This window comes from Dufourea novaeangliae, unplaced genomic scaffold (genome assembly GCF_001272555.1).
Source record: "Dufourea novaeangliae isolate 0120121106 unplaced genomic scaffold, ASM127255v1 scaffold21, whole genome shotgun sequence".
Lineage (NCBI taxonomy): Eukaryota > Metazoa > Arthropoda > Insecta > Hymenoptera > Halictidae > Dufourea > Dufourea novaeangliae.
Genome location: NW_015373910.1, coordinates 5,695,334 through 5,756,281, shown reverse-complemented (window position 1 = coordinate 5,756,281; position 60,948 = coordinate 5,695,334). Strand labels below are relative to the sequence as shown.

General features: G+C 38.7%; 10 protein-coding genes across 11 annotated transcripts in view; 6 read left to right on the top strand and 4 right to left on the bottom strand.

Moving 5' to 3' along the window:
• Window positions 1-697: 697 nt before the first annotated feature.
• LOC107194175 (transcription factor stalky-like) lies at window positions 698-12,301 on the bottom strand. 2 transcript variants are annotated; one of them, XM_015583746.1, is made up of 9 exons: window positions 11,895-12,301; window positions 10,670-10,825; window positions 9,633-10,084; window positions 8,893-9,142; window positions 7,733-7,918; window positions 7,410-7,659; window positions 7,119-7,321; window positions 6,780-6,950; window positions 698-1,333 (listed from the first exon to the last, which is right to left on the bottom strand). In XM_015583746.1, the coding sequence occupies exons 1-8, from the start codon at window positions 12,030-12,032 to the stop codon at window positions 6,816-6,818; spliced, it is 1,770 nt and encodes a 589-aa protein (XP_015439232.1). In that variant the 5' UTR covers window positions 12,033-12,301; the 3' UTR covers window positions 698-1,333; window positions 6,780-6,815. The 2 variants fall into 2 exon arrangements, with proteins under 2 accessions (XP_015439232.1, XP_015439233.1); XM_015583747.1 differs by having other exon boundaries at window positions 8,893-9,139; window positions 11,895-12,300.
• Window positions 12,302-14,486: 2,185 nt separating this feature from the next.
• On the bottom strand, window positions 14,487-18,566 carry LOC107194073 (thioredoxin domain-containing protein 11). Its single transcript, XM_015583638.1, has 10 exons — window positions 18,159-18,566; window positions 17,758-17,968; window positions 17,456-17,683; window positions 17,179-17,385; window positions 16,852-17,049; window positions 16,343-16,782; window positions 15,971-16,280; window positions 15,637-15,867; window positions 15,363-15,556; window positions 14,487-15,299 (listed from the first exon to the last, which is right to left on the bottom strand). The coding sequence occupies exons 1-10, from the start codon at window positions 18,368-18,370 to the stop codon at window positions 14,801-14,803; spliced, it is 2,730 nt and encodes a 909-aa protein (XP_015439124.1). The 5' UTR covers window positions 18,371-18,566; the 3' UTR covers window positions 14,487-14,800.
• A 426-nt stretch (window positions 18,567-18,992) lies between these two features.
• Window positions 18,993-20,848, top strand: LOC107193963 (phosphatidylinositol N-acetylglucosaminyltransferase subunit Q). The gene is made up of 5 exons (XM_015583504.1): window positions 18,993-19,787; window positions 19,872-20,152; window positions 20,212-20,404; window positions 20,474-20,588; window positions 20,658-20,848. Exons 1-5 carry the CDS (start codon window positions 18,993-18,995, stop codon window positions 20,846-20,848), a joined length of 1,575 nt encoding a protein of 524 aa, XP_015438990.1.
• LOC107193966 lies at window positions 20,846-21,596 on the bottom strand. Its single transcript, XM_015583507.1, has 2 exons — window positions 21,430-21,596; window positions 20,846-21,245 (listed from the first exon to the last, which is right to left on the bottom strand). Exons 1-2 carry the CDS (start codon window positions 21,489-21,491, stop codon window positions 20,921-20,923), a joined length of 387 nt encoding a protein of 128 aa, XP_015438993.1. The 5' UTR covers window positions 21,492-21,596; the 3' UTR covers window positions 20,846-20,920.
• A 44-nt stretch (window positions 21,597-21,640) lies between these two features.
• LOC107193964 (uncharacterized protein C7orf50 homolog) lies at window positions 21,641-23,067 on the top strand. Its single transcript, XM_015583505.1, has 5 exons — window positions 21,641-21,772; window positions 21,921-22,014; window positions 22,202-22,403; window positions 22,478-22,655; window positions 22,733-23,067. Exons 2-5 carry the CDS (start codon window positions 21,933-21,935, stop codon window positions 23,006-23,008), a joined length of 738 nt encoding a protein of 245 aa, XP_015438991.1. The 5' UTR covers window positions 21,641-21,772; window positions 21,921-21,932; the 3' UTR covers window positions 23,009-23,067.
• A 302-nt stretch (window positions 23,068-23,369) lies between these two features.
• On the bottom strand, window positions 23,370-24,704 carry LOC107193965 (thioredoxin, mitochondrial-like). The gene is made up of 4 exons (XM_015583506.1): window positions 24,643-24,704; window positions 23,935-24,348; window positions 23,733-23,856; window positions 23,370-23,615 (listed from the first exon to the last, which is right to left on the bottom strand). Exons 2-4 carry the CDS (start codon window positions 24,105-24,107, stop codon window positions 23,499-23,501), a joined length of 414 nt encoding a protein of 137 aa, XP_015438992.1. The 5' UTR covers window positions 24,108-24,348; window positions 24,643-24,704; the 3' UTR covers window positions 23,370-23,498.
• Window positions 24,705-40,985: 16,281 nt separating this feature from the next.
• Window positions 40,986-42,708, top strand: LOC107194172 (protein yellow). Its single transcript, XM_015583743.1, has one exon. It carries the CDS (start codon window positions 41,036-41,038, stop codon window positions 42,332-42,334), a length of 1,299 nt encoding a protein of 432 aa, XP_015439229.1. The 5' UTR covers window positions 40,986-41,035; the 3' UTR covers window positions 42,335-42,708.
• Window positions 42,709-50,357: 7,649 nt separating this feature from the next.
• LOC107194171 (ubiquitin carboxyl-terminal hydrolase 22) lies at window positions 50,358-53,858 on the top strand. Its single transcript, XM_015583741.1, has 6 exons — window positions 50,358-50,648; window positions 51,810-51,942; window positions 52,011-52,226; window positions 52,298-52,712; window positions 52,876-53,442; window positions 53,521-53,858. The coding sequence occupies exons 1-6, from the start codon at window positions 50,529-50,531 to the stop codon at window positions 53,576-53,578; spliced, it is 1,509 nt and encodes a 502-aa protein (XP_015439227.1). The 5' UTR covers window positions 50,358-50,528; the 3' UTR covers window positions 53,579-53,858.
• Window positions 53,859-55,714: 1,856 nt separating this feature from the next.
• Window positions 55,715-57,879, top strand: LOC107194108 (hexosaminidase D-like). Its single transcript, XM_015583674.1, has 9 exons — window positions 55,715-55,746; window positions 55,835-55,889; window positions 56,105-56,320; window positions 56,393-56,741; window positions 56,820-56,894; window positions 56,953-57,148; window positions 57,205-57,480; window positions 57,548-57,634; window positions 57,705-57,879. The coding sequence occupies exons 1-9, from the start codon at window positions 55,718-55,720 to the stop codon at window positions 57,877-57,879; spliced, it is 1,458 nt and encodes a 485-aa protein (XP_015439160.1). The 5' UTR covers window positions 55,715-55,717.
• Window positions 57,880-58,086: 207 nt separating this feature from the next.
• Window positions 58,087-60,948, top strand: part of LOC107193932 (keratin, type I cytoskeletal 9-like) — a 2,941-nt gene continuing 79 nt past the window's right edge. The window contains exons 1-6 of the mRNA XM_015583471.1: window positions 58,087-58,109; window positions 59,732-59,773; window positions 59,840-60,035; window positions 60,093-60,326; window positions 60,394-60,606; window positions 60,706-60,894. Of these exons, the coding sequence (XP_015438957.1) occupies window positions 58,087-58,109; window positions 59,732-59,773; window positions 59,840-60,035; window positions 60,093-60,326; window positions 60,394-60,606; window positions 60,706-60,894 (897 nt within the window). The remainder of the gene's footprint in view (window positions 58,110-59,731; window positions 59,774-59,839; window positions 60,036-60,092; window positions 60,327-60,393; window positions 60,607-60,705; window positions 60,895-60,948) is intronic.

The following is a 60,948-nucleotide window of genomic DNA, read 5'->3' as shown; positions in this document are numbered from 1 at the left end:
GAACGGAATGGTCCGATCGTAAAACGCAATTTTCGTTTTTCCTCCCGATGGGAGAATTCCAAAACGAAGAAAAACCAAAAAAAAAAAGAAAACTTCTCGTTTTTATCCGCACGGGCCTCTCGCCTTACGATATACAACCATCCCGTCTCGCGTGTCCATTTACTCATTATTAATATTACACTCGATATAAAAATAATACTCAGTCGATTAGTACAGATTTAATACTCGGCGTATGGGACCGGGGAAGGGGTTTTGGCGGTCCAAAGTCGCGTGATTCACACAACGATTTACAATTATCGTTTGCGATTGGTTAACACTTTTCTCGGTTACGTACACCTTTCGTTTACCTATGTAATTAATTAAGTTTACATACAATTGTGACTTAGGAGTTCGACCACAGGTGTGCCTATGGTCAGAACACGTCTCTACGGTCATGCAGACGGACGGAACAGAAGCTGCGAGTTCGGCCCGCGTTGAAATCACCGACCGTTCTCCTCGAATTTCGGTTTCATTAAAGCTTCCAATGTACCAATAAAATGGAAAGTTTAACAGGGGTAAAGACAATAACGAGACAGCTGTAAATTACAGGACGTATCGTTATTGTTTTTACATCATGCGTACTAGTCAGCAATCCACTATTCCTTTCAATGAAGTGACACACCACTTCAAATGAAAAAATTCAAATAGCTTCTTGGACGATTACGGCGAACATTATTAACTAGGTATAAGCGTTAAATTTCTGTACAAGTGAATATTCAATTTCCCCAGAGAAATAATCGATCGCTCGCTAGTACATTTATCGTGTACACACTGTTTTTCTCGAGATGAAACGTGGCGTAGGTCAGTGGAGCACGCCAATAGATGAATAAATGTATCGCTGATGATGCATCGGCCAGACACATACGTCAACGAGGATGCATATCAATGAACACCATTCAACGTCGCGCTGTCAATGAAACGAATATACATATGAACGAGAAAACGTCGGTGATCTCAGCGCAGCCCCGATTGACCCCTACTCAAACACCGAGCAGGGTTGTGATGTGTCAACGACCCTCCTTTTTTTTTTTCATTGTCACCCGAAAACCCCTTCCTCTCTGTCGTATACAATTATGCATCGTTTTTTTTTTTCTCACATTTTCTTCTGGAGGCTTTCGTATACATTTGTTCGTGAGCGCCGTTCGTAATATTCTCGTCGAGATGCCTCGTGGTTCAAGAAAGAAAAAAACACTAGACATCAGTCATCAAAAAGGCGTGGCTACGAGGCATCCACGTGTCGATTCGAGACTGTCTTCGATCCTCAGTTTCACCCACGCTTCTTCATCGTAATATTCTGCCGGTGATGATGAAAGTGGCAATGAAATATTCAGTAAAAATCATATTATTGTAACGTAAATCGATGTAACACCAAATAAGTGATACGTACAATTTTTTTTTCTCGATTTTTCATTTAGAATTTAGACCATTTTCATAATCACCGCATGTATCTTTCTCGACGCAACTGATACACTGCGAATGTTTATGCAAATATACATTTCTACGGGCGAATTCGCACAGAAACGGGAAATTCAAAAATCGAAAATGAAATATTCGTTGATCTCAAAACATTCTATCGTGATCTCGATTTCGCACGATCTTTTATTACTATAAATGCATTAAATCCGCAGTCTGGTCTCGTTAACATTTGCGATTTGATTTTCGCGAGGGAAAATCGAAGTTCACGAAAGAAGGGAAGAATCGCGTGTCACCTTGTTTTATCAATGGATCGTTCCATCGATTAATTTTCGCAAGAATCGGACAGTCGTTCCGATTTAGAAGAAAATCGACAAAGATGAAGGGGTGAAGTCGAGGGGAGGCTTCAAGGCAGACTGATCGGATAAACGATTTCACGCGTGGTTCGCTGCTGAATACACGCATATTCTTATTACAATTATTATTATTACTTGAACATCATTCAACGAAAATTTCCAGGCGAAGGCACCTAAAGCATCGACCGTACACAATTTTCGTCCGCAAAAAAAAAAAAAAATACACGTAATATATGTATATATACCGAGTGTCCTCGCAGAGAAAGGAGGGAATGACCATACGCGCGCGCAGTGCCTGATCGTACGAACTAATGAACTCGTTTACAAAAGAAAAAAAAAAAGAGAGAAAAGAGAGAAAAGGGGGGAGGCGGCAGGGAAGAATGAAACCTCGTATATAAAGTACAATATGTAGAAACAATAAATTAAGCCAGTCGTTGCCAAATGTCTTACGCAAACGTCGGTGCAAAAAACAGTGAATACAATAAATTACAGTTTAAATAATATTCAGGGAGGGTCGCTTATGTAAAAATAGACGTACAAAAACATGGACAATAGGGGGAAGGGGGGTCGAGTGGGACGGAGGAAAGAGGGACAAGGAGGAAGGGATCGAGGGTTGGGGTAGGAAGATAACTAAATAATTTAATAATTAAGTAAAGACAAAAATATCGCCGTCGGGGGATTCATTTAAGTAGTGGTTGGTTAAAACTCCTTATCAGCTAAAGTCAAACGCGTAGAATACTGATACATAAAAAACTCTATAAGAAGCCTCAGCTTATTTTTTTTTCTTTACCATTGTTGAAGAAAAAAAAAGAGAAAAGAAAAAAAACACGACGAACCGTTCTTTCGTCTGGCGGTCTCTGCAACTAACTCTTTAATTAATTTTTTTTTAAAAAAAGGATCATATCATTATCGTAAAACCTTTTACTTCAATTGATGCTCGATAAAGTGTATGTATATATATATATATAATATATATAATATATAATAGCAATACTCGATTTCTCATGTTCTAATAATTATAAAAAATATCTTCTAGTTTCTTCAGAATTAGTAGAGAGCTCAAACCTATATTCTACTTACGCGCCTACGTTGGTAATAATAATGATAAAAAATATATATAAGAATAATAATAATAATAATAATAATAATAATAATAATAATAATGTTTTTCGTGTTGTTTAACAAGCTACCGCGAGCCGACAAAAAAAAATACAACTGAAAGAGAAAAAAAAATGCCTAACAAAGTAACTGTCCATTTTTCTTTATGGTTGTCGTCTATCGATGTCATTTTGCATAAATAAGTTCGTTCTCTTCGCGTATGGTACACTTGTAAAATGAGTATGCTACACAAAAGTGTTTCTGCCGATGAAATTGAAAACTGGCGGTCCTAGGGGCCCGACAAAGGTGCCCCAACGTACTTTAATAATCGTTTACTTTCGTTTTCGTTTCCCTACTAAAGGAGATGTTAAGCCTAAAAGCGTTACGTATCTTTTAAATAAGTATCACGTTCCAAACAGAACAATTTTTCCCCGCCAATATTTCCAGATCAGAACAGTCTGTGAAACGTTTCGTTGTAATTTCGATAAATTATCCAATTTGTAACAATAAACAGTATGCACGATGCTTAAAGAAGTACCGAAAACAAAGAAGAAAATCGATAAGCTGAGGATTGGTGCAATATAATGTTTGTTATAGGGGGAATGGAACCAATACTTCATAGTGTTCTAAATAAATTGAAAAAAGAAATTTATTAAAGGAATCAGTTATGTAATTAGTGGAGATAACAGCATAATTATGATTAAATCAGAATTAAATCATTGCACCAATCCACACCTTACTTATATTCCTATTTTTTTGAACCGATTCAATGGTGAAAACAAGGAAGATACAATGTCCACGGTTTCTTCAGGACTTATTTAAAAGATATGTCACTCCTGAACCTATTTGTGAAACAGGAAATATACTGAGTACGCACTAAATGGAAGGATCATTTCGACGTATGAGAGAGAAAGCTTAGCAATCTGTCATTCGGATCGCACTAGTGAGAAACCTCATCATCGCTTATGTCTCTTCCTCCAATACTCGGGTAGTCAGTAACGAGATACCACGTTCACAGTGCCATTCTTATAAAATCAACGTCATTCAAAATCCATTATGTATATTTACTAGACCGCTAATGATTATGCAAGACATAATACAATAACAATTTTCACGCGCAACTTTGCCATTTTATTTTTCTTTTCTTCTCCTAATCATATAAAACCCTTAACAGAGGAAAGAAGTTCTATTCAGTTCACGTTTCTGTCAATTAGTCTATAAAAAAAAAGTGAATCTGCATAAACATTCACAGTCTATATATTATATGTAATTAATTGTTAAATAAATAGATATATACTATTTTCATGAAATATTGATCACACAAACCAATTATTCACTTTCATATTTACAATTGTTCTGGCAGAGAGAAAAGAAACAGCACTGATTAGTGGTACCATTGGTACTTGTATATTAATATAGAATAGTGTACTTGTATACATATATATATATATATACATAATGTATATTATATACATATATATACCTATACAAGTGTGTTCATAAGGCTCCTTGGATAACGACTAAAAACTAAGTTGCTCCACGGGTTACTGTAAGCGAATTTGAAAGCTCTGCGAAGCAGCAGCAGCCCTGCCAAGAGATATCACTGATGAGAAAACTAAGAAATGGGTGGAGGGAAAAGGAGAGAAAATGAGGGAGAAAGTGTATAAATGTTGTGCATGACGTCGTGAAAGAGAAGGATAAAACGTTAATTTTTATCGTATGCCCTTAACTATACTCTATGTTACACAGACTAAATCTATTTTTGGCAAAGTTGTTTAGGTATACAATGTTAGATATTACGATACATGAGTAGATGCACTGGCCATCGTATTATGTGCTATTTAGCTTCCCTTAATACCTGTTTATTAACACATGATCTGTACAATCTGAAGAAAAAGTAGATCAGTGATAGCCCTTAGAGAAATAAAATTAGTGTGATAGGTTAACCCCCTGTCTGGCGGATGCAGGACCATTTTGAACCAACTGCAACCGTCTCTGTTCCTTCCTTGTTCAAAAGTTAAACGACTTCTCGCTCAACAGAGATTTATATGGAGACACTAAGGATGTTAATAGTATCTTCTATGATAGAAGAGTAACAAAGCTACACAATGTTTGCGTTAAAGTAATGACACTATTTTTACACTCAACACAAAAGAGATTTGTATGAACACAATATAACTACTTTGTGTGTTAATTGTAACCATGTATAATAAATACTGTACTTGTAATTTGGCAATTCACACCCGCATATAATATAAGTTTTACTATGGATTAAAATGACCATCCACCCTTAGAGGGTTAATCAACAAGAGGAAGAAAAATCACAGTTTTACCCTATACAGTTTTTGTTTTCCACAAATATATAAAGGAAAAAAAAAAAGAATTAAGCAACGAATTTAAAAAAGAAATTACTGAAAGTCGGTGAATGCCTGCAGCAACCGTGGAGCAATAAAATTTGTTACTTTTAACGTCCGGCATATAAATGAATGTAATCTAAGTATTACTTCCTGAAGTTCTTGTATGTTTGTTAATTGTCGTCGAGAGAGAGCATGTAAACGAGTATTGTGTGACGACAATCTATCCTACGTACCATCGCGTTTCTTATTGCTTTCGGAGTCTTATCTTACATGGTGGTGCGCTGTTTCGTGTTATTAAGTACAAATTATTCGACGACTGTGTCTCAACAATCAAGAAACCTTCCGAGACGTTAGAGGGTAGCAAAGGGTAGATAATACGTAAAAGGTAGAAAAAAAAAACAGTATTAAATGTGTTTACACCGGCAGTCTCGTGCTCACGTAAAAAAAAGTACCTAACATCGTCTAAATTAAGATCTTGTTTATCTTGTAAGTAAATATTATCTGCACTTACTGCGCAAGATAAGAGCTAACAGGGTAGAGGGAAGAGATAAATCGCTGAAAGGCCACTAGAGTATGATGATACTGGCATAAACGTAATTTGGCAAAGCGCAAATTACCGAGTACGTATCGGACAATTATACGATAAACATTCGTCGCATCGTGCAACCGTTTTTTCTTCTTCTCTGTTTCATTAAACTTCCACCTAACCGAGAAACATCCCTTACTTAAAGCCGATTTAAAAAATACATCATTTTCATTTTCTCTCGCTTAACTAGGTAAGTTCAGCTGGGTCGTTTCTTTAACTTAATATTATGCAAGACAACGAGAGTATTATGATTGTTACGTCACTGACAGCTAAAAGCCCGTGGAACAAAACGGTGAAATTTCGTTCACTAATTATTCAGTGACAAATCCTCTTCTTCTTTCATCAACATCATCGTTACTTCGAAGCATTCCCGAACAGTAAATCTAGCACCGTTCTTAGACACTTTCACTGGTGACTGACATTTCTTACACGTCACTAAGAAAACAGACAACGACCACCATTACAAATTCTTGTTCGACGCGAGAATACGTTCGACACCGAAAGAACAATTTGCGCGTGTATGTACAACGTTCGCCCGTCGCTCTCTAGCTGCAAGCGTACAAAATTTTGTATAAAAATATTCTTCGTATTATTCGTGTATATATATGTACATATTTCGAATAACCCACGTAATTAATACTGCGTATTTAATATCATCGTTCCTTCGTGCGCTCTGCACCACGGGCTTGGTAGCTCGCGGGAAATAGACCCTCAGAATATTCTCTGCCACCCTCGATCCACGACACCACGGATACAGAGAGAATAGAGAGAAAAAGAGAGCTCAAAAAGGAGGGAATCCATGAACGTGAACCGGTGGCAGAATTCATAAAGAGAACAATCTCGTCTTCTACACCCTGTGTATCACTGGACAGACTATTCTGTCTAGAGATTCTTTGTTATACATATTTATATATATATATATATATATACCTAGCGAAGTCATTTTGAAGCTGGCCAAAGTGTGTTTCAGTGTGTCTCTTCAGATAACGACGTTGCAACGAGGTTCAACGGTACATCCGAGACATTTTCTTCATCTCCATCTTCTATTTCTTCTGCTTCCCCAGATAAATGACATTGTTCTTGACCCTCTGCTTTCACGTGCTGTTATAAAAATTATGTTAGTTCTGGGATTTACAAATCACAACGATTTGTTAAAATGAACTGTCAATACGACAGGCCACTCAAGATCACTATCCCCAGTGACGAACTATGGGTAGACTGAACACAATTTACTTAAATTATGTTTACCAAGAATTTCTTTATACTTACATGCATCATGTAACTAGGCAAGGGAAGGGAGTAATTAAGTTGAGCGGCACAGGATGGCGGATGGGCACCAGGTATACGTGGTGGCGTTAACGCGGCGGCCATCATTAAATGGGGCTGAATTTGTCTCCGTAAGGCCGCCAACATATCTGCACTTTCTGCATCCATTTGTTCCGATTGCGGTGGCAAACTTGTATCCCCTTTTTCTGAAAAAGCAGCCACGTTAAAACAGAATGACAAACGCAAATATTTCAACATACGATATAACGAATATAAAACAATTCGAGTTCCTACTTCTATGTCTTGTCGGTTTTTCACCCTTGGGTCTACGTCTACGCGTATGTATCGTGTCCCTTCGCATAGTCACCGGACGGTTCACCCCATGGAGCTTATAATAAAGCCCACAGGCGTTACAAACCATTTCCCCTTTCATGTTTCTTCTCCAAATGGTCGTGGTCATGGTGCCGCAATTTGTGCAGGACATGTCTACCTTTTTAGTCATGTTGCCGCTGTGCTGATCGAATTGTTGTTTCTGATCCTCCACCTACAACGACGGAGGTATGTGCAATATATATTCCAAGTGTACGCAGCAATACAATATTAGCAATTAATCATACCTTCACGTTCATTTTATTTGACCACGCGGTAAAATCTTGTGCTTGTTCTTCGTTAGGTTCCTGTTTGTAATTAACGATATCTGGACTCATCGGGGCTTTACTAGGGTAACTTTGTTTCCGACGGCCCTTAGTCTCCTTTCGACCGATACTGGCTGGACTGGATGGATTACTATCCATGGAAGTACCCTGAATATAATTAAAAAAACAAAATCATTTTCGTGCCATTAAAAAATTAAGCATATATTACTTGTACGATGTCATCCAAAAGTTTAGAATCAACTTTAATTAAAAAGCGAAAAAAAATCAATAAAATATAACAAAGTATTTATTCTTAAAATAAATTTCGAAGAAGTGATCGTAAACTGTTCCGAGATGGTGTCGGAACTACAAATATAAATTATCGGTGGCTTGAAAATTCGTACGGGTACAGGTACTTTAGCCGAGGGTTTGGAAAAGTAGCAGTAATTCCCCTGTAGGTACCTGTTATCAGGACAAAAAGCCAATAGAATGGAAAGTGCCACAAAGGATACTACAGTCCTGTTCCTTATTCTAATAGAAATCGGAGAATTCCTCGCGCTGAACAAAGCACGTTTTAAAATCTATAGAAACCCAACTTATCTGAACATCTGTTAACAGCGGGTTGACATGGTGGGCTCGGCGCTTATGGCCTATCACAAAGAGCTTCCCAGTTATCTATTATCTACAAGGCCTACCAGGTTTCTTACCTGCAGGCAGATGGGATCTGAATAGTCCCAAAAGGGATCCCTTGACACCCAAGGGTCACCTGACCTGTCTTCGTTTCTATACCTGCAGATCTCTCCTGGTATTTGCATTGAACAAACTGCAAGGACTTCCCATGGAAAACTATTATTTGCACGGAGATCAGGGTCAAAAGAGTGGGAACATAAAGGGAAAGTAAAGTTCCCCGTTTTTCCATAAATCTCGGAATTGGTACCTCAACTTATAACTTCTCCTCAAAAAAAAGTCAGCCTTTATTGCTGTTTACATGTGCTAAGATTACATATTTCATTAATATCCGATTAGGATATTTGGAAAGACCCAGAGGTGAAATTCGTATGTTTGTTTTTCAGCCACCCTCGACCATAATAAACCGTACAGCAATTTAATTACTATTGAATGGTACGTTACACTGTACAAACCTTATTTTCTATACACGGAACATTGGTACGATTGCCGAGTACAGAACAGTCAGGTACCGTACGTTCAATTGTTGTCCCTTGAGTGTCTCTGTAAAACCTAATTTGCGGCGATACTCTGTCCGAATCGACAGGAGTAATACCAATTTGTCTGTTATTGATTAAAGAACGTAGAAGATTAGTCGCCTCGCCAGTGAATCCATTGTTCAGTTTGTCACCGTTTGTTCTGGTTATTTCTAAACTCCTATTGCTGCTTAAAAAGGAAAACAAAAGATATGTTTTCTTAATTCCGTAAGAATACAATAGTGCTAATAATAGGAAAATGTACAAATAAAACTATACAGGTACTTTTGTAGATAATTGAGTTCTTAGTCTAATGCGACATAATGACAATGTTATCTTATCTTTGGGACTACACTACACTTGTTGTGAGTGGTAGTTACACTCTGGTAATCCATAAAGTAAATACTTATTAAGCACACACAGCATGTTTGAACATCCCCAATCCGTAAGTGTGTAACATCATAGGAAGTTGCCCACATGACAAATAAACATATTCAAACAAATTTAGATGTATCGATCCATTAATGACAAAGGAACTCTATTCATTTGTACACAATTTGTTCTGAATGTCTAATTAACTGAACCTAGATTCTACAGATTATAATCAATGGAGTCGTACTGTATTGCACGAGACAGTGTTCTTACATTTCTGAGTCATACATTAATAATTTTATACTCACTTTGCTAACGCTTGCCACAGTTTTGTTGTTTCTTGGTCAATATTAGTATCTGAACAATTACTTTCTGGTGTGTCCATTCTATTCACTGGACTATGATTGGGGGTACTTGGTTTCGATTCTTCGTAACTTGTTTCCACTTTCATTCTTTTGTTAATGGTCATGTCGTAACCATTTTCTTCCCCCTCTGAATCTTGCTCATCCCGATCTTCTATCTCTAATCTGTCTGGATCGGAACTGTTCGAACACGTGTCATCCTCTGGTTCACACTTAATGTTATCATGCTCTGGCATATCATTGGTACGCAACTCCAAATGATGCGTTTGTGTTTGAGGTATAACGTTTTGATTAATGCTGGCCGGAGAGTTAGGCTCCTCGTTGAACAATGTCTTGTTCAACTGGAGAAATGACTGTAGAGGGCTTAAGCCTGCTACTTTGGCAGTGGAGAAAGACTTCTGCAAACAAAGCGAACAACAGGTTTTTCTCTGATGCATTTCTTGTACAATTAAACAACTTTATTAATTTTTCTTTAAATAAGGGTAAAAATTCATTCATTGAGTTTTACAGAACGTTTCATTCAATGCAAGAAATCAGAGACAGTAGTTTGATATTTGTACCTTGCACCTGCTCAGGATTGACTAGCAGGAAAATAATTAGCTATGCATAACTTTTTTTTGTGATACAATCACTATCGAACTGATAAGGTTAAAGTTGACTGCAATGAAGGAAACCTTGAAATGTCTTATGTAATTACTGATATATCAGGGCACAGAAGCAAATAAATGGTATCCTGTATACATTACAGATGTGTTAGGATTACACGGAATACACAGGCTGAAGCATTCTTATCTACAATCATACACTACACGTTCCCAGTTGCATCATTACTTGGAATGGAATGACTACTACCTCTGTCAGTAATACTAAACTAATTTTTACTCATTATTCAATGTATGATAACACTTGTATTGCATGACTCTTGTTAACACACTGTTGTGCACTTTTCTTAGTAGTATGTAAAAATTATTTTTAGCTGATACCTGATCATCGTGCGATGATAACTGCTTGGCATAATCCAGGTACTGTTTGAGTATGACATCAGATTTGTGTGACACCTCACGGAAGTTGTGCAGTACATCCAACTTGTACACACATCGGTGACAAATGATTGGTGGCAAAGAATCTCCATCTTTCACCTGAATAAATTACAATAACAAACTTCATTTTACAATGACTCCAAATCTTCTCTTACTGCATCAAAGAACTAGCATTATTTAACACAACTTATGGATCAAATTAAATTCAACTATTTGATTCATGTACACTAATATTATTTTATAAAATCAGACAAATCTGGTCTAACATTGAAAGAAAAATTAGAGATTAATTCTAATCTATTTCAAAGTAAGTGAGCTCAAATTATAAAATTATCATATCTTAGAGTATTATACTTGAATTAATAATTCATAGATAGAAGAATAAACAATCATTCGATCCTGTCAATCATTCGGTGTATCTCTAAAAAAAAATATTCAGATTCGACAAAAAGATACGAAATAATATCTGTCGTTTCCGGTGAAGAAAATACGGTCATTCGAAATATCGGTCCAGTGCAATACAAGGATTCACACGAGAGAGAGACTGCGATGCCGTATAGGAAGGATCTGTCGATTAAAGTAGGTTGGACGGAAGCAGAGCTTTCCTCCAGAGGGGCATAGAACGAACCGTGGACAAGAAGACGAATTACGGGAGGGAGAGGAGTAGCACGCAGGGAGCAGAGTGAAATGTGACAGCGGCTCGTGGAATCCGCGTGTGAAACCTGATAACACAGGCCGTCTAAATAAGGAGCTGCTCCCCTCCCCCCTCGTGTGATTCGCAACAAGCGAGGAGCAGAGAGCTTATCACTGCCATTTTAAATGCCCCCCCCGTGTGTAGTCGGCTTATCTCGCGGACACATCTCTTGCCAAACTTTCTCCCGTGGCACGCGCACACACACCACACACGTACACACACACGCACGCACCCTTGAGGAGACGGCGAGCGTGGAAAAGAGACAGTTGTATACGACGTAAGACGTAGAGGGACGAGGAGGCCGGACGAGGCGAGAGCAATGGGAGCGCGCGCGCGCGACAGAGAAAGAGAGAGAGAGAGAGAGAGAGAGAGAGAGAGGGAGACACAGTGATAATGCGAGGACCACAGATGGTCGCGTCTAATTTATCATCGCAACGGCACGAGGACCCGGTGAAAACACGAGACGGGACTCACCGTGATCGAGAGGCACGTTAGTATCTTGTCGGCGAAGTTTCGCTGGGCGCCCTCCTCCTCGAATATGGACAATTTGACACCGTCCGACGATAAACAAAGGCGACACAGCTCGTAGAACTTGGGCGGTACATCGAACATAATTGTGAGCTCCGGCTACGTTGCGCCCTGTGTAAAGCGCGAGTCATCAAGAGTCAGACTCTTCCCTTGGCCGACGTACTATCTTTCTCCACTGCCACTACGCGTTTAGCGACGAGGAAGGGTACGCGATCACTTATCACAGTCACCGCCGCGGCTCATTGTCAGCGGCACACAGTACATAAGATCATGCGGTTGCGATTCTAGGTAGAAAGGAGACTACCATTCCGGCCAGGCTACCTCCGCTCCTCGTCTCAACATCCTTGCCGCTCGGTGGCGCTCAAGTTCCCGTGAAAACGATGGGTTTTTTTTTCCTTTTTAAATCGAAACGAAATGTGATAAAGGACTTGAAATGATATTTCGATTCTCTGTTTTGGTAATAATGATATTTTAAAGAAATAATTAGGAAATTGTTGCTGTTATGCTTCCCTTCCGAGGTTTCAGAGGAACATAATGATTAAAGTTATCTTGTTTGATATCTAGAATTACATAGATTCACCGAACTTTCAAATTTTGCTATTGTACATTTAGTAAGTGAAACAGAAACATTTGAAAGGATTAACTTACAAAATTAAACATGATATATACAATTAATATATTTGAATGTTTCGATTACTGAGTCAGTACTTCGTCTTTTTATTTACGATGCTATTTTCAAAATTATCCCTTAAAATGAAAAAACAGTTACTTTTCAACAATAAGATTATTGTGAAGTAAATTAAGATGTTATCTAAAGTATTTTAATGAAAAAGAAGTAGTGTTTTAAGTACTTATTTAATTTTGCTGGAGTTTTCAGATTCCTGATCAAACATCGCGCCATCTTCTTTCTGCCATTTTTCTGGACTATCTGATTTTCCTGTTACACTTGTTATGTAATTTATCTCACAAAAGGTGCAAGATATTATTGGTATCTGTAAACACGTATTTGCAATAAAGAATATTTTTATGTACGATTATCCTTGTCATAATCTATGACATTGATTTATACACACCCTTTTGATTTTGGAAATTGATATGTTCCAGTTTTCGGATTACATCTTTAAACTTATTTATATTCGCGTAATAGATACTATCTTCGTGTTTCTATGCACTTCGTAAAACCTAACTGTACTTTCGCATCGTGAATGATGAATTCAGGATAAAAAGAATCGCCTGAATATGACAACAGCTAAAGATTTACCGTTAAGACGGCCAAATGATGATTATCAATGCATCCTCTGAAAAGCAGTTCATCTTCGTGTAAAAAATTTACAAAACTCGTGCAATTCTTTTGCCCATGATTTAACGGAAGCCAAGTATATTATTAGCAAGAGACTGGACAACGGATGATTAAGAATTGAATTTAAATGATGCTCTAATTTCATTATAGCATAAAAATTGTAAAGAATTTAATTAGCGACTCATTGATTCAATGTCATACATTGGTCAGAAATCAGTAAGCAAATCGATGGAAGAAACAGGTTTCTTATCACGCGTCATTTTACTAGGAATTTCATTACATCGAATAAGTAGCCCAACCCATAAATAAATCAGGCAAACGGGGGGAATGACTAACGCAAGATTACGCGACCCATCGGCCACTTTCGGCCCACGCTATTTTATCACACGTTTAATCCGATCTTCGTACGTATAAGGTTATGATACGGTGGTCCATAGATTTTGAATCGTGTTTAAACTCTTTATACGATGCACTATCAATTAACTTTTTTGCCTAATTAGAAACTAATAATCAAACTTTTATCTCTTCTTGAAATTGTTGCAGTTGATTAATGTTTGCTACATCAGTTCTTTTTTCTTTTAAATTCCCTGACCACTAAATGATTATTCATAAAATATCTTGCTCTACCTTCATATATCAACATATAGCTTTTATTATTATTGTGTATAACAGTATTTACACAAATGTACAAGTCACACACATTTTAGTAAATGTATGTTCAAATCACACAGCGCAACAGGCAAAGTTAGAGTTGTACTAGGCAAGAGATGAACTATATAGTTACCACTCCACAAAGAGTTGGAGCTCATTAAGTTTGTCTGCAAGTATTTAATGTTTTAGAAAACACAATGTGGAAATTAAGGCTTATTGCATGTGCCACCTCTTGTTGCTTTATGTCTGTGACAGTGTGAGTTTCATTTCTCTGTTCTGGCATTAGAGATCATGAATATTAATCAAAGATGAGTAATTCTACTGTATGTATGTACACTCCGTGCATATATAGAACCATGATGCACTGGAAAAAATAGTCTTATCAATGAGTTACTATCTTTACAAGAATAGTAACCATAAATATATTCTTCTTGAAAAATTAGTATAAAAAATGTGAAATTAAAAGAAATCTTACATTTTTGTATTGTTCTATAATTGAGATTTGCCCGCAAATAGTATAAATTCAACGATAGAAAATTAAAATCACTTTGGTAAATTAAACATAATACCCTAATGAAGTTCAATTCGCATCACAAAATTTTCAGTAACTTTCCAAATGTAACTGAATATTCTATTCCGAGTATTAAGTGGGAATGTTCTGTATCGAAATAATAGAGAGACATACACCTTCTTCGCGATATACACTCACAAAAGCAGACAAAGAAGTGTTTAAACATATTTCCGTATTCATTTGCACGAGATATATACAGATTAACTGGGCGCATTTTACCTTTCCGTAATAAAAAGTTTCATGAGGTATGTACTGTACACCCAGTATCAGGTCATGAAATAATTTAAGTAAAATAACATTTACCAGAATATATCTATCATTAAATTTATATCACAATTCTGTCCTAATCGTCGTCCTTTCAGAAAGGTTTTGTTGCGGAATAGCATTTGCAGTTTGAATGCTATTCATTTTACTATCTAATTCGAATAATCTAATATTTCTGTAATATTTCTTAAATTTTTTTCTAATAAGCTTCGCTTTATGCTGATCCTTTCTGAGATCGACGGTAGAGCTTAACAACAAGTGTACGTCCTTAATATGCGCTAACTTTAACAAAATGATTTTTCTCCTGTTCCTAGCACCTGTTCTTCCCAGTAAATTAATATGTCTGATCAATTTTCGATAATCACGAAGCAATTGTTCTATAATGTCTAGACACAGCCATCGTGTTCGAGCAATACAAGCGTCTGGTTGCTCACCAGCTCCAGACTGACAAATATTTACAAGAGCTTCGACGTGCGAATGCCCATCCAAGTTCGCCAAGACAAAATTAACGAGATTAGGAATGGTAATTGGCAGAGAAAATGGATACACTGTGCTATCCTCTTTTCTGAAACAGTAAGGATAAAGAACTTATTATAGAACTCTATTAGTTTGACTTAATTGCAGTTACCTTTTAGCAGGAAAGAATAGGATGGATGGGAATCGATTCATATTATATTCCCACGGCAAATCATTGTTATCACCGTCAACCCCGACGAATGAAAGATGATCCATTTTGCGCAAGTAATAAGCCACTGTTAAATATGTATATGAAATCGCGCTACAAAATGCACAATAAGGAGAGTGGTACATCACAACCACATCCTACATAAAGATCATTAAGTGTAATATATGTTCTAATTATAGATTCACTCTAGAAGTTGATTCTTCTTTTAATACATTACCTTTAGTGGATCTAGAATAGTATCCAAGAAGGTTTCGGTAGTTAGCTCTGGGATACAGATACTTCGTGAATCTTTTGTTTCACAAGTGATATTGCTTTTGAATTTCTGAGCGAAACGTCTTGAATCACTTGAGCGTAGAGTCCGTTGTAAAACGCCTTGAGTATAATTATTTATAAATTGTACAAGTGTATACCGATTAAAATCGTCCTGCATGACGTATTGACTTTCATGCTGAAACAAATAATTACACGTTAATTATATCTGCAAAGACACGCACGCACGCACGCACCGAACATATACAAATGTTATAAACAGAATGGACGCCGATACTTACAGCAACATCTAATATAACAACAGCAGTCTTATCCTTCTTTTTTAAAACGTCTATTCCAAGACCTTCCGCGAAATGGAAGTAATGCAAACTATCGATTGCTATTAGGGCCAATGTTTTATTAATTTGACAGACTGACTTTGTTAGATTTAAATTCGGGTGGTCAAGGGAATCGCGTGGAAATATAGGATGATGATATTTATTTCCAGCTATCCACCGTTTACACTCCTGTTTTAAATACTCGTGTTTTACTGCATTTGCAGATTGTACATCATGTTCATTTCCAGTGGCTAATGATGCTGTCTGCCTGTGACTAAAAAAAGAAGACAATATAACAGCTAAAGAATAACATCTATGAAATAAACATTTTTTTACCTTCTAGTTTTAAATCCTTGTTGTAACTTTGCCGATACATAAGCCTTGTTACAGCAAATTTCATATTTCTCTTGTAGATTCTCTCTAGTAGAAAGTTTAAAAATATCTGCACCTTTACACACATCGCTTGCTTTATCAGAATCAAGCTTACAAACGGATGATTCCTTTTCAGCACCATTTAATACGTTTTTCTTACATAGAGAGCATTTATTCATTACAATATTCGCACAACAGCTATCATTAATCCATCGTTGAATCGAAACACTAACAACAGATTGGTTTAACAGATTCCTGTTCTCCTTTAAGATTTTACTACATTGTCTGTTCCTTCCAGAGTGCCTACTAACAGCTGTACAGCGATTAAGTTTGAGACGTTCGATTATATCTGTAGCCAAGAGATTGTCTGCACAGTTATAGTATTGCAGTCCAATTTCTCTAATCTGAAGGGTCAATGTTATTTTCATTATATAACTTTTGGATGTCAAATTTACTTTTATGTTACTACCTACCAAATTATAATTGTAATTTTCAAGGAGCAGAGGATTACGAGGTGTGAAGAGAAAAAGTACAGGCCCCTCTCTCAGATATGGTGCTAAAGTTAGTGCTTTTATCCCAGGAGGCTGTAGCCATAGTGCTGGTTGATGAGTGGAGCTCCTAATCCAATTTAATATGTTTTCGGAAGTCCATTCAGAGTCTTCTGGATACCTCTAAACATTTGAATTCTCAAACTCATTTAATCGTCCTATATATGTATGCAAATGTTTTTGCTGTATGTATCCCATATAGAATTATATTATTGCCACGTGTATAATTGCAAAACATGTTTATATACTTACTAGAGATTCATTCCACATGAGTAAATTTGCAGACGGAAATGTATAAATATTATGGTCTCTTTCACTTGCTAATTTACTAGTAACAATAGCAAATATCAATTCTCTGTTAGGATCACTTTCTAAAGCACTGATAGCAGCCTTGTGAAATTCTTTGTAACCAGGTGTTCTGTCTAACCTTGTAAAATTAAAATACCCTACCACCACAGCCTGCAATATGGATCACAGATTATTCACTTATTTTATGAATAATAATTTAACATTATGTTTTCATATTTACATCATAATTGACAAGTAACTCTATCAGTTGTTCTGGATGAATGATCCTAACAATTGGATTCATGACCGCATGAAGAAAACGAATCATGTACTGTGAAGTACGAATTCCTTTGTATTGTATACCAGAATCTCTTGATGGATACAGCATTAATAGAGGGTACCTTTGAATTTTATATTGAGCTCTACACTCTGAGCTTGGATGCCAACAATTAATGGCAGCAAAAAATACCTGAAATGACACATATTTTAATGTCACGGCAGAAAATAAGAAGGATACACTTACAACTATAAAATTGAAGATACCTGTGTATCATAATGCTGAGCAACTTTTTCAAATTCTGGACGCACAGCTTGACTCTCAGCATCCCACGGAGCATAATACATAACAAAACTAAAATCTGCTTCACGAACCATTTCTATCACAGCTCCCACATGACCTTTGTAAAAATCTAGCACAATGGAACTTTGATTAAAGAATGGCTTGGCTGTTGGTGGCTTTGACACCTTGGGTGATCTACAATAAAAACAATAAACAATTAGTTTCGTTATTCTAAAAAAAAGTCGTCTCTTCTGACACATTCAAGCGAGAAAACATCTGTTGCGGCATATCGGAAACGTGGACGTCACGTTGTTTTTAGGGTGAAATTGAAACGTCACATTGTGGATCACAATTAATTGACGATTTGACATAACCTAAAACTTACGAGCTGTGAAGCGCAGTCAAGGCTGTGAAGGTGACTGCGAGGAAAAAACAAATTTCTCTCGCGTACGAGAACATTTTGCTGGCTACTCTGTCTTCTATCACAAGCCTCTGACTCGACTCCTTGGCCACGTCGTTACTTCCTGAGTCCGGCGTAATCGTGTGCGAGTTATCAGCATTTCTCAGCGTGGTGGCTTCTAGCTCTTCTTTCAACATTATCCGTGACAACCAAAAGGAAATTAAGGGAGAACAATCACCGCGCGTTAGTACCTCATTACACTCGCTTTATTTACTCTGACCCGTAAGTCGAACCGCTGTTTATTTAATTAAAAACAATTAGCCGGGTTTTTCGTGGGCCTTTACTGAGCCACCTGTATTTTCATAGACCGGAAACAGCTGACCGCTTGTCAACATATCGTCGACCAAGAACACAAGAAAATAAGATCGGATTGGATTTCCTTCGAACTGCGAAAAACTAAATAGAATGGTTCTGAAGTCGTGTCTCCTGAAGCATCTTTCAGCTGTAATCAGCGATCGTCAATCAAAAATCAAATTTGTCCAAACATGTAGTTTACTATAAAATTTAAAAGTGCAACCTTATCAGACTACAGTTTTGAATTTCTTACTCTTTACATTACTATCATTCATATGCATATATACAGTACAATATTATCTTGGGAACCTTATCAGGATTTGAATTAATATTGAGCACCACTGAAGATTTATATGCAGTATTAGAGAGCTGCTTTGTTGTTAATGATAAAATGATGGGGAACTTATTTAAGTACAATGCTTTAATTGTACTTTTGATAGATTAAGTTTACTTTAGATAAGAAATATGAAGAGTCTGTTGATTTTTGTACCAAACAGTCTCTGCAAAGAGAAGTCAGGGTACCTGTTTGGCAAAGTACTGTATGATGAGAACACCGGAGTTAAGAAATTTTATGTAATTGGAATATGTGCAGTAGACAATTTGGGAACAGTGAAATTGAACACTAACATAATTGGATACTATTCTGGGATAGAACAGAAACGAGGACATACAGATAAAAAATATACAGACTGGCTTAACGTATTTTTACGTACTAGTTGTTCTGGAAAAAGTAATTACGATTATGGTATAAGGGGTATTACTATAAACAATAAAAAGATTTCAACCTTACATTGCCATACAGTAATTGCAGTATATAATCAGGCAGCACTTAGAGAAACAGAATTGCTCGATCAAAAAGCAACAACGGGAGATCATTTTTATGAATTAATGAAGATTGTACAAAACAAGCAAGTTGAAGGAGAATTACAAAAGAAAGGAAAATTCACGTATATAAAAGAAACTCTCCTAGTCTATCACATGTTTCTATATTTCTATCCAGTTCTTCTGCTTAATAAAATAACAAACAAATTACTACCACTATTAAAATATTCCTTTCTTGGTTTACATGTACATGGCTGGTTGGAAAATGTTAAATGGATGCTAATAGCTATAATAAAAAACAAGAGGTTTACATTGAAAACTGGTAATCATGTTTTCGCGCTAATAATAGATATGTTACTAGGAATATTTATATTGCAACTATTATTGCATTATCTTGAATATACATCCCCATCTCAAATACTTTTAAATAATGCAGAGGCAAGTTGAAAATGTAATGTTATATTATTAACAATAATACATTTAACGTTTACCTCAATGTCTAAATGCATTCATTTTTTACAGAAAGTTGTAACATTACTCAAAGATTTAATAAACTGGTTAATGGGTGTGCCAGCTGGGTTAAAATTAAATCATGCTCTAAATAATATGCTTGGGAAATTCTTTCAGTATCATATACACTTATGGTGGACATTTTTGATATTCATGAAACCTGTAATGGATTTTGCTTTTGAGGTGTTAGTATTATTTGGAAGATTGGGTATTACATTTCAAATAGCAATAGCAGCAGACCTTCTGGCTCTTGTTAGCTTCCATGCATACTGTATTTATGTGTATGCAGCAAGGTAATAAAATACTGTGCGTACAAAGTACAATTGAATTATTAATTCAATTCTTTTATTAGGCTCTTCAACATTCAATTAAAGGGTATCACAGCTTTAGTCAGACTGTTTCTAGGCAAGAAGAAAAATCCATTAAGAGAGAGAGTTGATTCTTGTCAGTATCAACCTGACCAATTGTTTGTGGGCACTCTGTTATTTACAATTCTTTTGTTTCTTATGCCAACAACATGGGTCTACTATGCAGTTTTCACTACGGTACATAAAAGTGTATAGTATTCTTATGACTTTAATAATTATTAGATGTACAATAATTGTTTATTACAGCTCAGACTAGCATTGATTGGTTTTGGAGGCTTTTTGACTAGGATGAAATTCTATCTTCAAGTTATGCCTGTGTATACATTCTTTAAGTGGTTGTTCCATTCATACAGTACATGCAGTAAGTGAAATATTTAGCAGTTAACTCTCTTAACGTCACTCGATTAACAGTGCAATTTATTTGTTTCAGGTATTGTCAATATTAAGTTATATTCTCATCATATGGAAAGGCCAATTATATTAATAATGACAATGGTTCTGGCACCGTGGCAACATACATGGAGTAAATGTATACCAGACACAATTACTCATCATCCACCCATTGAATGGAATAAGATAATAAGTAATATAATATGGGGTGAATTGCTATATCCCTTATAAGAATTTATTTATAATTTTATATAATTTAATAAAACTATCTTTCTATTTTACATTTTCATGTTAAGACTACATTCATTGATTTAGATTTTTGAAAGATGTGTCTTGTTTGGCTTTGAGTCCAAAGAGGAATTGTTCCACTTCTGGATCCATGTTCTTAGTTAATTTTTGGTCAATGTCATTCTCTTCTCTAAGTATGCAAAAATAAACAAGGAAAATTGTTACACTTAGTGATACAATTATTCCTTGATATTTTGGTACATCTTGACTTGGATTATAACCATTAGCAGGCCACTTTGCAGCTGGAGAAGTTGAATATTTCACAGGCTTATCAGGGTCAAAATCATCTTCCTTAGTGTTGGTACTGTATTTTGAACCATATATACAAGAAACCGCATATCTAAAAAAAAAAGTTTACAATAATACAAAGAGTTCAACTTACTTGTAATAATTTTATTTAGTCCTAAAAGTTTATTGATTATCAAATTAAATATTCATTATGATTCATAACCTCATAGGTTCAAGTTATTTTAAAATTGGGTAAAAAGGCATTTAACATTATATTTATACTTTTATATATGCACCTTTTCCACATTGGGTTTCCACTTCTAGTTAATACAGACTCAATAAACTTTACACGTATCATTTTTAAAATAATTTGAGTTAGCGCGTGATGAAACACAACCAGTTTCCGAGTAATAAATATATATATTAGATACACCTATTTACGTTGAAGTAGAAATATATTAATAGGTAGTTTTACTTTGTACAAAATTTGTCTTACATTTAAATATACTCAGATCTTGTAGATCAAGTCATTATATTTGTTTCAATTTAGTCTTCTTTCCTAAATAAATATACTATACCACCTGATTTGCTCTTTTCGATGCTCTTATTCTTCAGTATCACAGGCTGAAGTATCCACATGTACGGCAATAATCAATTTTAAGAGTGGATATAAGTTTTCTATGTTTTCTTATATGTATTGCACAAGTTTCAAAATATAATAGCTTCAAGAATTTTATTTTAATATTCCAAATTTGTTGTTACATTTTTATATAAAATAATTTTTTAGTGCGTACATGCGATGGGATCCGATGGCACGTCAGAAGTTGAGGTTAAACATCCGAAATCACGGAAAAGGACGAAAAAAAAAGATAAATCAATAGGTAAATATTCAGAAATTTTCATCTACGTTTAACAATTTTATATAATCGATGTAATACGAGTGACATCAACACTATTTCGAGTTGTTTATAAAATAAAGTTCTTCTGAGGTTACATGGGATGCATATCGTTGAAAAAACACGTTTTATTCAACTTTTTACAAACTGCATTAATTAAATTACGTTGCAGATGCATCAGAGGATAATAACGATCAATTAACGGAAACTGTTGAGCAAAATGTAATACAGAAAAAGGGAAGGAAAAGGAAACAAAAAGCAAACAGTGGCCATAACTTAAATGGTACTAATGATAAGAAGATCAAGAATGATAGAGAGGAAAATGATTTTGAAAATGACGAAATCACTTCTCCAAAAAAGATTAAAAAATCAAGGTAAATTACTTACACCTGTATTACCTCTTTAGAACGGTAGACTCATATAAATGTCTAATATTTTTTTTCCTCAGTTCTGCAAATGCTGACAGTGACTCGGACAACACAGAAACTCAGGAAAGCGATACAAAGAAGCCAAAGCAACCTTCTAAGAGGCAAATGAAAAGGGAAAAGGCTGAAAAAAAAGAAAGTGAAAAGAAGGAAGCCGGTAGATTGGAAGCAATGAAAAAAGGACTGAACTATGTTTCTAAGGTAGTCAAACCAGATTTTAGCCTGATATAAAACTTTAAATAAATATGTATTTTAATCACATGATTCTTTCTTTACAGTGGAAACATGCCAGAAGTGAATGGAAATTTGAGAAATTAAGACAGATTTGGTTAATAGATAACTTGCTAGATGAAACTTGCATTCCAGATGATGTGTTTCCCATGGTTCTAGAATATTTTGAAGGGTGCAAAGGAATGGCCAGGGAACAGCTGTTAAAAAAAGGAATGGATGTTATGAAGAAAGTAGAGGAGAATGAAGAGAACAAAGATGAAGTAGAGACTGTGGCTTACCAAAGGGCACGAAAGCTTTTGCAAGCTTTACCTACTGAAACATAATTAGCTCAGCATGTACTGAAAGAAATTGAACGAATCATTTTGTATCTTACACTATCCTACTAGCAAAAGTAAGTATTAAATGTTCAATTTGAACATATTTCTGTATAGTTTGTGGACAAATTTTTAGTTTCATGTTTTCTTCGTGTAATATCTTCTGCATTTGTTGCGAATGTAATCATAAAAATGTTACTCAAATTATAGTAAGTCATTACATGTTCTTGTCCTGTATGGAAATAATAAACTCTGTCATACATATGGTCATATGAAATATTTGTAAATAAAAAAATTTATGAGTTTATTATACGTACATGGTTTATTTAACAGTTTAACAATTCCGTATAAGTTAACAGTTTATAAAGTTGAAGGCTATACATTATTAAAAACTTGTACTTCATACTTATTAATAGGAAGTATCCTTGTACAAAATATTATACAAGTATCCCATTGACTACTTAAGTTGTTCAATGGCGAATCATAATGAAAATAAATTTCATGATTCCGAATACTTATCTACAAATTGTTTAAGTTTATCTACATCTTGAAGGCCAACAATTCGTTCTAGAACCTTTCCATCCTTCATTGCAATTAATACTGGCACAGATCCAACCTGTGCAAATTTTTAGGGCATCAATGTCAGTAAGAAAAAGACTGTAGACTTTATCCGTTTGTAGGATACACAATTGTCTGAAACTTAATATAATACAATGTACAATAAAAAACTGACCTCATAGTCCAAAGCAAGATCACTGTTTTCGTCTATGTCAACCTTTGCTAACAAAACTTTTCCTTGTTTTTCCGCAATTACTGACTCTATACGTGGTGTTAACATACGGCATGGATTGCACCATCTACAAGAAATATTGCATGTCAGGTTATTGATTGTGTAAACAATTTGACAATTAAAAATAATATAATACGATACGTACGTTGCAAAGAAATCAACGATCACAGGTACCTTGGACTTCCTGACACGATCGTCAAAATCTTTTAGATCCTGAACTTTAAAGGCGGTAGAGATTGCTTGTTCTTGAGCTGGTGCATTTGCAAAAGTTCTGCTTCCTAGGGCATTGCGTACAGTTCTAATTCCGACTCGCAACATAGTTCCTTATGTATTATCAGTATACAATGATCACAGTAAATAACACTCGAAATGATAACGCAATAATCACAAACGTTTCCGAAAACGTAATACACAATGCGTTTTGGTTTAACCTATCCTTTCAGGGTTACGCTGTTGATAAAGAAGACTGCTGACTGCATCAGTAGGGATTAGACTCATAGTGACCAACATTATAAAGTGAGAGTAAAGCGGCCTGGATTCTTCATTCCGATAAAGTCAGCTGCAATGATGTATATTAAGATAATGTTTGTAAAAAATATATACAACCTAACAAATCTTCCGCACTTCTTTGTATGCATTTTTAACGACTAATAAACATTTGAAGAATACTTCAGAGGATTCCTATATACATACTGTATGTCATAATCGATATTCACTATTTATACCGCGAAGATTGACAAAAAAAAGAATTATTTTGTATACGTTGTCATGAAGTGTTATTAGTAAAATATAGTAGTAATTAATATTTGCGTAATTGAGTAATAGATCCTAGAAGACTGGGATTTAGATAAACCTTTTTTTTTTCGTGAATTCAGAAATAACGATCTCGATGATTTGAATTCCACATTACTTTTCCGGCTAGTGACCCACTTCTGTTTTCGACACCCCCTCTTCGCGTGGACGTGGACCTTGTCGATTGTGTCCGATTGTGTGGCAATCCTCATCCGAACATGCGTCACGCATCGGAACACCTAAGGGCAACGTATTGTCTACGCCCGGAAACGTATTTGCGACGCATTAAACGCATTATCGACTGAGCAACCACAGGAACCTCTCTAATGGCTGGCTGCTGAAGACATATCCTCGGCGCTCGTTTAATTATGTTGCTAAAGCGGCCGTGAAGCGAGTATTACCGTGAGAATTGTGACGCTTGCTTCTAGAGCTGTCACTTTAATTTTATTCCTTTTCAGCAGGCATTAAAATAAACAAAATGATTACCTCAATTCACGCTCGTGACCTTCGTGAAAATATCCAACGTTATGTTCGCTTCTAACTTATTTCGTCCCTTCCTTTTGTGTATTACTAAAAAAAAAAAGGAAGCAAAAACAATTTAACTCCCGATACTACAGCCTATAACGCATACATACAGGATCTCGCTTGAGGGATATTTTAATACCCAAAGCCAATCAGAATTCTAAGAATTATTATTCCATTGAATATAATTCACGATCCCTGAAGCGAGTGCTACATATTACAGGACATCCTGTGTAATATATACAATTAATCCCGTAAGAATGCACTGAGTGATTCATAGAATTTTATGAATAAAACTGTCGTGACTAAGATCGATCACGTTGCGAGAGTATGCAAGTAACAACGCATTTACGTGTTTCATTTCCACGAGTGCAACCGCGTTTACCTTTCGACGAATTGCAATGAGAAATCGATCCCTCTCCTTCTGGTGTATTCCTTCACGGGCTCGAGGAACCATAGAATGTTTTTATCACGTGACGATTGTTGGACGAATTAGTTTGTTGTATCGACTGTTCCCATCGTATTCAACAATGCTGACCGTAAGCCGGTTCGTTCATTATCGTCTATTATTGGATTCGCGACCAATGATGTAACTCGACGACGGATAGATCAGAGGGACACCGTTGCATTTTTCGCCGGTCGAACATGTATGGCGGTTTAATTGCTGAATTGAATCATTTACAATTAAACGGTGAGTTTCACGCCTGACGTAACACGAACTGCTGTGTGCGTGTCCTTTAAACAGCTTAAACACGATACTGAAACAAATTGGAACAACCGTGTCAGAGAATTTCCGCGAACAAGGATACACAAATGTACATTTTAATGGTTTTAATCAACCTTATTTCGTCGAAGCTTTCGGTAACCATTCGTGTTACTCTAATAGTAGATCTTTCAGAACTATCTCCACCAGTGTTTGTTTTCCAATTGACTGCCTGTTATTCTTCCTCGGCGACGTTACGTAAAAAGAAAAGAACGTTACGCAACGTCCCGTTTCTTTCGTTCCACCACGGGACACCTGTAAATCAGAGACAGGCGGAATCATGAGAAATTTCGTGCTCCCGATGCTGTTCGAAAATTATCCTCGACGATCGGATCAGAGCGTAATTAAATGAGAGTGCAGACCGTGCTTGTTTCTTTCCTTGATTTTTCAACGTCCAGTGATGCATTGTACGATGTCGGTTTGTCGATTCCATTTCGATGTACACGACGGAACGAAAAGCTGTTACGCAAGCTCGTTCCTAGTATTCTGACAGGGCGCACTTACGAAAATAACAGATTTTCTCCGTGGGAAAGTCTCTATACTGGGGGCTGGAACGCACGGCAAGGAAACAATGGTCTCTTCCCACGTGAAAACAAAGTCACGACATATTGTACAGCTGGATACAAAAGTATTGGGTCCACCTAGAAAATTTCGAAATTTCAATCATTCACATCTAGTTTATATTACAACGAGCTACGAAAGTATTCAGGCCAGAATGGTATTAATATGGAAATTGTCGAAGTACTTTCATTGTTCGTTGTATCTGCAAACATCAGTTAAGTTAACAAATGGCTCCCTATTATTCCCTCCTGAAGAAAGTGCCTTTTATGTTATATGCACAGTTCACAGTAGCTGATGAAAGCACATTTACTTAAAGTAACTATATATTTTTGTCACAAAAATCCATATTAGAATTTTCCTATAAATTAATACTGCTTTAGCAAGAAATATACAAAAAATAATGCAAAATTCAGAATGGCGGAAGCAAAATAGCGATCTAAATAGCGGTTTTACAGTAGCGATCGTTTATCGCAAGAAAATCTTAAAATAACATTTGTTCCCCGAACGTCTAATATGATGACGCAATCGATTTCGCGATAATTAGTTAAGCTGAATACAATGTGTTTCGCAAAGCATCCTTAAAAACGCAACGATGAAGCGTGTGATAATGGAAACGAAAGTTCGTTACGTCCACACATCGACGCCCGTGCGCCACGATTGTAAACAGTAAATATACAGTAGTTGTTCCACGATATCAATTATTTCTTCGGTAATCAATAACACGATTGGTTCATGCCGCGCGCACCTGTGTCCACGAGAACATACACACACACACACACAGGTACACGTCGATCGATGAAATGACCATCATAGTTGGTTCGTGAACGATTAAAATGGATGGAGTTGCGCAAGTAATCCGCGTATGACTCGTGCCATTACGTTCAAGACAGGTAGTTTACTTTTGCCACCAAGGTCCCGGCCACCTTGGTCTTCGGACCTTTTCCTCGCGCGTCACGATCCTAGAAAATCATTCCGTTTGAGTCCAAGTAAGTAGGTTGCCTTCGCCGTTCGTGGATTGCGTAAAGCTCGTCTTTTATTTCCTTATATGCCATCACCGCGCCGACGAAAGCGTCTCCTTTGAATTATTCTCACGTAGAGACGCGAAATAATTTTTGTTCTCTTTCACAGCCGAGAGAGGACAGGATGCTTCGACGATTCCAAGGAACTTAATATTCATCTCCGGTTTCTGTGTCGAGGACTTCGCCGTGGCGTGGAAGATCCTCCGAAGACTGTTTTGTTCCGTCGAGTAAACACGGGCGAAGCGACTTATGGAATTAACGAAGAGCATTCCGTGGATTACGACAAACGAGCGTGATACCAAAAGAACATCAATGCTTCGTTTATCGCGGCACCTCAGTGGTCAGGCGTGAATAGGAAAAACTTTCCGAGATCAGAAACGATCGTGAACACAGATTGAAATATTATTCTTAGACCACGGATGTTTATGTAAATATCACCCTGCAGAACGTAATGAAATAAAGCTATCAATACAGTTTACTGACGTCTGTACGCTATTATTAGAATTTTTTTTAATCCTATACATGTAGTCCTTGCAAGCGGCAAATGCGCAGGCAAAAAGCTAATAGTTTTGTAAATAAGTGGTTTCTTTTCTGCACTGAATTTAGACCGTTTACTTGGTAGCCAATGCATATCTTTCCTTTTCATTTTGGTTTGTTCGATTTTTTTTACGGATATGGTGTTGCCAAGTCAGTTTTGAATCCAGATGCATTCCCAGGCGTTTGACTACTTCCTGTTGTGGAATTTCGTTGTTATGTAGAGTAATTTTAGGAGTTGTACCATTATGAGAATAGTAAAAAATTCGGTTTCTATGTTCATAAATTACCGTTGAGAACTGTGAGTTCGCATGGATGTCCGTCCTAATTATTACTGGTCGAAGCTGCTCCCCGCCGAATGAAATCTGTTCGTGAGTGTGTCGTGAGCAGGCGGCACGATAGAAAAAGCCCCCGGAGAAAGTATGTAGAACGCCAGGGGAGTCTGAATAGAGGAACTCGGCCTGTAATCGCGCGGAATAGAAAGGCCAGGGGGTTTTTACGGGGGTTAGGGCGATACGGGGTGAGTAAATCATAAAAGGAAAACCGTTGGTTGTTCTGGTAACCGTCGATCTAGGATTTCATCTGGCCCGACACCACGCTGACTAGAATAGGTGGCCCACTGCTCCCGAGAAAACACAGGTTTATGTTCCGTGAATCCATTCCGTTGCGACGTATTCACAATCTTCTGTAGATTTTACGAATGAACGTCGTTTGACCAGTCAGTTGATATTTCCTATAATATGTAAAATTGGAATTAGAATACTATGATTTCCTTTTTTTTTCTTTTTTTCGTAAACAGTAGATGACGTTTAACACTTACGTGTAAGAGGGAGTCCAATTTCAGAAGTTAACGAAGCAACACTTTGACTAATAACAAATTCCGTCTGATCTCTAAATCTCGTCGGTTCTTAAGACGCGTGCTCTATCGGGGAACCAGCCAATAGAAAATCGTTGTCACGTACTAAAGCGCACGTTCAGTGACAATCTCTGACAAACTTGTCGACGCGATAATACGGCGGTAACGGGCACGTTCGTAAACGTTTGGCGCGTTAGCTCTCCGATTGGATCATTACCGCTTCGTAGCCCAAAGCGACCAGAGAGGAGATTCGAGGCGTCCAAAGATTTTCACGCTTCGACAGGAAACGCAGTCTGTCTAATCACATCGAACGACGTTTTCACGGTACACCGGCGTGTCACGCGAAAAATGCTTCTCGTGCAACCCCTCCGTCGTTCTACCGACGCAAGCCCTAAGTGAATTATGGAATCGTCCTGATTTCGAATTTCGTTGCTTTCAAATCGAATAAGGTTTTAATCTACGGGTTCATCGATCGAGAACGGTCCCCCACGCGAAACGAAGTTTCGTATCAGTTCCGAGGGAACGAGATCGACATTCGACAAAGCCGGTGAAATTATTGTCGATGGAACGGGATACAGTAATGTTACTCAGACGGTCTTGGGTGGTGCTTGAAACCAATAGCCGTAAAAGCAGCTGCAGACATCTTCTTCCATTTTTCTAATGTTGATTTCGACACGATTTATCTCCTATAAAAATAGTATGTACAGTAGACTCCCGATTATACGGCCCCGCTTTAAACGGCCACATTATTTTGAGATGAAAACAATTGACTGGGAGAAACATGATTGACGTATTCCGTGATTATCCACTTTTCCCAACTAGATTTCCTTTTTGTCATAGTCTTTCCCTTATTAATTTCATTTTCTATTCATACTATATTTTTGAGTACTGGATAGTTGTTTGAGTACTGATCCATGTTGTCGGATTAATCGACCAATCGTTTATGGGGGGCTCCGGCCCCACAGGGGCCGGAAGCAGGAGTCTACTGTAGCTGTTTATAAGGGGATCGATTCGATGCTCCTCGTTCACCGTTTTCTTTTATTCTCTTCACTGTGTACTGTGAGCCTGCAAAGTTTTAGATCACTTTTAAATCACAAACATTAGCAATCTTGTATGAATGAAATATAGAAGAATACTTACAACAAGTTACCAGTCCGACGTGATTAATCGAGTACAAACCGAGAGTTCGATCACGAGAGTAAATGGTTTTGAACTATAGAGGGGCGGCTTTCGTCCCAGTTTCGTTCCTTTCTGCCTTTTCTTCTCGACTCGGTGCGATGCACCCTTTATAGCCCGTGGCACGAAAACGCCAATCGCCGATCGACTGCCCGCGAAAACTCCTTGTCACGTGATGTTCCGTGCACCATCGACGTGTAAACTCTCTAAACAGAGTGCATCGCGATTCGCACCTCTAATCTCCCGTTCAACCAGCTGCTTCTCTTTACACGATGTAACGATCTGAACTGGGTTTCCACGGGGTGCGTGGAATGTTCCAGACTTTGTTGGACAGAGTACGAATAGCCTGGCTGTGAACAATTTACGGTGTCAAAGGAACGTTAATTTAAAACGGAACTGTAATATACAGTAAATCATCGATTAGTGTTCATAGTATGCTGTACACTGAGTGTTCAGACGTCATCCCCACCACTGAGTGGGGTCCCATGTGAAATCAGTCAGTGGTGGGGATGACGTGTGAACATTTACAAGAGAAGGACCCCAACTGTACTCGATTTCAACGAACTTTTGTAGGATGACAGACTAGAATATTTGAATGTAATTTTGATTAAATGTGTGTTTTAATTTAGAATGCTATGTGTGAAATATTAACCATAGTGATTGAATAGTTTTCAAGGTATAATTCATTAAAGTTACATACCTAGATATATGTATGTATATGTGCTATGAATTTTTGTTAAAGGACCTGGTACATATATACCCTCATACGGTTAAAGTTTAAAAGCTGACTGCGAGAGCCATTAGAGACAAACGGCACTTAAGCTGCAAGCTTTCGGCCCTCGGACACACGCACGCCGGATTACCTTTGATTTTAAGCACTCCAGGACCGTGAAATCGGTTGGTCAATGGGTTTCGCGCGAAAATTAATTTTTTTTTACGGGGGCCCACGGGGTAATTGCGCTTCCAGCTTGTCGAATCGCTGAACTTCCTGAACGTCTCCAAGGGCGGGTGGAGAGCACAGAGAGCTGCTCGAGCCTGCTGCGGCAACTCTACTCTGTAATTTCATTAAGCCGAGGGAGGAGACAACCACGGGACAAAGGGACGTGCACCAGAGCGAGGGTCGTCTTCGAGGGTGGTGTGTAACCGGGTTTAAAGTAACAAAAGCATAGCGGACGCTAAGCGATTCGTGAATCACGCGAGACACGCGATCTACAGAATAGCCCTGGATCTGTCGGAGGAAGTCCAGCATGTAGATTAAAGTTTACACGGTCAAATATTTGCCCGAGAACGCTTTTTAACTGTGTCATCCACGTCGTTGTTCCACTTTCCTTGCCGTATCGAGGAACAATCTTCTGGTAACGTTTACGATACGAATTATAATTTAACACGTTGAGCGCCATCGTGTAACATTGTGTTCTGTAAAAAAGAAAAACTGAATCTAACTGAAGGATATAATGTCCAAACTAATACAGAGGCCCAGTAGGTCAAAATTATGAAATACAATCCCGGGATCCTGCGATATCCCGTCTGTTTTTCGATCCAAAAAATTTCGAGATTTAATAGAATTAATCCCGGAACCAGTCAAGCGTCCAGTGGTACGGATGACGTTTGAACAATCAGTGCCGAGGAGCCTTCGAACACTCATCGATTATTTACTGTATAGAAGCGTCCACGAGACGTCAGCGAGCAAATTCTATTCCATATTGGACAAACGTACCTAAATACAAAAGAACGACCTTTCTTTGTCACGCCTTCGAATAGAATCCGTAAATTAGAAACGATCGTGACCAACGTTATTCTCCGACCATCGTGATCCCGTTTGTACATACATACGTGTAGGGGCACACGCGATGTATCCTGGGCTCTCACCAATATCCATTAGCGGTAGGGAGTAGAGGTTAGGAACGATAAGGGAGTCGATTGAACCTGATCCAATCCACCGATCGAGCGTCGTTTATTTCTATCTCTCTCCACGCCTCGTCTAGGAGTGTGTTATCGTTTCGTTTCTGACCGGTTTCCTCCATTCGTTTCTAATCCGCAAACAGCTCCAGGCCTTCTCTCTCTCTCTCTCTCTCTCTCTCTCTCTCTCTCTCTCTCTCTTCTTGCATCGACGGTTCTATTTTCATCGGCGTCGGGGAGCCCGCGGATTTTAGTAGGCCACTGGGAAACGGATGCACGCGGGGCGCGGCCTCCGTTCTCTATGGTAACTCGCACATTTACGCTCGTTAAATCAAACTGACTTATTTCCCGCGCCACATCCCATTTCTCCCGTTTATGGGCTGCATGCTTTTGCCGTGGCAGAATTAGGTGCAAACAAACGGCACGGCTCCGAGAACATTATTCCTGTGACCTTCGACCGGTTAGAATTCCGTCCCATTTCCTTATTCGAGGCGCATACACGGACCTTGTGGAAAATTCGTGGCACACCTGTTAAGGATACACTCTGACCTTGCCATGTAGGATTGGAATCGCAGTAGCCTTGCTCTGCAACGTGGTCCACCAGGCGAACTAATAATGATCGACAAGGTACAAGAATAGCCTTCGGTTCAGCATACCGGTCGGAAGTCCGTGGATTCGATACCCAGAGTATGCTCTCGTGTAGACTGACATTACATGGCTGTTCTCTTTAAATGGTTGTTCTCTAAAAGAAGGTAAAACTCTTGAATATTTTTGCGATGTATCTCTTTCGGTTTAGAAGCGTATTAACAGGTTCGCTGTCGTCGACTCCTTTTACACCCAATTGTTATTTCAGAAGTCTGTGAACAAATACGTGAGTCACTGTAAGTCCTGTAATTAGCCTTATTCATACTGGTAGCGAACGTGTTAACAGGAAATCTGGTTTCACACCTTTTTCAACGAATAGGGTAGCCAATAGATCCACACAAGAAAAGTGCACAGCATCACGGGACTAGAAAAGTTTTCCACCGGAAGATCGTGAAACGAGTAATCCTCCACACTCTCGGTTAACTGAAGAACTTCGCCACGATTTACGAGCGCACTTTCCTGAAACGCCGTACGAATCGACTTATTCTAAAGCCATCGAGCTTTCAGCTCAAACGTGAAAAAGGGTGTACACATAGGTAGAGGATTCGACCAGAACCATCGGAAAGCAAGCGAGGACGTAAAAGAAATGTCCATATAAATGGTCCGCTGTCGATTCGAACAACAGGTTACTAGATTCGAATAATTCCACGTCGATGTCATGAAATTTATCTCCATCGTGCTCGATCGCTTGTGATTCTTCTACTGTCTGCATGCTAGCTGCTACCGTATTACACTGGTCGCATCTGTGTTTTCCAAGGTACACGTTTGCCTTCTGGAGCGACTTCATTTTGAATTCTGTTCCAATTGAATTCCCGATTGTCCTTTAATAGTCCCTCGACTGGAATCTCCTGTAAAAATTTAAAAATCATACATTCCATGTCTTCCACTGAACATAAATTTTATATTACAATGCTCATACACCGAAGAAGTTGACTAAACCGATTAAACATTAATATTTCTAAAATAGTAAACGGACTTTTAACGAATTTATAATAAACTTTAACGCTCCATCGTACCACGTCTGGACTACAGAATTGTATTGTTCGGATTGTAAATCGTCGCAAAAGATATGTCGGAATTATGTACTTTGTTACCAAAATGTGTATAAATTATAATTATCATTATTAAATTAGTTTCTCTGTTTTAAAAGCCACGTTCGTTCGAAACCCGTCAAAAAAGACGAAACGTCGAAGCCGTACGAGGTGAAAGCATGCGGTCGAGATGAAGGCTACAGTGCCGATTACGATTCGACTTACGTCTTCGTACGACCGCGAAGATGAGTAAAACGGAAGTGAGCAACGCCTAAGCGGAATCAACGAATCGCACATTGTTCGACGGCTGGTTCAATGGAAAACCGAAGCCTTCGAGCGAATTCACCCGTGGCGCGCTGAATCCAGACGAGAAAAACGAAAAACAAAAAAGTGTGCCATGACACGGAATTTTTCAGCGCGAGCGCAGCAACGGAGGATGTGAAATTGTCTGCGTCGACGTAAAAGCACGACAAGGCCGGACGATCGTTTTCAAACCTACGGACACGCTCGTCGTGTATATTTATTCATGACTCTGGACGCATACGCAGTTAATTAGTCGGCACACGGGTTCCACGTTATTGCGCAACGCTTACCATTTTATTAATATGTCGTCCCGGTGGTTGTTTTCCCGGAATACATATCGCTCGACTTTGAAACCGCGCTTTTTTTCGTTCGAGCAAAACACCGCGGAAAGTACGCGCGCCACTCCGCATGGAGTTATTACGTAAGTAAGGAATCTAACAAATATTTCTGCTTTATACCTTATTCAACGAGTCGAGTCAGTAATTATGAACAAAGGTGTCCAGATAACCATTTGCAGTAGATTGGCGGCAGATCCTGCAACAACCTTAATTTATAACCTGGGTTATGTTGTAGTATATGTCGCCAATCTGCGCGCAAATTGTTTACAGCAAATCCTGCATCAAATCTGTAGACATTCTGGTTAAAAAGAAGCTTATAACAGGCATTAGACAAAATTTGACTTTGCAGGTTTCGCTGGCTGGGTAGACAGAGACATCGTCAATAGGTGACGCTTAGCACACGAATATTTCAGTTATTTCTATCGACTCGTATCGTCGGACGGACCATAGTACAGGCACCTTACAAGGCTAAAATCTGTCGTCTTATGTTCGACTATTATTCTACGCTACTTAAGGCAACACGACAGCCGTGATTAGTAACAGTTGCACGCGCCTAGAGGAATCCACTGATGCACCTGCGGATAGCCGCGAGGCGAAACCGCGAGATCGTGACAACGGTTCGCCGTGAAGGATCCGTGCGTGAAATTCACGGAGGAGGACGTATCCATTAAGACGTGGGCGTTACAGTGAAAATCTCGAGAGGTGGATCCTGCGGTTTCCATTTCTCGAAGGTGAACAGCGACGCAATGTTTACTCTAACGAGTAGCGAGTATGAGGTTCGGTTTCCATTTCTCGAAGGTGAACAGCGACGCAATGTTTACTCTAACGAGTAGCGAGTATGAGAACCGTGCGAGGGACGAGTTTGCTGGGTGCATACGGTGGAATTCTCGGATGACGATCGAAGACGTATTGTAGGTCCACCAAGGATACTCGAGGCTTTTCTTTTTGTACGCAGAAAAAGGTAATGAAACTGTCGTAAGAATGTAACGCTTTCGATAAGAAAATGGATGGTGACGGAGCATCGAGTACCCTCGGGTACAACTTCCAAGCGAAATAGGGTAAATCTCCCAATTACTGCGAGTGTCCCTTATACTGCCACTTAATTATTAATTAATTCTTTACATTTAACATATAAAACGATTTGCTTTTTGGACTCTTATTTATATTTCCAAATTTAGATGGTTTTTTGAAACTATTATTTCCGAAACTGGTTACGTGCAAGGGAATTTGCTTTGCAACATTTAAAAACCTGACGAAATAATAGAGAACTACATAAATCTTCAAATAATTACATCAGCACACATTAAAGCGTGGTTACTTTAAAAGATTTGTGGAGGGTCACCGCGGCCCCGTTAATCCGAAGAAGGGTTAATGAAAGAGATGTTAAATAATATCATGTTTCAAACTGAGACGATTCTTAAGTTAAACAACACGTAAAATAATTAAACGAAGTTGTGTTGCAATCTTAAGGCGGCTGTGATTGGGATATCTAACCTAGTCGACTTTGGTCGTTCATAAACGCCTCGTCGTAGAATTAGAAGTCGCGTCATACGCGATTATCGATGACAATAACATGCCGTTACACAGCGCAAGAAGAACCCGTTACACGTAACACAATCTCTTTGCACGCTGTTTAATTAACAAACGAGAACTCGATTGCTTCCTTGCTGAGGGGGAGGAAGCAGGAACGATGGTGTCAATTGAACCAGACATTCTTGCACGTGCACTTTCTGACCGCTGAAAATGGCGCAGCATCTACCTGTGGCAACTGCGACCAATTCGCACCGGCAATATTAATCAGTCACCAATTAGCATAAATCTGTAATTCCGTCCCGCGTGTTGGTCTAGTTCTCTGCATGGTAACGCTAGTAAACCAATGGCAGTGGCGTTAGCCGATTAACCCGAGTGTATCCATGCCAACTGATCCCATCTGGAACAGGGAAGAAAAATTTGTGTTTTAATTCCTACATCGATCCACTTAAATCAGTGTTTCCCAGCGTGGTGCGTACGCCCCACCGAGGGGAAATTTGAATATAATGGGGGAGCAAGTAGTAAATTATTGACATTTTTTACCTTATCGGCAACAGTGTTACATGTGTGCCTTTTTTATTTGAAGCAGCTATTAATGTTAAACATTTTCAGAACTTGGTTTTACCATTATGCTAGATGAGGGTCGAGATCTTTGAAGCGTTGAAGTGGGGTACGATCCAATAATGGTTGGAAAACGCTGACTTGAATCCTGTACCAAAATATAAACGATCAATAGGCCGTTCCTAGGTCCACGTAAGCCCATAAATCGGTATCCTCCTGACGGATGATGTAAGTTACCGAATATATACATTCACAAACAGACCGAGCGTAAATTTCTACGTAAAACATGCATCGAGTTAGCTGACTTTGGAGGACACGTTCGTTCCATTTCATCGTGTCCTCAGTGCTCGTTGATGGCGTACAATCGAAAGAGTTCCGAAGGGCTTCTAACGATGATCCATGACGGAAAAGCTTCATTGGCCGCCTCGAATTGTGACCAGTATATGGCATAACTGTTGACTCACGATCATGTGACCTGTAACGTAATGTTATAACAGTAATAAAGTGCGTGTGCAATGGTGCTGTCTCTCTGTAATAGGTGTCGGCCGTTTCGACATCACGGCCATCCAGATGCTTCGAGACGTCGCCCGTACGATCATTCTTATTCATTGTTGTTTTCATCCATTATCGTTTACAGCCATTCAGCCACGTCGCTGGCAGTCACGTCGCGTATTTCTTACGATTATATAATAGAGATATTTTTCCGTTCGATATTAATTAGAGGCGTGTGATTGCGTTAATATTGTCTCATGGTGATCGTGCACCAATGATCATCAAGGTCGAACGTAGGAAAAATTTCCAAATCGTATTGCAATTATGAAATAAAATATCCTTTCATCTATCGATTGTTTGATTAACGATTTTTTGTTACGTGTACCCTGAATTATTTACGGAGCGGACATCTAACGCAAAGAAAATAATCTCAAGATAGAATTAGGCAGACCGACCATGTAATTGGCTGTCTCGTTATTTCAACGACGCAGTCATGCCCAGCGATCAGCAGAGTTTTTTCTCGGTTCGTCGTTCATTGGTTCCTTACGTTGGAACTAAACCAGTCGGTTTCGTTGAATATTGATGCGATCCACATTCATCCTTCAACAATGTTCTTCCCAACAGAACTTCCAATTTCAGGGACATAAACCTACAGCTCAAAAACTTACATTATCTGTAAAGTATATACAGAGTGATTAGAAAACAGGTTCATAACCTGTGGGGTAGATAATATACTTACGAAATAATGAAGAAAAGTCCTAATAATAATGGGTCGGAAAATGAAACTTTTTGTTTGGTAAAAAGTGAGTAAAAAATTAATAAAAATTGCAGAAAGCCCTCTGTAACCAGGAAAAGAGAAGAAATGATAAGAAAATCCATTGTTTCTATGCGGTACGCTTAAGCCAAACAAAAAATTGTCTGTAACTGAAAATATTCATTTCTCGACCCATATTTATTAGAACCTTTTTACATCGTTTAGTACTATCTACCCCAGAAGTTATCAACCCTTATTTTTTTCTTTCACCTTGTATGTATCTATAATGAATCCTGCCGTACTCCTTCGAATAAAATAATTTTCAACCCTTTTCTTGGATCACCCTATACAGTTACATATTTGTCGACTATCGGTAATCATTATTAAACCTGTTACTCCATCGTGTTGCGCGTATTCGCAACGAAGTAATATACGTCTGCTCGTCAAGGATTATTCGAAACGAAGTTATGAAAACGTTCGCGTAACAGGATTCCTCCTCCACGGGCACGTGCCCACCAAGATTCCCTTCGCTCGGTGAATTTTTATAGATACTTGAACCGCTGCCAAAAATGTTATTGTACCCGTACCACGGGCGTCGTCGTTTCGCATTCGAAAATACGGCCGGTGTTGATACATCGGCTTCTTGGGGCCGTCGATCACATTCGGCCACGGATGGGACTATTTTTGTGAGTCCCATCAAACCCGTACCCGGTTGTGATGTAACGTTTGTTTCCAGCTACGGACGGGCGGTTTCGCTGGGAGCATCTCCATAATTATCTAATCAGACACCTCGCGTGCCTGACCTTCGCGTTTTCTGTGCCGCACGGAGTTCCACGCAGGACAATACGTTTTCTAATAACCTGTACAGAGTAATGGAAAATTAAACGTTGCGTAGAAAGAACGATTCACGATGAATCGGTGGGATCGACTGAAACAACTTGGCTGGATTTGAAAAATTCCAGAGGTTACAGACCGCACGATGGGGTATCGGTTGCAGCTGTCATCTAGCGCATTCATCGATCCATTTCGCGCACGGTCGGGATCAATGGACCGCGAGAGAGGCAAGGAAACTGATCGTCGTGCGGTCATTTCGTATGACAGCGACGATGAAACACGCAAACGGGATATACACTTGTTCTCGAAAAAGATTCTTTTCAAAAACTTCGGAGGGACGTCGAAATAGTGTATAATAAATTTTAAAAAGTGCAACCTTTTTTGCAAACGTGGAAACATCCTTTACAAGTTGCGAAATTCGTTGCAGAGTAATCGCTGGACATACATAAAAAAAAAAAACATACATACACATCGAATTGTATATCTGCTCCTTTTCGTCAAGTCGGTCAAAAAGTATATTTTACTTGGATCCTACATGCACGACTTAACTCCTTGCCATCGTATTTGATAGTTTCCTATTTTCTGCTGTCTCGTCCATGATGAATTCATGCAACAGAATTGTCCCAGTGATTCTCGAGCAATTTCCATCCGGTGATTGGATTAATATTCCTCGTGGTAATATCCAACGATGTTTTCCTGGTACGTTCCATTGTTAGGCTGAACGAAAGACGTTGAGGTTGAAATAAGGGATAAAGAGATGTGCCGCAAGGCCGGATCTGTTTGAATGAGGGAACGTTGAAAGGGTTGAGGCGGCTTAGAAAAGACTGTCGGGTCCTGCTTTATCTTTCCCCCCTGGGCGGAGATGATCCCAAAAAATCGATTCAACGACCGTTTCTTCGTATCCCGTTGCGTACAATTGCATTTAGCCAGAAGTCCGTTAGACCTCTTTCTCCATGAAAGGGAAGTCATACTTGCCCGTTCTTTATGCGTTACCATTTACATTAGACCCACCCCATGCTTGAAAAATTGTTTTACAATTGTTTACCATAACATCCTGATGAATACCTGGTTGAGTCAGATAATTGAACTATTTCTAACGCTGTTTTTATGCCCAAAATATAGCGATTCAGGTGAAATTAATGGAATTACTTGATCATTTATTACAACTCCAGATTTTCCAGTTCTTTCCACTGGTCTTCTACTCCATCTCCATCAATCGTTCATCTTCAATTCATTTTTATCTACAAAATCCTGATGAATACTCGAAATTTATCGGTTCCTTCCCATTGGTCTTCTACTCTCCATCAGCTACATTAAATGCATTCCAGTAACTCACCAGGGACTTATCAGAAAACTCTATATACACTAAAGAATGCAATACTCTGTCGCAATATGGAATACCTAGAAAATAGCCAGACAATTAAGGGGTGCTAGGATTTCAAGAAACGCTGGAAAAATACCAGGGTCAGACCTCAGAACGCGAAGAATCTGTTCCAAGTCCGCGAGCACGATTCAAGCAGCCCTGGACCGGAATCGAAGGTTCGATAGAACGATTCCTGTACACCGTGTCGTGTCGATCGGTGATGTGATTCATCGAGGAATGTTAATTTACATTTTCCACGATGCATCATCATCTCGGTTAAACATCGAGCGAGGTTTCGCGTGTGCCACGCTCTGGGTGGGGATCCTTGGGTGTTCCTCTCCTCTTGTTGCACGGGCATGTACAGGGTCTTTCAAATTGAGCGCAAAAAAGTTGACAGTTTCTGGTCCCCATGTTGATTTTTTTTCTTCGTTCTTCAAACATCCACGTTTTGCGTTTTAAATCTTACAAGTATTTTCATAGCTATTAAAAATTCACAATCACACATTTTCAGGACTATCTGTATAGGGTTAGGAAAAATTATTTTATACTTTTTAGTCCGTCTTAAGAACGTGGTATATTAAAAATTTTGTTTTGATTTAAATAATTATTACTTTTTGCGCTGAAAATGAAAGACCCTGTACCAATACGCACGCAACCACGTGCGCGGTGGCGGACTCGCACACAGGCACACGTGCACAGAGCACCGTGTGGAGTGTAAATACGTGACGGGCAAATGGTGGGGGGCACGACGCCTCTCTAGGCGACGCTCCGCGTCTTCGGTCAGTCAAATTGCGATCGTCCCAGCGTGATGGGCCGCTGTTGAGACCGTTCGCGCGTTTTTTTTTTTTCACGGAACCCGGCCTTAGAGTAACCCCGTCCGCCGCGGCGAATAAAGTGGCGGTGACAACGGTGTTTTGGAGGACATCCGACGACGGGGGGGGGGAACTTACTAATTCCCCGGTGGCCAGCCAACAAACAGTTGGCACGTACGAATTATTCCGTGGAACACGTTACGGCTGTTCGTCGACGAGAATAGACTCGCGAGGATAGACAGAGACCGTCTTCCGGATCCCCAGCGACACTTGCCGGGTCGCGAGCGTTCCTTGTTCCGGATATCAGCTTTCAACTGGATCAGACAGTTGAACCTCCACCTTCCTGAACAAGGTAGAGGCAGAAGAAGCCTCTTTGGCTGAAAGAAAAGAAACGATACGTGAAAGATTGTGATAAAATCGTGTTATAAAACCTTCAAAAAGTGTACATTAAAACCTTCAGAATGAAGAGCCTAATATGCCTGCTGTCTCTTCTAGTCGTCACGACCGTGTCCCATAAACCGTTCCAGGTGATCTTCCAATGGAACACCCTGGACGTCGTATGGCCGTCCGAGGAGGAGCAACAGTACGCCCTTACGCACGGTGATTATATACCAGCGAACAATTTCATAGCCGGTATAAAGCTCTGGAAGGGAAAGATGTACCTGACGCTCCCACGCTGGAGGGACGGGGTACCGGTTACGCTGGGCGTCACGTCCGCGACACCTGTGAACAGAAACACTGATCCGAATCTGGAAGCGTTCCCTAGCTGGGCGATGCAAAAGATCGGTGATTGCAGTGCCTTCCAGTTTGTTCAAAGTATGGAGATCGATCCCGTCGGTCGTATGTGGGTGATCGATTCTGGGCGTATATCGCATCTATCCGTTGAGACCAAGACCGTTTGTCCGCCACGTCTGGTGATCCTGGATTTAGAGAAGAACGGCGAGGTGTTGAAATCGTACGAGTTCCCGCAGAACGTAGCTCGCCACGGGTTCGCACATTTGAACGACATCGTGGTGGACCACGAAGACGGCGGCATGGCGTACATATCGGACAGCGACCGCGAGGATCCAGGCATAATCGTCTATTCCCTTCAGAACAACACCTCCTGGAAAATCAGACACGACTCGATGAAAGCGAAACCGGAGGCGGTCAGGTTCATGATCGCTAAAGCGCTGATCAACATGCCGTTCCCGGTAAACGGGATCGCGTTGTCGCCGGCGAGCGTCAAGGACAGACAGCTCTATTACTCGCCTTTGTCGTCATTCCACCTGTATTCGATGCCGACGTCCGTGCTGAAGAGCAACATGTCCAACATCGACGAGTACGTGAACGAGCTTGGCCGAAAGAATTCCCAGTCCGATGGGATGATGATGTCCGCGACCGGTGTTCTCTATTTTGGACTGCTGGCCGACGACGCAGTGTCATTGTGGGACACGAAAACGTCCGCGTCGTTCAACACCGGGCAGAGGGTGATCTCCAGGGACCACGAGAGGATGCAGTGGCCGGACACGTTCGCGTTCGACGAGGACGGGAACTTCTATTGCGTGACGAACGCTATGCAGAACATTCTGAACAATCGTGTGAACGCCAGCATGCCGAACTACAGGGTGGTCAGAGCGGAGACCGGGATGAAGAGCTACCAGTACTTCGAGGACGGTACCGCGCCCGAACAACCGGTGGTACCGACATCGTGCGCGAATAGGATCAGCCTTGGCGTCGCTATGGCGCTGGCCGTTCTGTTGGCCGTCGTCGTACAGTAAACGTATCTCAGCCCTCCGATTATCGTTTATCTTTTCTAGAAGTAGACTGTATTCGGATCTACGCACGGGTATACAATCAAAGGACGTTCCGACATTATCTTCACAGTTAGATAACACGCGCCGATGACCCGTCCAGTGTTTCTGGTGACTTTGAACGTCCCCCTCGTATATACAACGATCCCCCTCGTTTCACGGATACACGGATTCACGGCCAAGCGTGATGTTACGGCCGTTTAGACGTGTTTTGTAACGAGCGTTGTCGGTCTCGCGAGTTCGTATACGGGTATGCGTATATTACACATTTACTTCGATCGAGTGATGGGGATACAGTTGAATCGGATCGGTAATTTGATATCGATACGTATTAATTATCGGAGGAACGATACAGATGTATATCGGGAATAAAATATCGATATTATCGGTACTGACACTTGAAATTAAATTGGAAGTAATGAAAAGATAGTGGAAAAGAAATCGACCAATTGTAAACTTTATGGGAAGATCGCGATCGGTATATTTTTCTTATGACCTGTATCGAAATTTTGATATTTATGGGTTGAGTATCAATATTCGAAATATCAATATTTGAATTGAAAATTTTCGATATTCTGAAATGTCAATATTTGAATTGAAAAGTATTGGCATTCGAAATATCGATAATGTATCGCCCATCGCTACCTCGATCGTGTGTAACAATAATGCGGGACATTTTTTAGCCTTTAGATTAAACCATGTTTGACACTAGAACTACCGACGATGAGCGTATATTTATTTCTATCCGATCGATAAACATGACAACCATTTCGAAAGTATTCAAATTTATATATCAACTAATATCTTAATTTTCATGCTGCGATAATTGTTGCGATAAATCTGAGAAAATGCATTGTTGTAACATTTCTATAGGTACTAACCAGTCATTTCCATTGTTTTGGTAGTTCTAGTGTTAAATTTTAGTTAGTTATTTTCCGTTTCCGTCGACAGGTTCTGTTCACCGGTTAAGTATTTCCCACTAGTTTATGAAACAGCCTGTATGATCGTAGACATCTACGGTAATAAGCTTACATTTTATGGAATTCTAACGGTCGCCCACACAAGGGACAGTTAATCAAACGTATTCACTTCGAATGTATACAGTAATGTTTACAAGGTGAATAGATATATCATACGCGTACGTTACATTTTTCACGTATACCCGTGTAGGTTGCGACAAAGAGACACTGTATGTACAAGATTGAAGGCTCTAGTCTAGGGTACGTCTGAAACGTTGGAACTTCGCAGACAAGACTACTTATCACCATAATCTTCGAAACGATTGATGATAATCTCCGGCGCGGATATGCAGTCCGGAGAATTCTCCCAGCTGAATTGTAATTGGATTGGAGTTATTCAAGTCAGGCTAAAGATACCATCGAATCCGGTAAACGACAATTCCAGCTGGACAATAGAAATCCCCAAGATTTCTCGGGTTTCAAGACTACCAAGAAACGCGTCTCTCAATGTCATTCTGATTTATCGTCGCCATCCAAGATTCTCGGGCGAAATTGATCTCGAAGAGTTCATCGGTTACAATTACCGACGTGTGTTTGCACATTGACGGTCTTTACCGTGGGGAACAATGGCGTATCTACTGTTCTTCTAGCAGCTATTCTATCATTTTTCTTTCCAGAACAGAGAAACATTCGTTTTTTTTTTCTTAACACAAAAAGTCCACAATACCAAAGAGTCCAGTCGATTGATTCAATTGAGAATTGGAGAACCTGTCCTGCAAAAAAAGAAGAAAAAAAAATGAAATATAAATTTCTGTGATTTTGTTACTTCGTTCGAATGTAGATCAAAGAATGTTAAGAGAGGATATAATAAAAGGAAATGGAACTTGTAAATCCTTTTAAAGCAGGAAGACCATGCGAAGTCCCTCCTCTGTAAAGTAGATATAATCAATTTGATAATTTATAATCTACGTGAAGCAAAACATTCACTCTATTCTGTGTTAACAATAAATCTGTCAGTATTCTATCCGTGTCCATGTTTAATCAGGCAACCGAATTGAATCGCCCAGCGTAACGCAGAAACGATTACACTTTCTGTATACATGTATGTCGTATACCGGGGCGAAAGTTTCGCCGCAATATCGACGGATTCATGGTGTTAATTGACCTCGAATTAACATCGCCAATGGGGACTATTAAATCCACCGGCCGACAATTAAGACATTTCCACGCCGATCGGGGCGGGTATTTGAAAGGAAATTGGGGAAACGGAGGAGAAAAGCTGTTGACTGCGAGCCAGTTTAGGGGCCAAGGGAGGTCTGAATAGAAGATGGAACGTTTGTCATTACGATGAAAGCAGCCATCGTCGAGCGTCCGTCCTCTCGGGAAAGAAACATCGACGACAGTGAGAATTAGATGAATGATCTAACATGAGACGAGAGTTAGATGAATGATCTAACATAAGAGGGTCATAGTTCGATCAGTCGTTAACGTCCACAGGGACAGCCGTAATAGCGGCGATAATACATGACTTCTTGTAATTCTGCTGGATAAATTAATCCTCTGTAACGCGACCAGAATCTACATTCCGTTTTCTTGGTTTCTGGATTTCTTTCCATTCTCAACTAGCATTGTTTACTTATATTTTTGTATTACTTCGGTATTTTTTAAACTATACATTAAACGGATCATCTATCCTTTCGATTTACAGAGGATTCGTTTCAGAAGAAATAACTGTTCGTTATTTGTCATTGCGTTTTAATATCGCCCTGATGATAAACAGTCACCAATTACACCTGTTACCCGTAGCTGCGATCCGGGAGATCAAGCTACAATACGATCAAACGAGTTCACCAAGCGATCACGAACAAAGAAACGCGAAAGGGTACCAATTCGTTCTTAATTCGCCCGACGTAGAACGGAGAAAGACCGAAGATCAATGCAGTACCTTATTCTCCTCTCGCCTTACCACACTTCGAACTGTGAATACTACGATCCATAGGTACATATGTGAATGTACGTATTGTATAATTAGTGTGTACGCTACACGTAACACGTACGAATAGCTTTAATACATATGGCCTTATTTACGACGATGAATTGAAACTGTATACCGTGCTGGGCCTGGTCGGGAAACGCGAGTTGTGACTCATTTGTCTAGGCCAGCTCTCGGTGAACGCAACTTTTCCGCCATTTCGCGGCATTTATTTGTTGCAATTATTGTTCCCTTTCTCGACGGATCGACGCAGAATGCACGTCGTGGTTAACTCGTTGACTGGCTCGAACCCAAAGTCCATGAAAGAATATCCAGCGGGCTTTGTTCTTTAATCGTGCAAGGCTTGTAGATCTTCTTGGTTCCCAGAACTGAAATTACAATCGAATATAAAAAGATCTGAAGATCACGATAGAGTATAGAATGACAAGGTATTTACAGTGGTCTCGACAAAAGCAATCTTACAAGCTGCACATCTTATGCATCGATTTATAAATTTTCTTAAAAACACCATTGATCACTCCGTAACAATCTCGGCTTCCAGTAGGGGAAAAAGTAATATAGGGAAAGGGCCTCCTATCACTTTGTAATAAATTTCAGTAATTCCAAATACCAAGTGGTACAAGCATGGTAAGAGGCCCTTTCCCAACAGTACTTTTTCCCCTAGTGGAAGCCGAGTTTGCTCGTGGGTGTACGTGTCCGGAATCCGTGTTTTCATTTATTAATTGAAAGAAAAAAAACGAGGAATACCCATTATCGGCGTCGCAATCTATTCCACGCGCAGCACGCTTCTCGAAAAGGGAAACCGTTAGGACGCTCCGAACGAAGAAGACGAAGCGATCGAAGCAATCTCGCTTTCAGCCTCTCTTCCCACAATTGTCTCCTCCTTGCAGCACACGCAGCGTCCCAGTTTTCGCGGCGAAGCGAGGTGCACCACGCACATTATTACGCGCGCGCGCGAGGCAAACGGAGCCGGGGCCTAGCCCTGAACCGCCGCGAGTCAACGAACGCCCAGGGAGAGGCTTGAGAGGATTACAAAACATCGGGCTGAGAAAACACCGTTGCACCTGAGGATTAATCTCTCATAAATCTGGGAAACACATGGTACTCTTCACGGCCCCGTTAAATGAATATTCCTCTGTTTATCGGGACCGATCGCTGGGGAACGGAATAACATCGTTAATTCAATTTTTTAATAGCAGATACTCTCTCGTACCAGATCCCTGATGTTTCGTTTTAATGCGCAAGATTTGTTTGAAAAGAAGAACAGGAAAATGGCTGTTCGTACACCTGTATGACTCACAAGATTACGCGAAAATTCGAACGCGTAACCTTCGAGAAGAGACGATCAATCGCGTTTGTAATATAATGATGTCACCGCGCTATGAAAAGAATATTAAACGTACGTTTGACTCATAGAGGGAGTTTGGTGTTTAACGTTCCGTCAAGGCGGTTTCTATTCACGCGTCGGATGCATAAGCGCTAAAGAAAAACTTCAGGGAGATTGGTCGATCGGCATTCGAGCGAAATTGAATTTAGGGGTAAGGACCGGATTAGTGCGACCGTATCGAGATAGAAGTGTTGCAGTAATCCGGGGCTTCCTACAGATTATTCCCTTTCTGTCTGTGGAAAAGATTTGTTGACGAGACCACGAATGTTTGGCGAATGTCGATCAGCCTCTCGGGATGCTAATAGATCGGATGTAGAATAGATTTGTAAGTATGCTTTCTATTGCGGCCGAAGCCTCGTCGCGGTTTCCTTCGGTTTCGTTCGTGGATTTCGCTCAATTGAATCCGATTATAGCTGACTTTCAGGCTGGAACGCTTCACATGGACACACTTCCTGTTTACTCCACGTGCTTCAAAGTCAACACGAAAGATTGTTGGTGGAACTCCGTACGGGATGCAGATCAATATCAATAAATTCCTTGGATCATTTGTGCCGATTCTCGGCGAGACGAAGCGTAATTGAGCGGGTGTACGTTAAATACATGCTCTCGTTCGGCGTCGTTTTACACGATTACATCAATAAATCTGTATAACGGGAACATTAATATATTTTCTATAGTTATAAATTGCACACGGTGTCGCGTAATGGACAGGTACGGTGGAATGAGCAGGTGATTGCCCATGAAAAAGTACAGTAATATTTTGAGGCATGCTTGTCAAACTTAATCGTTACGAGAAACGAACCTTTTTACGAATAAATTATACTGTTTTTTTATGAGACACCTTGTATATTCTATAGCATAGAGACACACATTGACTTTGAGGTAGATGTATTGACGCTCGTATCCGTTAATGGTTTATTACTTCGTGTATTAGAGAGTAATCTGGCTATTATGTAGTATGTCTGTAAATTATGCCATATTAATAAAAGAATAGATGTTAGCAGACCTTGGATTCTTTTCTTCAATCGTCACGACAGGCTCTTAATTGTCCGTTGCATAACTGCATATTCTCACACCGATTGATATCTCAGTGCATCTTCGCCACATCATACGAATAGAATTTCTTTTGCCTCTTGGTCGAGTAGTTGTGGCAATTCCGGCGGGACACATGGTGGATTCCTGAAAAAATTTGTTTTAAATAATATCGAATATTCTTATTAATATACATTAATGTACATTGTAAGTAATAGTATTAGAATAATCCAATATTGACCACTGTAATTTCAAAATAAATTTCCACCGGTTCGCAGATTCCAAAAGGTTCTCGAACGCTAACTTAGATGGTGCCACAAGTGCTGCTCAGTCCACCGCGTTCTATCGGTAAAATTGATGCAACGTGGTCGATTTATTGTAGAAGCTTGCAACAATTCTTAAAAACTAAATGGTACGGTGTACAATCAGTTAAAGATGAAGAGCAATGCTATTGATTTCCGTACCGCTTAGTTAAACTAGATAGAGTACAAACATGTTTCTACATAGAGTATCATTTGCTACTATATTTTGCAAAGAACGTAATAGACTTTGTAATAAACAAGCTTGTTTTGTAACGAAAACAAGGGTATAAACATAGGAACGTGTTAGCCTTTCTCGAGGCTGGAAGATTAGAACCGTTGATTGGCATCTAATCTGATTGATACGGCATTGTTGAAAGACGACGTAGCTGTAGAATAACAGTAAATCTGGATCAATCACGCGACCATGGAATTATCAGCAGTTTTGCTTTCGCAAGCTGCCGGCAATACAATTCCAAAGGGATGTGTCCCGCAGCTGTTACCTTAGGGTGGGAGGGGTTAGGAAAGCTAGATCCCAGGGCCGTACGAAAAAGTTCTCAAAAATCCCATGAAAAGAAGAAATTTTCTAAACGACGATATAAAACACTCTAACTGCTAGATCAAGACACATAGGAAATGCACAAAGTTTCACTTCTTCTTTGCATGGTACATAAACTTATAAATCAAGACTTCTTGTACTGGTTACTGTTTCAACTGTATTCCATTACAGAAGTTCAAATCAGACGTAACATATCAATACCTGCAATCAATGTATTTCATTGGGAAAGTAGATAGAACAATACTCACTCCATTCTCGTTTTTTACATAAAATTTCGTGAGCCATTCTTTCATTTTGCGATCCCGCGACGAAAACGGCCGTCCATGATTAAAAATGTTTTGCAAACCGTGAGCTTCAAAGGAAGACGAAATTTCTTAGCCAATCACGAAGTGATACGTGAAATCACAGTACTCGTGATTGGAAGAAAACTCTCCTTTCGATCTACGATTATCTCTAATTGCGAGAATCGAAAGCGTTTGCGATTAGCAAATCAAGAATTGATTTACAATTCAAATGTTTTTAAAGTTTTGTTCCTGGAATGTGAGAAATTAATTTTCGTCACTTCTAATATGATTACTCAGTAACAAGCGAAATAATTGACATACCAAGTCATTCCGCAGCCCGTCTCAAGTCAGAATGAGTCGTTATGCCATCTACGGAAATGATTCCAAGCCAATTAGTATGAACTGCTACCAGTAGATGGAACCATGATATTCTTCCACATATTTGGATTTAAAATGAAATATCTCATACCGTCTGACTTTTCCTGAAATTCTCTTGTACTGATGTTAGTCAACAATAATTATTACCTGATGTTTCTACTAAACACCTACTTCTATAATTAAATAGACATCTAAAGTGCATCTCAGCGCCATTTAGGATAAAAACAATAATCCCAATTGACTAGTAGCTTAGACATTTTGCCGTAGATGGCGCCACAGTCCACTGTGACCTGATTTTCATTAAATATGAAAAATGAAATATTACAGATTACTGTTTATGTGCAAAATAGATTCACAAGAATACAAGAGACAATCTGACACCATTTGACAAGAACCGTAATAGTAATTGCCGCGATATCTCTGTATTTTTGTCATATACCTATGAGTATCACGACGAAAGAGAGACAGCTATTGTTTCGCCTGATTTTCGAATTGCCAGAGTGGATAAGATGATTATCTCTATTATCTGTGTATAAAACAGCGAAAATTTGATTGGAATCGTTTGATTGGAATGGCACCCTCTGAAAGACACGTCCCTGCGCCCATTCTACCGTTAGTAGTGGGGGCAACGAGGGGCTGGCTTGTACCGGCGGCGCTTGCAGTGACCGGCTGGTGTCCGTGAGCACCCGGGTGTCGAAAACGTGGGCACGTACGAATCGAAACGGTGATTTCCCTCGAAGAGGTCGAAGCCGAGAGCATTAGTGTCCTTCCCTGAGTCTCGTGGGTGTTGAACAAGGATCGTCTGGGTGGCTGACGCGCGCCTCTATCTTGATCCGTCTGCTTCTCTGCTCCTCCTACCCACCCCGTTAATCTGTCTCTCTTCAATAAACAGGGACAGATCGGTTTCTACGGTGTGACAGCAATCGACTGGGCTACGACACTGCACGGGCAACCCTTGCGATTTTTTTTCCAAGGTTCACGCGTTTTCCATGTCAACGACACGCGCGCTCCTGCCAAGGCCAGCGTGCTACGCCCCGGACAGAGCAGCCTCCGTCGTCGTCGTCGCCGTTAAACGACTGTTCCACGTAGTGCCCGTGACCGTCGTCGACGACTCGTTGTTGTCTACGTCGTGCTGTCGGTTGTCAGCACTCGTCTCGTGGACGTCGTCGACTCGTCGGTGGTCGCAAAGGGCCGGCGAGGTTCTCCGTACGTGCAGGGCCATTGGTAGGGTGCGGAGAAGACACAGCAGCGTCGCTCACGTCAGCCTGAGATGAGCGACCATGGCTGCATACACTTGAATAATTTCAAAGCAGCGAAGGGTATCCAGCCGTACAAAGTGATACACTCGTACTTCGTGACCAGCACGTCGACGGAGGCACGCGTAAGAAAGGTGCGACTATCTTTTTCTTGCGTGATCCGTGGTCAAGGTTCAGTCATTGTCTCTTTCTCTTACTTCCGTCTGTATATGCTCCATCTCACTCTACGCGTATTTTATACCCGACGTTTCCTCGTCCCACCTGTCTTTCTCTATTGGTTTCTTTTGTCGTTGTTTCGGCAGCTTCAGAACGGGATCGTGTGCGTCGGCCAAACGATAAAAACTGTAATTCGGTAAAATGTAAAATCATTGCGGTAACGAGGACTTTAGCAATCTTGCAAGTCGCAAGATCATTTTCTTTCTTTGTCGTTCTGTGGCCCCACTCGCGATCTTGAGTCATGGGCCGTGCAAATACTAACTAGAATGACAACCCAATCCGCTAACACATGAGCATTGTTTACAGAATTTTGGGTGCCAGCGATATCACACCTTTGCAACCGTTTTATTGTTTCTTATAAATCGTTGATATTAAAGAAGTAGGATGTCCTTTAAAACTCGTCTCCTTATGTCTTATATTTCTGTTTAAAATAACAGTTGATTTTAACGATTAACCGTATTGTTTGGGAACATTTTGAAAATTCCTGTTTACACATTCTCGTGCTGGTCATTTTTCCTATTATTTTTTTATTCTTTCAGTTACCTTCTCATTTTGTATCAAAAATCTTGTACATGAAATCATCCAAAATGTTATTTAAATATGCGCATTAGTACCTGTTCCAGAATGACTTTGGAACAGAAATACTTTCACGAAGAAAAAGCACGTTGCGCAGTTAATGAAAACATCGTGAACAATGTAATTTATTTCTTTGGTCTGTACTGTTACTTTCATGGACGGCTCGTGTGTAAAGACGGATTTAAAAATGGCCGCTGTACGCGATTACTCTGCCGGTACAAAGTTCTGGCTGATTTGTTGCTCGCATAAAGTAACGGTATAGCAGACTTATGATTCTGCTGGTACCGTTTCTCTGATGAATATTTTACAGCGCCTTACATCATTATGGAATAATGGAATTGTATTAAATAAACTCATACTTCATGTGTTATATGCACATGAATATCCCTGAGCTTACCTCGAACAATACTTTTATCTAATCTGTATAATACTTTTTTGTTTGTACAATATTTTTAACTTTTTTTTATGGTAAACTGTAAATAAACGATTGCTGTGTTTTTTAGGCTGTAAGCTGCTTGTGTCACACATGTAAAACATACAAAGACCGCCTTCATTCTTGTCTTCACTGCATATTCTTTGGTTGCTATGTAAAAGGTCATATACAGGAACATGCAAAGACAAAAAAACATTTTTTAGGTAACTACATATGAAACATAGTAATGATAATTTACAGATGTATTTCCTACATAAATCTTATGTTGCAGCTGTTGATCTTTCTTATGGAAATATTCTGTGCTTCCAATGTGGAGATTATGTATACGATAGAGAATTATTGGCAGTTGCCAAGTCACAGTGGAGTGAGTCAGCAAAATCGCTAAGCTTTGGAGAATTTTATCGAGCATGGGAACCCACACAAATAGAGGCAGACTTATTAAGAAAGCATCCACGCAGAAGGCGTGTCGTAGAAAATTCCACTATAGGTAACAATTACTTGAAAACAATGAATTTCAATGTAAATTAAATGTACTTTAACATCCATGTCAATTTTCAGGTCTAAGAGGACTTATAAATCTTGGAAGTACATGTTTCATGAACTGCATTGTACAGGCACTCATCCACACACCACTGTTAAGAGATTATTTTCTTGCTGACCGTCACCACTGCCCACAGCCCAGTCGCTGTCTGGTTTGCGAAGTGTCCCATCTTTTTCAGGAATTTTATTCTGGCAGCAAAGCACCATTGACCCTTCACAAACTTCTCCATTTGATATGGACACACGCAAGACATTTAGCAGGTTACGAACAGCAGGATGCCCACGAGTTCTTTATAGCTACACTCGACGTCTTGCATAGGCATTGCGAGGCAGCGCCGATTTTAGTAAAAGATAATCCGCATCATTGTAATTGTATCATCGATCAAATCTTTACCGGTGGGCTACAGAGCGACGTGGTTTGTCAGGCGTGCAAGTACGACATAGAATCCACTACAAAATACAGGGCATAAAACTAGATGTGTTAGAGCCAGATATCTAAAAAATTGAACGGGAGTCTTAACTGTGACACATTTAAATTTTATACCCTTTGCCGTACATAATATAATGAAACCTCTACTAATACAATTACTTTTTAGCGGAGTCTCAACGACGATAGACCCGTTTTGGGATATATCACTGGATCTGGGTCCAGCAGCTAGTGCGTCGGGTTCTGACAGTTCTGGTCCTCCTACCTCATTGTTAGATTGTCTGGAAAGATTCACGCGTGCAGAGCACTTGGGATCTAGCGCGAAAATTAAATGTAGCAATTGCCAGACTTACCAAGAGAGCACCAAACAATTGACGATGAAACAACTCCCTATCGTGGCCAGTTTTCACTTAAAACGATTCGAGCACTCTAGTATTCAGGACAAGAAGATCTCTACGTTCATCTCGTTTCCAGAACAGTTGGACATGACGCCCTTTATGTCGCACAGGCGGAACGGTAATAACAACAGCTCGATGATGGACGGGCTGCCAAAGAACGGAGAAGACGTCGCGTTCAGCGACAACAGATACTCGTTGTTCGCGGTAATAAATCATGAAGGTTCCTTGGAGACTGGACACTATACTGCCTTTATACGGCAGCAACGAGATCAATGGTTTAAATGTGACGATCATTTGATCACGAGGGCAAGATTAAAAGACGTCTTAACTAGCGAGGGGTGAGTCCGCGGCACTGACCAACAGTCTGCAGTTAGTATTATTACCAAGGATCCAGTGAAAAAACCTTTCCTTTTCAGGTATCTTCTTTTTTATCATAAACAAATTTTGGAGTACGGTCGAAACACCAAGGTGTAAACGTTAGATCATGTAATTAATTTATTTATCACGACGAAACATGGGCGATAGATTTAAGTCTTTTAGCATCCTAAGAAAAAAAACATACGTGTACGAATAGCTAATTCCGTTGTGGAAACTGTCTCATAAATTTTATCCGACTTACACAAGTTTACTTATCAGTCGGACGTGCATCATCTGTGCGACAGAAAGATATACGAACAAAAAAAAACCACATGTGAAGGCCTCAGACAAAAAGAATTTCAGACTCCCGTCTGAAACCATATATTGATGAAAAAAAATAGACGAAGATACATTTGAATTTCGTGGAGTGAATTAATGAACGACTCTGCTATTACGCTTTGATCGTGAGATTGAGCAGATAAAACTAGAAACTAATCATTGTTATGAAACAAACAAAAAAAAATTAGTCAAGATCGACTGAACGTCGTTCTGTTAGCATAAATGTTTGTCGTGATGTTCGAAACTTTTAATTGTGAACATTCTGAAGAGCGTTAAAGATGTAAAGAGATCGTGTTCGCTGTAATATTTCTTTCATTCTTTTCCACCTTTTATTTTGGGTTTTACAAAATCTAGGCTGGCGCACATGGCGATCGATTTCCCTGTTCTTCGTGTCCTAAAATAACATAAGTGTAGTTTTTAAGATTAGCTCAATTTTTTTTAAACGACCGATCACATTTTTGTATATCGCTGACTGTTATTATATTCCTGCCCTGACACTTGTATACATGAGACGCCAAGGATGGACCACACGATTAAGAACCTTTTTTTATCATGTGTTTCACCTGTCCGTAAGAAATTAAACACGACTAAGTTGTAGGTTGCTGAAACGGTATCATTACAACAATTTGATTCGACGTGTCAGCCATCCTTCGGTGGATCAATTTTGTACAAACGAAGTAACATATAGCGAAAGAAAAGGATAGTCAATCATATTATCCGAACGAGGCGAATTATTTCGTGTGACTGTGTATAATAAAAGATCACCGTTTGACATATTTTTTTCTCTGGTTGTCCGTTTCACCTATTTTCTTAATAATTCAGAATTTAGTGGCAAACGGAAGGATGAAAAAAGATATGTAATTCGCATAATTTATAATCTTTGGTTCCCATATACCGGATCCTACAGAAAGTGCCAACTGATTACGCTTTTAGTTCTCAACATTCTGCTTTATCACTTTATTGTTTCGCCCTATGCAATGGGTTTCTATTAGGTGTACACATGAGTAATCCACCATTTATTTTTATGGAAATTAAAATTATATGCTACAATATTCATCGTCGTTATAATACACTGTCCTTTTATAGCAAGTGAATGATCACGAAGATAATTGGTTTTTAAACTATATTGCTAACTTATTAAAAACGCAGTGGATTATTTATCGATACTCGATATTTGAGGGTGGATCCTAAAGAACGAAAATGTACCATTTTTGTCAGTGTAAAGATCCTATCAAGAGACTTCTACGTATAATTATTCTAAGGAAAGATAAGATGATGTAAATTTGTGAAACAAGACGCAAGAAAATTATAAAGAGAAAAATACATAGATGTCCTAAAGATTGTTATTGTGCGATGTACTCATCGATCGTATGCATTAAAACTGCACCTGTGCGCCCATTCTCAAAATGTACTATTGTGACGTGACCAGTAACACTGTATATCTGAGAATTAATGTTGCGCATACAGTTGTAACGTTTTATATAAGGCTGAAGTAAATATATACAAAAATAAAGTTATATTTCGTGGAAAAACAGTCTGACTTATCCTTCCCCTTGATATACCTTATCGAGACTTGTCATGTTGATTTTTATCTAATTCTACACCGATAATCAATTATCAAATATGATGCAATTACTTACAAAAAATGCAATTTCGTAAATTCTTTATTGGCGTTCTATCTATAGGAATATGTTTCTGTATCTTTTTTATAAAAATCGTGACGATTATTTGAGTTTAAATTTAAATCTTGACCCGCTCATTTTTGAAGTCGTGGAATAATTTTACGACGAGAATGATAGAAGTTTTTGAATTTAATATAAGATAAAAAAATATTTGTAGAAATATTTTAAAAGTTAAATGTTTACAGTGACTCGATACTGTATACCCTTTAATTAACGTTGTAGTAATGGAGAAAAGATGGACGACTTGACGTTTGGATTGCACAGGTAAACGTGCAATTCGTTCGTAGAATTTTTTTAACAGCTCTCAATCGAAGGAATGTCACGTCACAGAAAAATGTTCTTTGTTTTCTAGGCTGGTGCATTTAGATTTGAAAGGTGCTCCTCCACGAGTTTGTTACTTCGAAAAGGTGTGTAGTCGCACTGAACGACTGCATTGTTTACACACTGTATCCTTTACCTGCATAACAGCAGTGTCATCGAATCATGATTATTTACAATGACTTTTTTTTCATTGTTCCTAAGTTTACCTTTTTTTGTTTACGAAGATCAACTGTTATCTTATGTTTAGGATGAATTCATATGCGTCATAAAAATCAATTAATAATAATTAATAATATTGTAGCTATTTCCTCTTTTGAGAACATGGGGTGCTACTGGTATTCTTCTGGAATGGGAAGATACATTTCCATACAATCGAGAGCTTTTTCATATAGGAAGCAATGGATTAAGTACTTTTACCACTGGGTACACGGCTCAGGAGGCTAAACACATCTTACAGATAGCTGGAGACTGTGGTTTAGCAATTGTTCCTTTAGTACAAACATTCGGACACATGGAGGTGAAAATCATCATTGTTGTATACTCGAGTTAAGATGCAATAGTATAGGTATTAATATGAAACTAATTGCAGTTTATTCTGAAGCACAATGAATGGAAATCCTTAAGAGAGGTGGAACATTTTCCAAGCTCAATATGTCCCTCTAATCCAAGGACACTGCCTATGATCGAGTCCTTGATCAGGCAGATAGTTAGTTTTCATCCGGACATACAGTATTTACATATAGGTGCAGATGAAGTCTGGCATCTAGGCCTTTGCTCAGTGTGTACAAAACGTGCTGCGTCTAGTAAATATGGAAAGCCATCTCTGTACCTGGAACACATCCTGGCTGTTGCACAATATGTGCACGAAACATATCCCTACTTGAAGATTATCATATGGGATGATATGCTAAGATCAATAGATTTACAGGTTTTGAATGGTATTCATTGATTTATTACAAGTTATTCGTGTTAATACGTGTTGCACGTTTCATAAAAGTATCTTTTATTATTTGCAGACCACTATATTGGAAAATATGTAGAGCCCATGATTTGGCACTACAATGCTAGGGATAATTTTGCTTTACCTTATGGTAAGATGTTAGTGTAAAATATTCACTTTGAATATAAAAATTAACAATTGTTTCTTAGGACTGTGGGATAAGTATACTGCAGTTTTTCCAAATGTCTGGGCAGCCACTGCATTTAAAGGTGCCACCGGGTCTTCGCAACATGTACCAGTAATAAGGCATCATATAAGTAATCATGAAAAGTGGCAGGAAGAATTAAGCACACATGTGAATAAAGTTCGCGTATTTCGAGGGACAGCTTTTACTGGCTGGTCGAGGTAATTCTTGCACGAGTTGTATTCAGACAGTTACTTCTATTCAATTTTAATTTCAGGTATGATCATTATGCAACATTGTGTGAATTATTACCTACATCAATACCATCCCTAGCATTGTGTTTAAAAGTTTGGCTCCATGGTTACTCTGAACAAGTGCACAATCAAGTGACTAAAAGCTTAGGATATATAGATCATCCTTTGCATATAACACCACAGCCAAGACCTGCTCCAATACCCAGTAATTTGCTCTTCCCTGGGTGGCAGGTTGCAGTAGGTGTAGAGTGGTTTTTAAACTTCAAAGCTAAATATCATAATATTGTTAGCAGTGAACAGTAAGTTGGAATTTGGATGTTGTAAATGCGACATCAGTTTTAGTAGTTTACAATTATAATATTACAGAATATCGACATGGATGAATCCATGGCAAGTGGCAAATAATTATACAAATCCAATGCAGTTAGAGAATTTAGTACCTGCTTTCACAGAGTATGTACTATGATTATTGTCTATGATAGTTTTAACAAACATTATATAATTCGATGAATGTCTGTTACAGATTATTATTAGAATTATCTTCCTTAGAAGGTTACTTGAGGTTTCAAATGGAAAGCATTTTTTTCTCTACGATGGTCGACGAATGGATAGGCACACATATCCAACCCATGAAAGAGAAACTCGTTGAGTTAAAACAAACCGCAGAAAATCAAATAAAATTGAATAGTCGTATCTAGTGTTTTAACAAGTATTTCTCAAAGTATCTGCTCTAGATCTCAATGACCAACTCTGATACAGGTAACGAACACGAAACGATCGGCTAATGAACAAAATACGAAAAGAATCAAATAAATTGTACAATTTTATCTTGTAGGTAGTGTAGATAAAGTAAAAGATAGATTTAAAAGAAGTTATATTGTAAAAGAAGCTAATTTTATAAAAGAATGAACGATTATTTTAATACTTGGCTTAGGAGTGGAAGAATTCGTGTGCTGTTCAGCACAGTTTGTGAGCTGTTCTGTGATACTTGGCTATGAAAGGATTAATCCTAATGTATTGGGTTGAATCATTAATAACAGTCGTTGGTTTATCTTTAAATTTAGTTCGTTCTAAATAAGTAATTTGCAGTTAACATTACCATATAGTAAAGAATCTATTTGTTACTTTATACGAGTCATGCGATTATTTTCAGAAAAGTAATTTCTCTCTATATATGGGCTGTAGTTGCGCACGATTCAACCCAATAATTAAGCTCATTGACCATAATTATTAGTATTGTGCTTACAATACTTGCTCCTATCTGCATTTCTTACACACGTAGTATGCGCAAGTGTTTTTTCTATTCCTAGATATACCTCTGCAAAGAATTTCTGGAAAGTCTATTAATCTTCATGGAGTCTTTTTTATCAATCTATTTATCGACTAATCTAGTAGCTGTATTCAAACTCTATTTATTGATGTAACACGTTAGATTATCTGTAAAAATTAGGAAAAACCTTGAACATAAACGAAATATAGAGAAACGTAATGATAGAAATAATAAATTTGAATATACGCGTTCAGTTTTTGCCTCTTTCTTTACAACTCACGGCCGTCTTGTAGTCATTGAGTTGACAGAAAAACAAAAGCAGTGGTGTGTTGAAAGTCAAGAACCTATTAAAGATGCCTCTTTTAATTTATTTCAAATTATATCGTACTTTAAACGAATCGAATAAGTATCATGCCAAAAAGTAAAGAGTACAATGATCAAGAAACTTTAAAATTGGACGAAACTTTTAAAGAGACCTTAATACGCGTTAGGTCCTATATATTAGAACTGACGTCCGCTGAAACTGCAGAATTATGCAAGGTTTGGCTTGACAAATTAAATAATGCGACCTCACAGCGTCGCCTGAGAAATGAATATCTTCTAGAATTATGTAGACAATTAAGAACAGGTCGTATTGAAGGAATTTTTAGTTCAATTCCACCTAAGGAGCTTCTACCGCTCCCTAAGTCGTATCATATGGTACCTATAATAGTATTTATTTGTATGCAGTTATTATTGTTGAGCTTTTGTATCAGTGTGTCGCTCAATTTTTGATGAAGGTAGCTGTATTGCTAGTGAAATATTGATATATTTTTCTCGAAAGAACATAGCTTACACTTGAAAACATCAACAATAGTAACTGATGTAAGAAGTCGGGCTGTAATAATACCACGATAATAAAATTATGAACGTGTAATATAGGTCTGTATTAGTTCATCTCACAGTGATCAATCAGCATGTGCTGTAAGGCCAGTCCGTAGTTGTTTAAAAGATAGAACAAAATCTAGTCACTACCAGAAAAGTAAATCATTAATAAAACACCGTGCACTGGATAATACTAGTATCAGCCACTTCTTGGATTCTCCAAATATAACATCAACTGTTCATTGTTATAATTACAATGAAATAAAGAAAAACCAACTAAAAATTTATGAACAGCGTATAAGTACACTGAATACTATTATTGGAGAACTGCAGACACAAAACGAATATCTCAAGAAACAATTGTTAGAATACTCTGAACACTGTAGTAATAATGTGGATAAGAATTTTTATACAAGTATCAGTCAATTAACTTCTGATGTCATTATGTTAAAAGCTAAGTTAGTATTTTCTTAAATGTTATTTGAAAGAAGCAATGAGGTTTTAATTTTTAATGACTATTGAAGGCTATTAGAGATGCAGAAGATGAAGAATTCTCGGGAGGAAAATTATAGAGAAGTTATTCAACAGTATCACTCTACAGTTGTAAAACAGTGTAGTGCGTTAAAGGACGAACTAGATGAAGTTCGAGTAATGAATGAGAGCTTTGATAATAGAGTGGTTACAATAGATGTGAAATTGGCAGAAATCATCCATGGTAAGGTAAGAGCCATAGCCTTTATTTTTTAAGTAAAAAATATATGACAGATGTTTTTACAGGATGAGCAAGCTAAACAAATAGAAAAACAATGCATGGAAAAAATGAATGCATTACGTGATCAGTTTGAAAAATTTATACTTGAAAGGAATAAAGAATTAGAGATGAAACAAACACTTCTTGAGAAGAAAGACTTTCAACTGTCACAGAAAGATGCTGGAAGAAAAGAAGATATGGAATTATTGACGAATAAAATTTATGAATTGGAAATGAAACTGGAAATGAAGAATAATGACGTATGATTAGGTGTACAAAATGTACTTTAAATATATTATTATATGCATATTTTAATATTATATTTAGGAAGAAAAACTACAGGCTACATTAATTGAGCAGTATAGAAACATGAAGGAAGAATTCAGTAAATTAAAAAGTGATGTAGATTATGAGATACAGCAGCAAAATGAGAATCTGATGTCCAAAGTTTCTGAATTGAACAAAACTGTTTTAAAGCTTGAAAAATCAAAACAGAAACTTGGTTACGATTATGAGAAGAAAATGTTGCATATAATTCAGGTAATTACATAAAAATTGCAAATAATGGAATTATACTTTCTCATATCATTAAGAAATTGTATATTTCATATACTTTATATGTGTCCTGGTGTACCATAGAATAAGGACTCGAAAATAAAAAGTTTGCAACTTCAACTGCAAGAACAAAAGAATGAACTTTGTAGGTCTCTAACTACAAAACAACAAAGTGAAGTGGATAACATTGTTACACTTCTAGAGAAGAGATACAGGACACTGCTGGCAGAAACAGAAGCAACAACAGAATGTCAGACTCAGGAATATCTCAAGGTGCTATACAATTAAAATTCTTGTTACTGTTAATTATTTTTTATTACTATACCA

Excerpts from the sequence above, each read along its gene's own strand:
- LOC107194073 (XM_015583638.1), bottom strand. The coding sequence starts at position 18,370 with ATGTTGAAAGAAGAGCTAGAAGCCACCACGCTGAGAAATGCTGATAAC. Across the intron at positions 17,684-17,757 it reads CTCAGCATTATGATACACAG|GTATTTTTTGCTGCCATTAA; the intron begins GTATCTTCAATT and ends GTGTCATTTCAG. Across the intron at positions 16,783-16,851 it reads AAAATTACAATTATAATTTG|ATTAGAGAAATTGGACTGCA; the intron begins GTAGGTAGTAAC and ends TTGACCCTTCAG.
- LOC107194172 (XM_015583743.1), top strand. The coding sequence starts at position 41,036 with ATGAAGAGCCTAATATGCCTGCTGTCTCTTCTAGTCGTCACGACCGTG.
- LOC107194175 (XM_015583746.1), bottom strand. The coding sequence starts at position 12,032 with ATGTTCGATGTACCGCCCAAGTTCTACGAGCTGTGTCGCCTTTGTTTA. Across the intron at positions 7,660-7,732 it reads CAAATAAAATGAACGTGAAG|GTGGAGGATCAGAAACAACA; the intron begins GTATGATTAATT and ends CCGTCGTTGTAG. Across the intron at positions 7,322-7,409 it reads AAAACCGACAAGACATAGAA|AAAAAGGGGATACAAGTTTG; the intron begins GTAGGAACTCGA and ends CTGCTTTTTCAG.
- LOC107194108 (XM_015583674.1), top strand. The coding sequence starts at position 55,718 with ATGGACGACTTGACGTTTGGATTGCACAG. Across the intron at positions 56,321-56,392 it reads AAACATTCGGACACATGGAG|TTTATTCTGAAGCACAATGA; the intron begins GTGAAAATCATC and ends AACTAATTGCAG. Across the intron at positions 57,149-57,204 it reads GCTTTTACTGGCTGGTCGAG|GTATGATCATTATGCAACAT; the intron begins GTAATTCTTGCA and ends TTTTAATTTCAG.
- LOC107193963 (XM_015583504.1), top strand. The coding sequence starts at position 18,993 with ATGAAGAGTCTGTTGATTTTTGTACCAAACAGTCTCTGCAAAGAGAAG. Across the intron at positions 20,153-20,211 it reads ATTTATGTGTATGCAGCAAG|GCTCTTCAACATTCAATTAA; the intron begins GTAATAAAATAC and ends TTCTTTTATTAG. Across the intron at positions 20,589-20,657 it reads CCATTCATACAGTACATGCA|GTATTGTCAATATTAAGTTA; the intron begins GTAAGTGAAATA and ends TATTTGTTTCAG.
- LOC107193964 (XM_015583505.1), top strand. The coding sequence starts at position 21,933 with ATGGGATCCGATGGCACGTCAGAAGTTGAGGTTAAACATCCGAAATCA. Across the intron at positions 22,015-22,201 it reads AAAAAAAGATAAATCAATAG|ATGCATCAGAGGATAATAAC; the intron begins GTAAATATTCAG and ends ATTACGTTGCAG. Across the intron at positions 22,404-22,477 it reads AAAAAGATTAAAAAATCAAG|TTCTGCAAATGCTGACAGTG; the intron begins GTAAATTACTTA and ends TTTTTTCCTCAG.
- LOC107194171 (XM_015583741.1), top strand. The coding sequence starts at position 50,529 with ATGAGCGACCATGGCTGCATACACTTGAATAATTTCAAAGCAGCGAAG. Across the intron at positions 51,943-52,010 it reads GACAAAAAAACATTTTTTAG|CTGTTGATCTTTCTTATGGA; the intron begins GTAACTACATAT and ends CTTATGTTGCAG. Across the intron at positions 52,227-52,297 it reads CGTAGAAAATTCCACTATAG|GTCTAAGAGGACTTATAAAT; the intron begins GTAACAATTACT and ends GTCAATTTTCAG.
- LOC107193966 (XM_015583507.1), bottom strand. The coding sequence starts at position 21,491 with ATGATACGTGTAAAGTTTATTGAGTCTGTATTAACTAGAAGTGGAAAC. Across the intron at positions 21,246-21,429 it reads GGAAACCCAATGTGGAAAAG|ATATGCGGTTTCTTGTATAT; the intron begins GTGCATATATAA and ends TTTTTTTTTTAG.
- LOC107193965 (XM_015583506.1), bottom strand. The coding sequence starts at position 24,107 with ATGTTGCGAGTCGGAATTAGAACTGTACGCAATGCCCTAGGAAGCAGA. Across the intron at positions 23,857-23,934 it reads ATCGTTGATTTCTTTGCAAC|ATGGTGCAATCCATGCCGTA; the intron begins GTACGTATCGTA and ends TATTTCTTGTAG. Across the intron at positions 23,616-23,732 it reads ATCTTGCTTTGGACTATGAG|GTTGGATCTGTGCCAGTATT; the intron begins GTCAGTTTTTTA and ends AAATTTGCACAG.